We start from the raw sequence: 68,124 nt of genomic DNA, 5'->3' as shown, positions 1-68,124 counted from the left end.
CAATAGAAATGGCTATAAAGATCTTCACAAAAATTGATAATCAAAGTATGGCCATGCAAACAGTTATGCTCAGTTTCAAGCTAGATGAATCGAATGGTATAAACTACCACATTTGTGGAAAGAACATGTCAATAGAAGTGCCAAGATTTTAGATACGGATGCTCGATTCACTGAACTTTGTACCAACTGCTCTGTTTAACCTTCGTAAGACGTTTGGATTCTCGGAGCTCCATAATGGATACTTTACTGGTCTGTACAAAAGGATGAAACATCAAAATGTGAAGCTACAACACTTACCAGACATACGATATCATAACCCAGAGGCCATGAAACCAGCAAAGTGAGACATGATACTAAGGACACAGAGGGGATACCTTTGACTGACTTTCAAGACAAGCTTTTGAATTACTGTAAAAATGTAGACATCTTACGAAAAGGCTTTTTATCCTTCCGCCATTTATTTATGGACACCACTGAAACCATTGGCGGAACACCTATAGATTCGTTTTAAAAAATGCATCACATCACTATTGCCTCGGCTTGCAACCTCTTATCTGGATCTAAATTTCTGAAACAAAAGACCATTGAACTCATACCAGCCCATGGCCACGGATATCAAATGGCTCAAATGGCTCAAATACTTGTCAGAATTAAAAGGCATACGTATTAAACATGCACAAAACGGAGGAGAATAAGAAATTGGACCATATAATGTGGATGAATATGCAGATGGAACGGTTTACGAATTAAAGATATACTAAATTCCGTATATGAACGATATGCACATGAACGATTCACATCAACGATCAATTGAAATACAAAAGAACATAGAAGACCAGGAATACAAATATGTTTGCAGATGGGAATGTGACTTTAAACAGAAAATAAAAGAGGATCCCGTAGTAAACCAACACCTACAATCAAAAGAATGTATATGCCCCCCTCGAACCATGAGATGCATTTGCCTGGGGCGAGTGGAAGCCTGTATATTATATCATGAAGCAGAAGAAGAGGATCACATCGACTACTATGACTTCACCTACTTAAACACATTCATCAACAAGACTGGCAAAGTATCGCTAGGCCACCCGGAAATAACATGACATGAGACATGAGCCTAAGACTTTGGGTGTAACTCGAACGTTTCTTCTCAGTTTGGGAGTAGTTAAAATACAATTTTATTCTATTTTGGTAAAAAATAAGTTTGTTAATGGTAGAAAGGCATGTTCAAGGAATAAAGGCACGAAATTATATAGTGACCCATCAGATTGTTATTTTTAACATTCCCAATGTACCATTTACGATACACGACTTACGTTATACGTTGTACTGTACACTATGTACGATAGAGGATAGAAACGAACCGAGTACTGTATACATAGCTTCGTGCATGACTAAACACATTTCCTATTTAATTTACGGACGGCCGTATTCATGTAGAAAATGGAGAAATAAAGACAGAAAATATTGAACTATAAATTTTGATTGCTAGAGTTTGCTACAATAAATCTTCTCGAACAGGCTTATGTCGCTACAAGATTAAATTACAAAACTGTATTGATGTCACCATTAACTCGTGTATCGTTGCTTATCAATATGCACTATGATAACCTATTTGCTCACTGTGTTATATCTTTCCCTTCCTGTCTAATGTAATGTTAAGCAACGTAAGTGTTCATAGAGAAGGCGAGGATTCTAATACTACCAGTGTACATGGTCTTTGGTTTTCGTAGTTATAAGTGGAGCCTGGATATCCCGTTCACTTTTTATATCTACATGTATGTACATATTACTATGTTTTGTTTTTTGTTTGTTTGTTTGTTTGTTTTTGTTTGTTTATTTGTTGTTTATTTTTTTTTTTGGCTCTCTTTGTTGTATGCGTAACTTCCTTCTAATAAAGTTTCCTTTGTTTTCCGTGTGTGTTATATTTACCATTCAAATTAGACTGCATTTGGCTAAAATGAAGCTTGTTTTGTAATTTATTTCATCCTTTAATGGTAATTACGCAAATGCCAAGGCTACCGGTCCTTGCGTCAATGACTGATTGATTGTTGGGGTTTGAAGTCCGAGCAGCAATATTTCAGCTATATTCAGACGATGAACATGAAATGAATGATAAAATGAACATGAAATAATGATGAAATGAAAACAAGGGATGAGACACGGGGATACTAAGGTCGACAATTTTTGATTGCCACTAGAAAAAGGGAGAGATGGGTAAGGTCGGGCAATTTAGCCTCCTGTGGCGGAGAGCAAAAGTTCCTACTCCTATGGAATACCACAGCAGGGTTCTTCAACGTGCAAGAAACGTGACATCTTTCCACACACGGTGCACCACTATGGTTTGCGGACAGGTTTTCCGTATTATAGCCTGACAACCCCAGCATGTAACACGCCAGGGGTACCCCATTCCACCACCTGGGGCACACATCCCAGTTGCTTTGTGGGCAGAGCGCCTAGCCCCCGGCTATGTTTTCTGGGCACTATTTAGTCGCCTTTACGACAAGCTTAGCGCTGCTGTAGGCCTATTCCTTTAACACCCGGACCTGCATGGGGCCCTTGCGTAAAAATGGTACAGATAATATTTTTCAAAATCAATGGAACTGTTTGACTAGGGTCCCTTTAATGTACTTACATCAATATTAAGAGATTTGTCATTTGATTAAATGTAAAATAAAGTATTGTTAGCAAATACGGTCGAGTGTTTCGGTAATAATATTATGGTTATATTAGACAAATGGTAATTATTCAATCCATAAGAAAAGTTCGCAAACATAAGACTGTTTATCTTATTTAAAACCGAATTTAATGATATAAATTTGATAATATCTTTTTAACAGTAGAACAAAGTAGGTTGAGTTTTAAGTTGAAATTTCCCCCTGACTCTAGCAAGAATGATTGAGGATTAGTCGGAAAAACAGTATCAACTGCAACTGTGATCTCAATATGTTTTTGGTTTAAAGTTTGCTATGCTGCAGTTCTGATATGTATTTCATTCCACAAATTAAAGGAAAAAACATACAAAAGTTCTAACAGTAAAGAGGATGATTATTTTGTTTTAATTAATACTGATTACATTATCTCTAGATATCAGTATTTTAGCCAATGTACGATATAGATCGTAGACAGCATAGTTCAAATATAAAAAAAATATTAGAAATTCTTTATGATTAAAACGTTCACTAACCATTCAATAAGACAATGTAAGGTACCTATGTTAATTGGCATCATAATTAAACTGTGTTTTGAATAAACATTTGTCAATCCGATTAGCGAATAAGGGCATATTTTACAAGCTGTTATGTTACATTATGCAAGTCTTAAATTGACATGTTAACTTGAAAAAAAAAATCATTAACATTTTGTTTACTGGAAAGTTGACGAAAACAAGAAAGGGATGCCTTAATATTTGGATATCTACTACATGTATTTATGTCAATTTTTTATCCATATACATGTACACCCCGACCCCACAGACTTCATCGACAAAACTTTATGTCGAAACTACGCAGACTTTTTGTATCGCGCTCGAACACTAACAAATAGGCTTCTGGAACAGGGTTATGTTGCTACAAAATTGAAGTCATCACTACAAAAGTTTATGGTCGTCATCATGAACTCGTGGATCGTTATGGTGTATCCATCTGCACCATGAAAACTGATTTATTCAACGGATCATAGTTTTCCTTTCCTTGTTTTTCTACCCCGGACTTGACTTTTTATGAGCAACTCGACGGGTGTTTCTAGAAAAGCAGAGGACGCTTACCTTACTGGTGCACCTGGTTCATGCTCCCAGTTTTTAGTGGAGTCCGAGTTGCTCATTTGCTTTTGTTACTGTGTATGTATGATTTTAGTTACTTTATGTTCTTTGTTGTGTATGTTTGTTTTCCATGTCTGGTCTTTGTCCCTGGATTACATTCGTTTGATTACCGCTATAACCTTGGTTCCTTTGATTACTCTTTCAAATTCATAATAATAAAAATTATGGTTAATATGTCATTTGGAAAATGTTTTATTTGATTTGTTAGGGGGTTCAGGTAACGTGAATTTTATCGGTAATCCGATGATGTTTTTTACACAAAAATTGAACGACTTTAAATCACGCTATGAGTAGTTAAGTATCATATCTGTGATAATTATGAATAAACATAGTTAAATATAACCATTCTGCTTTCATTTTGTACGACAATTATGTGAATCGACATCGAAATAACGAAGTTATGGACGGAGGACTGGAGTTACCGTTTTCGTCAACGTGAACACACTTGAAAACGTGGTATCTATATTTAGGTAAATTTTTGCGTCATCTATGTTTTTATTAGCTGTTCCGTGCTAAATAAAGGAAGGAACTAAAAATATTGACCAACCATCGGACAGCTTACATCCTACCGATTCCAATGATGCATGTTAATTCATGGTTAGAAAGGTGAAGACTAGAGAAAATGACGACTTTCTTGAAGAAAGCAAATTTGCCATGGTAAGCATACTTTATATCCTAATTTATCAGCAATATTTGAAAACTTCGACATATTTTTTAATCTATTCATGTCCTTTGATCTGTCTTTAGAGGCATTTAATAGCGCGGAAATTAATTTGAACATGCTAAGTATCCGACTCGTTAACCGTCATTATCGTGTGACTTGACCTTGTTTACTTATACTAACAAACTTTTTGCTTTTGAATTTTAGACTTTGACTCCCCTTAACAGACATAACAGACTATCTAATGATGGATGAACATAATACAGAGCCATTAGAAGAATACATTTTTGTATTCATTCTTATTTAGTATATGGTACAAATATTCTGTAGTTGGTGTACAATAGCACTACAATTTATTGTTGTTGTAATAATATGCAAAGTGCATGCAGTTTGATGGTGGTGTTTTATTATTAATTATGATATTTTTACAGACACTTCAACTAAAGTACAGCTGCAAAACAAAGACATTTTCGAGCTGTTTTAAAGTAACACTTTCAGAGTGGTGCGTTGAATGGAAAGGAAAGGTTTCCGTGCGTAGAATGGAATGTGAATGATAAATTGGCATTAAGAACTAAAGTAAACAGAGTGTTAAAAAGAATGAGAGTACTCAAAAAGAACAATAAAGCTAAATTTCAAGAATTTCTCGACAAAAAAGACCTCACATTTAATCTTATGAATATCTACATGAAACAGAGAAAAAGAGAGTAACGGAAATAGAGGAATGTTCTAGGGAAGTGTTGAAAGAGAATAGACAATTAAAAGAACAAAACTTTACTTTTTTGATAATCAAGATTTGCAAATTGAACATTATGAGAGAAAATGCAATATATTGTTTAGACTGTTAAGTATTGCAGGGGATAAATGTTGTTTCTGGATTAGTTTGTAGTATTGTTGCCACCATGTCTAATCCGGGTCTGACAATCCTGTGTTTAACCAGTAACTGAGTGAGCGTAAGGCAAATTTATTGCCTGATATAGTAGATCAGTGGAATGAACTTAATGATGTGACTAGGTCAGAAATGTCAAATATTTCATCTTTTTTTCTGCAAAATGCACATATTTGTGCACATGGCTAGTGAAGTTGATAAGTGCCTCAATATTTTTGAGAGCACTGTATGTAACGGTAAAAATCCATTTGCATTTGAGTGGAAAGAGAGCGGTGCTTCCAGACTTAAAAGAACTATTACTCTTTATGGGTGTTATAAATCTGGGGTTGGGCAGCATTTCCTAGTACATCTTGAAGAGAGGGCCATTAAAAATCCACTGATCACATTACGAGGTCACAGGTTTAATCATCTGTTTTATGCAGCTGGTGCTACTTATCATCACTTGTGTGAAATATGGGATTTTTTTAGACAGTTGGGCAGACCCAATTGATTTGTTAAAAAGTACTTCTTTCGATGTGAAAGAAAAAGCATTTAAAAGTGCCCTACGAGCTCTAGGTATCGTTGACGAAGTTTATAACTGGTCCGTTTTGGAGGATTATAGAATTCTCAAAGAGTATTTTAGAGCTAACCCCTACTCTTTTTCAACTACAAAGCTACAAGAACTGTCAGGTGATGCATCTCCCAGCAACTAACACTTGCTCTCTGAAAGAGTCTTTGCTCAATTGGACATGTTTGGTAGATTAAAGCCATCTGCTTCCACCACTGCATATGAGTCCATAATTATGTGGTCAAACAATAAGAAATCTCAATGGTTGAAAAATCTTTCTGAAAAAGATAAGAACAAAGTTCTTGATGACGCTAAGGTAAGTGCTCCTATGATGATAGAGTCATTTAAAGCTCGTCAAAAAGTCCTCTTTAATAAAAAGTTAGAGATTTTAAGGGCCAAAAAAGAATAAAAAAAGCAAACAAAGAAAATGTTTTGACAGGAAGCACTGGTATGCAAAGTCCTCTAGGTGGCAAAATATTACTTTTGATTTGTCCTTCAAAGTTATAGATTACTTTAGAAATTTCCGGTTATTATTTCCGGGTGGCCTATCGATACTTTGCCAGTCTTGTGATGAATGTGTATAAATAGGTGAAGTCATAGTAGTCGATGTGATCCTCTTCTTTTGCTTCATGATATAATATACAGGCTTCCACTCGCCCCAGGCAAATGCATCTCATGGTTCGAGGGGGGCATATACATTCTTTGGATTGTAGGTATTGGTTTACTACGGGATCCTCTTTTATTTCCTGTTAAAAGTCACATTCCCATCTGCAAACATATTTGTATTCCTGGTCTTCTATGTTCCTTTGTATTTCAATTGAACGTTGATGTGAATCGTTCATGTGCATATCGTTCATATACGGAATTTAGTATATCTTTAATTCGTAAACCGTTCCATCTGCATATTCATCCACATTATATGGTCCAATGTCTTATTTATCTCCGTTTTGTGCATGTTTAATACGTATGCCTTTTGATTCTGACAAGTATTTGAGCCATTTGAGCCATTTGATATCCGTGGCCATGGGCTGGTATGAGTCCAATGATCTTTTGTTTCAGAAATTTAGATTTAGATAAGAGGTTGCAAGCCGAGGCAATAGTGATGTGATGCATTTTTTAAAACTAATCTATAGGTGTTCCGCCAATGGTTTCAGTGGTGTCCATGAATAAATGGCGGAAAGATAAAAAGCCTTTTCGTAAGATGTCTACATTTTTTACAGTAATTCAAAAGCTTGTCTTGAAAGTCAGTCAAAGGTATTCCCTCTGTGTCCTTAGTATCATGTCTTACTTTGCTGGTTTCATGGCCTCTGGGTTATAATATCTAAAGTAGTATTAAGTAATGGAACCAAAATTTTAATAGAAATAAAAAAAAAAATGCAATCCGGGGATGAAAAAAAGTCAGGGATGAAAACGAAAGATATGACGGAAAAATAGTTTCAATTTATGAAAGTGGTGGTCTTGATTCATCAAATAACCGATAAGAAAACAACGAACATAATGTGACTGAAGTCACGTCAGACCGAAAAGAACAAAGATCTGAAGAGGAATCTGAACATGAACATTTAATTGCATCAATTTATTCGTGTTCAACATGTGGCTGGAAGCTTACATGGAACAATTCTTTGCACACAGAGATTTTTAGTCAAGGATCTCGAATGGCATTTATCAGAACCAAGGTACAATACCAAGTCAAATTATAATTATTTTCATGGTTATGTTTCGGCACAGTTGATCCAACCCCGTTCCCAAATAGAGTATTTTTTTAATTCCCATAGAAAAACCCCTTTCCCCATAGAATTCTATACATTATCCATTGAATTTCATACTTTCAATTCGTTTAAAAAGTTTTACTGTTTTTTTTAATAATGAAATTTTAAATAATTGTTCATGTACATATTAATAAACAAAATATTTCCACATCTACTGCACCCCCCTTTCTATACCCATATATACCATAGAATGCAATAGGAAGTTTTACCAATGGAAATACTAAAGTTTCTTATTCTTTAATTATGATACAACAAAAACATTGTTTTATTGATAGTGTAATGCACCATTTTAATTTCAATGCAGATAAATAAAAGTATTGTAGAGACTGTTCAGTGTATGAGAAGGTAGACGTTTTTTCTTGACTTCTATAGAAGACATAGCTGACGATATTAGATATATTGTGAGCTTGTAAGTAGTTTTTGATATCAGAATATTTTTCAACCAGCGTATAATTTAGTAGAATGACAGGGCAAATTTCCAAACCAAAAACGCATTGTTTCAACACTTAGTTCGATTTCCATAAATGAATTAACAACAAACTGTTTTCTATGCACATGGAATTTTCACCCCTTTCTATGCCAAACTAATTTTGTGTTTTGATTACTGTTTGTTTTTGAAACTAGTGGTTTAAGATTTCTTAATATTGATGTTATTTTTCTTAGTGTTTGCATGTTTCGAAATATAAGTTTTTACTGTTGTAGTATAAATTTGGCAATTTGATTATTGCTGGTTCTATGCATGCCCTTGCATAGGTTGAAGGAGGTTGGCATAAATGATATTGATAATGTAGTTCATACAACCGCGAACGTAAATAGATTACCCTTTGAGCAATACTTGGAGTAGCTTTTTATTGCAAAGCGTAGCTTAAGATTTTAATTCAAAACCTATATCATACGCAATAAATACATAATTAAAATCATTAAATACAATAAGTGTCATCATCATGCAAACATGACATAGTATCCAAAAACATACTTCTTAATTAATGCATTGTAACAGAAAATCATTTCCAACATCTGTTTCGTGTTAGAATAAAGGTCTTTGCTCTCGTTCCGACTTAGTATTGATACGATAAAACATTGCTTGTTGTTTCCCAATATTCAGATATTCGGTCAAATTTCAAACTTTTCTGTCACTTTTTGGTCATATTTTTGGCAAGAAAAAGGTGTCCACACCCAAGAAACAACTTCATATTTAGTAAATACATTCATCATTACATGGTTTAATATATGTGAAAATATAAAGTTGTTTCTTAGGTGTGGACATAGTTTTCAGGATGTAAATATGTTCGAAAAAACAACAAAATTCACAATTCTCAGCAGTTTTTGCTAAAAAAACGTAAAATGTTAAATTTTGCACCATTACGACGTCAGTACAATGAACTAATGTCACAAATTGTTATTTGTCTCTATATTTTACTACGTTATGAACAAATTTCATGTTACTACAACAAAGTTGATATTTGTGGGCAAACTTTTTACCTTTATACCCTTACACCTTGCAATAAAAAGCAAATCAACTACAACAAGATGATTAGAGGTTCTGAAAAGCCGGACTCGCTCACCTGGCTTGATAAGCTACATGATATTTCATTTTTTTGTCAAAGCGGTCTTGTACTTTAATGGATGACAAATCCCATCTCTCATACCTAAGGAAAAGTATCAACTTTCATTGAATTCTGCCTAGTTGTTACACAGAAAATTTGTTAAAGAAATAAAATTTAAAAAACACACCCATACCCACACAAACAGGTACAGACGTACAAAAAGGTATTAACTCGAACATGGGTTTAATTTGACCACAGGAAGATCTATTCTTTCTAATCACTTTGACCCAAGTGAGATTTTGGCTTAACCTTACGGTTTTGATTTTATCCCTGTGTTCTATTATTAGTGACACTGGCCATGATTGTAAATGCCGACATTAGTTCTAGGTACAATACCCTAAGACACACTTATACAGAGCTAAGTTGAAATTAGTCCAGTGCTGCCAGAGGATAAGAATTTAAAAAAAATGATAACAACGAAGACGACGGGCGACGACGACAGACAACAACGACAACATAAAGTTAGTGGTGGCACTTGCTCACATATATGTAGCCCTTATTGTCAGGTAAGCTAAAAAAGAATTCGTAATGAAACATGTACATTCATTTTAAAAAAGTAAGCATATCACAACATTCCAATAAATATACTATGATCTGATCAAAATTCCTGAACAACGATAGAAGTTTTATAAATACAATAACAATATTATTTACAATTGCGTATAAATAACTAGTAAATGAGCAAATGTACTCAAATCAAAATAAGTTGAATTTTTGATTTTGTTTTAAGTTGGAAGGATAATTTGACTTCCTACTCAATATTGTTTCGGTTAAGTTGGTGATAATTTGATGTGATATGTAACAAAGCATTTGATTGGTAAGATCTTGTTCGGCAAGTCAGGTGATTTTGTATAACTTATGTTGTTAGTTCAGAAGGGCTGTTAATGTCGATTAGTCAGGAAAAAAAAAACGTCTAATTCTAATCCAAGTAACTTGTTGGTGTATGACTACGGTATTTTCACATTTTCAAAATGTCCGACAACTATGGTATATGAAAGAATAAACTTTAAAAAAATTGGTCACTGGGCTTTTCTCGGTCAAAATGCAAGTAAAGACAAGACGTCCATATAAAATATTGATACGAAACAAATTATTATCATCAATGTTGGCACACATGACCATCTGATTTATGAATTATTGAGAGTTTTTTTTAATGAATCGTATCATATTTCCAATTATGAAATCGTAGACACGCACATGATAAAAACATACGTTCGAAATATAAATATGTTACCGTGAATCATACAAGTGAAAACAATGCTATTTATATTTTTTTTATTATTTGAACTATAAATTATCTGTATCTTAAGTGGGTCTAAATTGGGTATATCTAGTGGAAAACCTTTTCTAATCACGTTTGAAAGTTATTTTAATTAACAACCAAAAACGAACTTAATTTCAAGATTTCTTAATAATATAGCTTAGTAGATGTTAGATACAGTGTCTTAAAACATCTTGGATGCATAATTAACCAAAAGGGCAAGTAAGCAGCGCAAGTAATTATAAATAAAATTTGATTCGTCATCTGTGCATAAACATCCACAGTAATCCCCATCCTCTTTTTAGATGGAATTAACTTTATAGAAATGAACATAAAAAAAAGTTAATGGATATGCTGAAATTAAATTAAGAGTAAATGTCAAGATAAATATCTATATTCTTTTTGTTATACGTTTCCTAAAAAAATTATATTCTACGAATAAAGTATATGTCAAAACTGTTCAACATAATCTTAAAAATTTGCATAAACATTCGTTGATTCCAAGTAGTGGTTTATTGCTTAGACCTTCCTATATTCTTCCTGTAATGAAAATGTTAAAAAATGACACTTCCATGAAAGGTTATTTTCACCTCACTTAAATCAACAATTTGCAATTGTTTCATTAAAAAGAACACAGAGAACACGCTTAAAAATGTTTGCTATGTTCAACGCAACTAAGCGACTATGCTATGCGATGTTAGAACTGTCAAATCCCGGTGCAAATGTTTGGTAGTTCCCTCCGCGGGACTCGAATTCGTACCGCTGTGACATCTATGGCAACACCGCCTGCGTTAAGTCCAGCGCCCTAGACCACTGGGCCAGCTAGGCTATATAAAATATAGCTTTTGCTGGCCGGATCATTCCTCCTGGTAGGATTAATCTTGGGCTGTTATTATAATGTCACATTCTTTGACGTTTGTATAATATCGATTTGTTGTGACATGTATCATTAATTTGATCCTCTATCCTACACAATAACAGTGATTATCGAGCAAACTTCTAGATGTCAATTTTATCTATCATTCGAAGGAAATTTTGGTTTTGAACAATATCCGGTAAAACTCAAAAGGAATAGAAAATTATTCATTTGTAAATTACGCACATCGAAACTATGATTTCCTATTGAGACAGGTCGCTGGAACTCTGCGATGAACGTATATGTCATCTCTGTGAATGTAAGCTATTGTTGACGAATTTCATTATATATTTGTATGTCAGAATCCAGAAATCAGGCGATTCATACTTATGTACATTCCAAATTACTATTTTCAAAACCCTTGTGAAAACAAACCTAAGGGTGTATTGACTCTTTGTAATGTCAGCCTTCATCGTTTTGCCATGGGTAATTGATTCCAGATGAACACGTGACTATTTAAGTACACATTTGCCGTTTAATTTTATTGTTTTATATGTAATTACATGTATGCATTATGTCTCGTTCATCTTACCCTGTTTGCCAACGCTTTGTATGTGCAATTGCCTGCCTCTTGTGCAGCATGTGCTTTTGGAGTGTAAACAAAAATCTTGAAATTGTTAGATCAGTATAATGACAATTTATATGGTGAGCACGCCACAAAAGCCAAAAAGACAAAAATCCAACAAGGATGTTAAATGTCAGCTCATAGCTATTCATGGGTCTTTAGCTGAGGCGTTTCTTTACTTGCGAATGTCAATAATTTTGCTTTGTAGGATTGATAATTTTAACAATTATACGACATACTTGACTTACAAAGAACATTGTATAACGTTATCGTCATCTACACTGTTAATTTGCTTTATATTTTAAATGCTTTAAATGGCATTGAGCAAAGCAATGATCGCTTTTGCATGTATTTATTTCGCAAACAACAAAATCATGGTCTTAATTTAAACTTACAAAGTTTTTGAAGAACTCTGGTCTTTTGAGTTGAAGTATTCTTGCTAACTGGAAGATGTCAGCGTTCTCATCAATCGTCATACTAGACACCGCATTGGTAAAGGTACAAAACAGACCACATATACTGGCTCCGTCACTGATAATGTAAAATGGAGTTTTAGATTTAGAGCTTATTATCTGACGTTCTTTTCTACGATTATGATATGTTATTCAACACGATCACATATACTTTATACTTCGAACACAGTGATCATTCTGGAACAAAAGATAAGCAGAGTTATCTAAAACATTTTTTTCTCTAGAGGAGCAAACAATATAAAACGCATTAAAGCATATTTTTTTTCTTATATTTTGCGTAATGTCTTGCAAAATAGAAACAATGAATAAATTTCGTTTAACAACAATGCCTTTTTTAATAAGATAACATCGCCTACCTACTGACAACAGTAACAGGACCTTCTGTCATACTGATCCGTGTCGATATTAGGTTTGTAAGTTTACATAGAATGTCTGCTTCCGGTATGCCATCACACACCACTTGGTAAATAATAATGTCTTTCGAGTTTGTGTCCTGTGTTGTAAAATATCAAAGATGTTGTTTGAGTACATAATTAAAATAAATGTTTTTCTAGGGTAACTTTTCCTGAAATGGACAAAATGACAAAGCTACCTTTCTCATTGACTTATAACCAGTTTTATTGGGTGGTTCTATTTATGTCCAAAAACGATTTTATTAGTAATGTCTTCACTAATGTAAATATGCCATGCTTTCTTAGACACATTCCCTGACTTGTATTTAAAGTTCTAAAAGTTCGAACAATTATTTCCGAAATTACGTAGGTAATTTCCGACAGATTTTTTTACGCCATTTTTGTTTCTGATGCATTGTTCGTACTACTTGTATGTTACATGTAGGAGGCTGTCCATCAGAAAACTATGCAAACCGTTCGAAAGTGATATTGGCAATCAAATATAAACTTTAGTGCATCTGGTAGAACACCATGAGAAACTTATAACTGCAAAATATTTTATTTCGAAAAATTAAATATGACGGAGATATGGCCGCCATTTTGTGTTACGGAAACTTCCTTGAAAAATGGTATTTTGTCATGGTTGAGATATGCAAAAGAAGATCAAAGTTAGGTATTAAGTCTATAACTGCCCTGTTTTCCAGATAAGTGAATTCAATTCCATTAAACATAACGCATATATAGGTTCTAATAATGATCTTGAAAAAATATTTGAACTTGAATTTTGGCCAAATGCTACCATTTAGAAAATTGTCATCTTTACCACATTTCAATGCCCTGTATTTCTTAAAATAACACTTTTAACAAGCTGACTTGTTTATACCCAACAAGATGCTGTTTGTGTTTTAGCTTAAAGGGGAAAGAAAATTGTTGGAGAAGATTGACTGTTTGGGGTTTAACGTCCGAGCAGCAATATTTCAGCCATATTCAGACGATGAACGTGAGATGGATGATAAAATGAAGTGATGATGAAATAAAAAAGAAAGGATGGGACACAAAGGCAATAGGGTCCACATATTTTGATTGCCACTAGAAAAAGGGTGGGGTGGGTAAGGTCGGGCAATTTAGTGTCCTATGGCGGAGCGCAATGGTTCCTACTCCTATCGAATACCACAGCAAGGTTCTTTAACGTGCGAGGAACGTGGCATCTTTCCCAACACGGTGCACCACTATGGTTTGCGGTCAAGTTTTCCATATTATAGCCTGACAATCCCAGCAAGTAACATGCCAGGGGTACCCCATTCCACCACCTGGGGCACAAATCACTGTTGCTCTGTGGGCAGAGCGCCTAGCCCGCAGCTAGGTTTCTGAGCACTATTGAGTCGCCTTATACAATAAATAAAATACTCCATTGCTGCTAAACCTGCCTATAGAGGTCAAACCCTAAACAGATGGGGCAACTTAAGTTTTGTTCGTAGCAACCACATACATTTTGTATACATGTACATGTATCCATGTGTGTGGAGGTCCTAACGGTTTGAAACTTAATGGTGTTACCCCCTAATTTATAGTTAAATAAAGCGTTTTGCAGAACATAGCATATTACAACTACAAGATGTTAAACTCTCTTCACTTTGGGCAAGTGTAGACACAATGTTAAACAAAACTACTTACAGCTCAACTGGTTTTGGCGCAATATCGCACAAAATTTGAAATTCAATTTAAGTTGAAAGAAGCTAAATTAAAGGGTGATATAAAACAATTTTCCTTAAATCCCTATAACCCAAAACCATAAGAGATATCTGAAAATGGATTGAGAAATTTAGGCAGGGATTTTTATGAGGAATCTAAATGTAATAAATAAGTTACAAAATCTGACAAAAAAAAAACAAACAAAAAAGAATTTAAAAAAATAAAAGATTTCTGTTATGTGGCCCCACTTTGGACCCCAAGTACCAGTACATGTTAAACTCTTGGTAAAATCTGTTAATGCGCTTTTTAACAGATTTGAATAGGAAAAATTTTCAAAATTGAATGAAAAATAAGCGTTCTTCACCTTATATATTTTACCTCTTTTTCATTTTATTTATTTTATTATTTTTAAACCTATTCACATATTGAGCATGCTAAGTATGCTTTTTTCAACCATTGTCTGTGTGTCATGGCCATTTATTGTAAATGTGTTGGTACAATAAAATATTTGTATTTGTACGACAAAATTAAAAGTACCTTACCTAATAATCAGTAATATGCCTTTAATAATTCCATTTTCCTTCGATTAGTTCATCTTTTATACACAAACAGTGTGTCCTTATCCCAGCTTATATGTTTAATGATGAATGTGCAAATATACTTGTTTGTATGACATATAAAATAATGCAATGATTTGTTGGTCCTCTTCTATCATTACAGTTGAATATGAAACTGTCTTCGATGTTCCTTCATAAACTCATCGTAATCCAGTGAAGCCAAAAACAGTGAAAGTATGATATCCATTTCTACATGCATGAAAGGACCTACATGTGATATACTGTTACTGAATATCGAAAATATATAAACAAGACTATCTCCTTGACTGACAGGCATTTATAAAATTTGTATACTTAGGAACGAACTATATCCCGACGATTTGCGATACATTCATTTTCTGTAATTCGGAAGATAAGAACACATTTCAATTCATGTCAGTAGGTACTTATGATTAAGTCTTTTTAGCTAAAGAAATTAGGCATTTTAGGGGATAATACATGTACAGGGGAAGGGAACCTCTTCCTGTGCACTGGACTACATCGTACCAAGACTAACTCGTCCCATACATGTGGGTTCTGAGAAAATTGTATTCAGTCAGTTTTATACGTCCTGCTGTGTTTAAATGATTCGAAATCAATTATTTCCGTACTTCTGATATAAAATTTGAATGGAAATATTTATATATCTTACATTATGGCTGAAAAAATCGCTTAAGATTTTCACCAAAAATACGTCTATTTTACATGTTGAAAAAAACTATGAAATGCCCAGCATGAAACTTTATAGCAATATAAATATAATACATTTTCCACCTTTCGATTACCACAATGATAATTTTAAGCTAGATACGTAAGTTCATTTTTTTTCACTTCTATGAATATAAATTTAACAACTTCACATAAAATGTTGTCACTTCACAAAACAAAGCAAACATCAATCACTGGTGAATGTGGTCCAAATTTGACCATGAAATCCGGCACATCATTAAAGAAATGCCCCTAACACCTAAAAACGGCTGTTACTAAAAAACAGAACACAGTCTGGTCATTATCATATGTATTTTGGGAATCTCTTATGACCTCCTTTCATTCCTAACATAACATTTACGGCAATTGCAAAATGACTTTCGGACGATTTTTCCAGTTTTGCATGGTTTTCTCATAGACGGACTCTTAATGTTCTAAGGCGTTTTTGTTAATCTTTTGATGATAATTATTTTATGTCTATAATAATAACATAGTGCAAAGTACATGATTCTGTGGCAGACCTACATTCAGGGATATGTAAATATTAAGCTCATTTACCTTCTTGCTAAGTGTAAGAGATACAATTTTGATTCCATGTTCTTCATCAACAGTATTTGTGATTTTTAAAGTATTGAGCCCAAGTGAGCCAGTTGCTTTGGAAGTACAATACACAAAATCAGCCTATATGTTAAATATAATTGAAATAAAATTAGACATGTTACATCTCCATCGACTCACTACATGTATGTTGCAATAACATTCAATATCACTGTCTCTTCTATTGAGGCTTTTTTAAAATACATTTTGTGTACGTCAAGCAAATTATACTTTTCATTATTGTCAAAGTACTATTTAAAGGGTAAATTCGGAGTATTCTATAAAAGTTATCTTACCAGAAGGTACAATGGAGTATGTAGCATATATATAATTTCACTAATACATCATTCCTGGTCTCAACAAATAATGTTCTATTTGGATTTTAGCATTTGAGTGAAATTAAACTGACCTCTGAATGATCTGTCAAAAATAAAACAATGGTAGTAGAATCCTGTTCTCTGACCATCGCCCAGAAATCAACTTTTGTATCTGGTAATTGCAGTTGTGTTGTTATGTATCCAATTAACTTTGTGTATGACTACATGTGACATTAATTAGACACGATTAACTATGTAACAGTTTCGGTATTTGTATTCAGTTTCTGTAAACTTAATCATACTTGTATAACACTTTTCTCATTTAAGCAAAGAGTAAAAGATAGCACATACACATGGCACGAAGAATTAAGTCTCAAAATACAGATAAAAGATATTTTCCTACTAGTACATCAGAATAATGCCCTAAACTATTTATAGATTAAGGGCTGTCCGTACTTTGCTTTAAGTTACATGAATTTTCTATACAGTGTATGTGTTCCGTTTTATTTCCTCTTGATAATTTTGCTTTCTGCCAATGTTTTCAGTGAATGAAACCGTTCAATATTTCCTGTTAGTAAAACCGTTTAATGTTTTAACTACAGTTGCTCAATATTGTCTTTCTATCCTACAGATTTATCACTCCTTACCGGTACTCGAACAGCGTTAATGTAATCAGTTCGTCCTTTCTCAAAAGACGACAGATATACTCTATCAGTGTCAGCTGAATAAAGGGACTATTTCCAGTTACGACAAGAAAAAAATAACTACAATATAATTTTGGCACAGCCAACGGAAATGACAAAAAGAATAAATTCATTATTGAGGTGTAATTTTATTTCCCAAAATAAACAAACAGAATATAGTTGCGCCTCCTTTTATAACAACCATAAGACACAAACAAAACGGGATGCATAATATTAATTTTTCCTGGCAAAACAGAAGGATTCCGGTTTTTTTCCTTATTCTCAGGACTTGTGGCAAACACATGCTCTTTATTGGAATGCTCTAATTTCTTTTCTTCCAGCATCCTTTATTTAGTAAAAAAATATGTTTTATTTATCATCATTATTATAATATAATAATATATAATGGCTTATATATATAATTCTATCTACATACAAGTATAAGTACACAATGTAATCATTACAATGAGCGCTTTTCATATACATTCACATATAAAACTTAGCACCATTATGAAAAAAATGAAAGAACATCGTTGTAGTGGGTGAAGTCCTCGTATCAGTAATAAACGATAATATTATATGTTAGTAAATATGTAATTTCATATTGGCCCTGTTATAGTTTTGAGGCTGTCACATTGGTCGAGGCGGTCGTATTGGTCCCGAGGCATCGCCGACAGCCAATATGCTGTCGAGGTCAACATGATTGACCGAAACCTATCACAGGGCCAATATGAATTGATAGAATAGTTGTTTTTGTGTTTTTCCAGGAACATGTAGGTTTATTTGCATTATTCAGTCTTACTTTATGGACTGTTCATATCACAACTCGTACGTTATGGCAGAGCTTGCCGAAACTCCTCAGACTTTTTGTATCGCGCTAGAACTCTAACAAATAGGCTTCTGGAACAGGGGTATGTTGCTACAAGATTGAAGTCATCACTACAAAAGTTTATAGTCGTCATCATGAACTCGTGGATTGTTATGGTGTATCTATCTGCACCATGAAAACTGATTTTTTCAACGGGTAATAGTTTTTCTTTCCTCGTTTGTCTACCTAGGACTTGACTTTTTATGAGCAACTCGGCGAGTGTTTCTAGAAAAGCAGAGGACAATTACCCTACCGGTGCACCTGGTCCATGCTCCCAGTTTTATGTGGAGTCCGAGTTGCTCATTTGCTTTTGTTACTTTGTATGTATGATATAAGTTACTTTTTGGTCTTTGTTGTGTGTGTCTATTTTCAATGTCTGGTCTTTGTCCCTGTATTACATTCTTTTAATTAACGCTATAACCTTAGTTCCCATCATTACTCTTTCAAAGCATCATTGACGATTACGACGATTGGTACCTTAGCATCCAGTGTTTTTAACAGTTGTAAATCGATTTGTCAATATCCATGTTTGTTTTTGTTTTTACACGCTAATAAAACGTGTACTGCGCAGTCTCATACGTGATACGCATTTTGATTGGTAACCTAAAACAGTGGTACAGATAAAGAGACTCTCATTGGTTGCGTTCAGGCAATGAAATGAAACGGATTCGGGTTATATTGAAGTACGGTTACTTTACTCATGATTTTTCTCTCGCAAAAAACGTCACAAAACTTTTCTTTGTAACATTTATATACATTTGTGAAATGAGCATATGGGAAAACAGCTTCTTAGTTACATATAATTAATTATTATCATCCGAAGCAAAGCGAACGGTAATAGTTGATATAAAGGGGTAATAAATTTAATGTTCACCGAATGTCAACCAATTTTTATCACATCAAACCATAAAGACGTTTTTTTTTATAATTCCACTGTACCAGAAAAAACGAACTGTTGTCTGACCGTGCTGTATGGGAACGTATTGAGCTGCTGTATTATAAACATCCTAGAACAGCTTAACTTTGATAAGCAAATAACAATCGGAAGGAAAACATGATAACTACTGCATCGGTCAATAGCTTTACCACCTTTTGATCGGCTAAAAACATGTCTTTTTGGGGTCAATAGTTAAAGTTTAAAATTCATTTACCATATAAAAAATATTGAAGTATACTTGTAATACCGTTATATGACGTCATAAGTTTATTAAACTGGAATATTAATCCGCAAATCACAAAATATAATAATAATGATTTGAAAGAAAACAAGGATATCTAAGAAAATCTATACTAGAAAAATCAATTAGTTACATGAATCAACCAAATAAAGATATTCGTGCTTAGAACGCTGGGATATTTTACTCTTGCTGGCGCATTATACATACTCCACGCACTCGCTGAAGATTGACATTTGTATGCAGTCGTGCTAAACATCTTACGCATATTTGAAAAGGAAATAATTCAACTAACTAGGGGCTTTAAACCAGGTGTCATTTCCTTGTACTTTTTTTTATCACTAAACATGTTGTCTGTCTGTTTGCTACTAAGTTAATATATAAAACCAAATGTTATGCAAACATTATCTTTAAAAGTTCCTCGTACAAGTAGCTTAGGGCATTTTACATTTCGGCGATTCATTGTAGGTGTTGCATTCCTTTACAGTTTCGATTTTGGGCATACTACCGATTAAACACCATCTGTTTTCTTTGGAAAGAAAAGCGTTTAACAACTTTCAGGCTACCAAATCTGTCGTCAAGTTTACTCACGATTCCCGCACTGACAATACCACTTGTGTAGGGTTTGTAGGAGTCGATTCCCTATTGTTTTGTTTGTGTAAAACCTTACCTTTGTTTAAAAAACCTTCAAAAATAAACTGAAGCAAATAAATGTTTTTTTTTATAAATTTAACACTTCATTTTTTTACATTCGTTTGTGTTGGGACTTTTTCGAGGTGTGCTGTAATTTTGTTTTGTAAATATGATGTCCGCGGACTCATAACCTTTCTTCAAAAAAAGTTATCATTACTTAATAACAGACATAACTTGTAACATTTTCGTCTGTAGATTCACGAGCTGATCAATTTTTTTGTACATTTGTTATCGCCCTAGACTACAAACAATCAGGCTTCTGGAACAGGGTTATGTTGCTACAAGATTAAAGGCATCACTGCAGAAGTTTTATGGTCGTCATCATGAACTTGTGGATAGTTACGTGTATCCATCTGCACTGTGAAAACTGATTTGTTCAACGCATCAGTTTTCCTTTCCTCTTGCGTCCTCCCTGACTTGACTTGTTTTATGAATAACTTGGTGGGTGTTTCTAGAAAAGCAGAGGACGCAAACTCTACCGGTGCACATAATCCATGCTCCTAATTTTTAGTGGAATCCGAGTTGCTCATTTACTTTTGTTACTTCGTATGTATTATTTTAGTTACTTTATGTTCTTTGTTGTGAATGTCTGTTTTCCATGTCTGGTCTTTGTCCCTGGATAACACTCTTTTGATTTCCTTACAAACTTGGTTTCCTGGATTATTCTTTCATCTTACTTAGCAACCCTTTGTGTTCCGAACCGAATAGAATATGATTCAGCCTCGGTTTACTCTGAAGATTTATTGAAGGCTTATTTAGATTCAGCCTAAAATCTGAATGAGGCAAAGCATCTATTAAATGACTAACTAACTGATAATGATAATATGTTATGTCTTCAATTCAAACAAAATTCGCATATTATTTAATTTGATGACTGGTTTACAATGAGGTTTCGTATATATATGTACATAAAGGATAAAATACAACTAATAGTCCAGAAATAATATCATCTTCAGAAAGATATTGTTTCTGATCTTTATGGAGAAAAAAAAAGGAATTTCCATTTTTAAGCCAAGTGTTTTCAAAATTTCAGTAGAATGTTGGAATCCCTGATGTACTAGGAAAATGTCGTTTTCACCAAGATTTCATTTCCTGATTTTTTTTTTTTTGCTCAACGTTGATTGTGTTGTTCACTATTTATAATTAGTTTAAAAATAAACGTATTATCTACACCCTACAAAAAGGTCAAAAATTGCGATCAACACCAGTCCACCCTCTTTCTTTCTAGAGCAACAAAAATTCAAGGAAAGTGTGGTAAAACAAATCGGTAAACATTGACAAGATATCTCAATAGAGCAACACAACTTTTGAAGGGTCAATGAATAATATGAAATCGAATTATGAGTGCAGTTTTCATACAAGTAATTTTGATTTCATAGACTTACTTTACACTCTAGTTCTGAATACTGATTGATGAAGCCAAAACCTGTTTCATTTTACAACACAGTTTTTTGCCGTTCCCAATGGTTTCAAATTAGACGACAGCTGCTTATAGATCCTCAGATCCATCTGCAGCATTGTTGTCCAAGCTTATAATGAGCATTCTGATATTAGGTTTCAAAGAACTCAATCTTCGCATGCATAATCTGTTGTTTTCAAGTGCTGTTAAATTTGTTTTAAGAATGTAGGTTAAACAATGCATAATGAAAATACTTTTATATGTTTACTTTCGAAAGATTCTTACGCGGGATTTCTCCCTTTCAAGATGTTCTTTAAGCATATTCTTATTGTCTTCAAACAAAAAATGTTTGTTATGATTCTAAATATCTATCCAATATCCCGTCTCTGAAATCATTAGTATAGGATAGAGGTGGGGTGGAGCTTTGTTTGTGTTCAACAAAAGACAAAAGGAAACAAAAAGCTTTTTGGACCTGTAGCAACTGCTGCAAACTTTCTTTGATGAAAACCAAAGAACTCCTCATTTCGAATGGTTCCTTAAGGAAAAAATGCTCCATAAATAACATCATACATAATTGAAGTTTTTTTGTGGTGTATACCAGGGCATCACATCTTTTGAAGGTAGAACACATGAAGCACAGAACTAGTAATAAATGTACTACATTTTCGACTTTCATTGAAACATGCAAAACGTATCTATACATATAAGTCTTGAGACATCGGTTGGTGAAATCTTATAATGTTGTTACAGATGTTTGTGTTTGTTTTGATTTGTTTGTCCTGTTTGTTGTTTTCAGAATTTTTGTTTTTTGTACTTAGGAAGCGGAACATTGAATTAAGCCTTACTTTTCTTCAGTAAGATCACTTTTTATCCCTATTAAACTATAGCATGTTTTGTTTATTTGGAATGTTAGGCAGAAAGCTAAATTTGTCGTATTATTTTTAGTCCTAGAAATGCAATGGCCACGGAAAATATTAAATTCAAGTTGATCATTACTTCACATTACATTTGTTTTCTTGCCTGCATTGCTTATCGTCTTCGGTATCCTTGGATGAAGAGCTCAGATAATTTAGACGGGATAAATCCATCAGAATTCCAAATATTTTGTTTCCACCCATTTCTGTAGTTGATAATTTTGCGAGAAGTCATGCCTGGTGTTGTTGTTTATTCATTATTGCAATGTGATCAATGAATTTTGAGTAAAATGACTTTAAAATTGTCTCTGTTATCAATATATAAATTATTTCTAGCCATTGAAACTAGGCAATTTTACAACTGTACTCTTATTTTGTTTCCGTATTCCTGTATACAGATTAATTAATTTAAGCAATTTTATGCACTTGGGTTATTGAACTTCGCTTCAGTCATGATAAATATTAGTTCGTGCTATTTGGGTTATATTTGAAAATTTAAGGTATTATAAAAATATAAACAGAAATTCATTTTTTGACAAACCTTTCTTAATAATTTAACATTGGACCCAAACACCTATTTAGGATTGACAATTTCCACCAATATGCTATATGAAGCTTCATGGTCATTGGCACTGCCTCTTAATGGTCAAATAATTGCAATCTCACACAATATGTTACATGTTTAGATTTGAACATATAAGTATTTTTTTTATTTTGTCTACAATTTCAAATTCGCTACATGAATGATTGAAAGCTTAACAATTAACACAAATGTACCACCGAAACACAGTAGAATATCGACAACTTAATTCCCGACTTTACAGAGTGATGGGAAATATATTCAAACGTTTAATACAATAATTGTTTATTTAACGATATTCGGCAGTCTCAAACTGTAAATATATATACTATGTACATGCATATTAAGTTGATATCATTCCATATGCAATCACATTGAAATTTACTTTCAGTAAATGTACTTCTTTTTCCAGTGAATGGTGAATGGGGAGCGTGGTCAAGTTGGACATCGTGTGGAGTAACGTGTGGATCTGGAACTCAAACTAGATATAGATACTGTTATAATGATGGACCGCCCTGCTATGGAACCGATTCAGAAACACAGAGTTGTAACATTAATGTTTTCTGTCCAGGTATTATTGCAAAACATTTAAATACATGCCTTTATTCTACATAATCAGATGTAAAGCTGAACAAAACAAAAGAATGTTTTTTTTCAAATACTGTAAGTTTTATTTTTATTTTTAATATTTACATGTGGGTATTTGGGTGAAAAAAAGAATTTATGTATTCAATTCACAGTCATGAAATCCACAGGAAATGCGTTTTACTAGCTTTAGTATACATGTTGTGATGGAGTTCCAGTGAAATTATGTGAATCAAGTCTTTCCATGAATTACATCTACATTAACAAAGAAAATCATTTTGATTGAACTGAACATAAAAACCAAACTAATTTCATGTGAACTAGTGTTGCTTTTTACGATAAAAATACAGTGTTCGACACATGTATTAACTACAATTGAAGAGACATTACGGAAGTCGATTTTACATCATTTGTTTATATATTTTATATCTATAACTGTAAATATAAAACGCATAAAAATGATATAGAATAATAAATAGAGGTATCATATCTTGGTTCAATAGATCATACCCTTAAAATGACAAAATGAACATGGAATGATGATGAAATGAACAATAGGATGGGATACAAGGATAATAGGTAGACAACTTTTGATTGCCATTAGAAAAAGAGAGGGTTTGGTAAGGGGGACTGGGATATTTTTTGAAAAAAAAATATTAATTTTACTTTGAAGAAAAAATAAAAAAAAATGTGTGGCTAGAAAAAAATAATTTAAGTTCCACAATGGTAAAAAAAAATAATGTTGTATTCTGTTTTTCATCAAAAAAAGTTTAGGTAGAAAAAAAATTCAAAGAAGGAAGAGGAGTAGAGGAATGTCATGTACATGTAGTGAATGAACCATAAACTGCCATTCAACATGTTTAATTATGTATGAGAAAGTTTATTATCAATGTCTTTAATACTACAATTTTACGGTTTACAGTTTCGAAATTAATGATGTTATAAAGAGCAACTAAATGGATATCAATATCCAGAGACTTTTGTTTTATATTAATACAGTATGTTAAAGAAAGTATTAGAAAACTGCACAAAAATACACAAACAACCACTAAACATTATAACAGAGAAGAGATAAAAATACCAGATGGTCCGATTATAGAAGACTATGCTATACATTTGAGCAATGAGAACTTACTTCTAATAATAGAAATAGTTCTTAATGTGACATACAATGGGGTGCTACAACCATGATATTTTGGGACGAAGTTAGATGGAAATCATCTGGAGCGGTCATACTATCTTCGAGGCAAACTCTACAGTACCCGGGATTACCAAAAAGGATGGTAACCATCAACATCAGGACTGATCCAGAATTTTGGATTAGGGGCGCACAGTTATAATTCGCCGAGCGAAGCGAGACGAAAACGTTTTTGAGGTTAAATGTTTGAGTGGGTGCAACGTAAATATCTTTTGTGGTAATATTAGCGAGAAATTAAAGTTTCAATCTTAAACCGCTTAAATTTCCCCCTGAAACCCATGCTTTGCTAATTTTAAGGGGGGGGGCGCACACTAGATGCGCCCTGCCTGAATCCGCCCCTGAAAATGGAATTGGAATCTTTCTCAGTAAATGTCAAAATCACTCATCGAATGAAATTTTGTTAGCGAAAGAATTATCATGGCAAGATTGTTTTCAAAGGTACAAAAATATAACATTTTTTCATTCAATGCAACTCTCAACCAACGTAGCAGACGCTTACCCTACCGGTGCACCCGGTCCATGCTCCCAGTTTTAAATGGAGTCCGAGTAGCTCATTTGCTTTTGTTACTTTGTTTGTATGATTTTAGTTACTTTATGTTCTTTATTGTGTATATCTGTTTTCCATGTCTGGTCTTTTTCCCTGGATTACATTCTTTGAATTACCGCTATAACCTTGGTTCCCTTGATTACTCTTTCTCAACATCCTTCAATGTACATACATGACTACGCCAAGATTATCTCCTGTCACCCTTTATTTTCAATATAAGTGTGCAAGAATGTTAATTAGATATTATATACAATCATGAATTACATCATATATTGCTCCTTGTCTAATTGATATATTTTGGGGTTCTATACAAGGTGATCATTATAGATTGGCCATGTACAATTGATTGTGACGTTGGCTGCTTCTCTGCACAAGTTGTTTAAAAAACCTTCAAAAATAAACTGAAGCAAATAAATGTTTTTTTTTATAAATTTAACACTTCATTTTTTTACATTCGTTTGTGTTGGGACTTTTTCGAGGTGTGCTGTAATTTTGTTTTGTAAATATGATGTCCGCGGACTCATAACCTTTCTTCAAAAAAAGTTATCATTACTTAATAACAGACATAACTTGTAACATTTTCGTCTGTAGATTCACGAGCTGATCAATTTTTTTGTACATTTGTTATCGCCCTAGACTACAAACAATCAGGCTTCTGGAACAGGGTTATGTTGCTACAAGATTAAAGGCATCACTGCAGAAGTTTTATGGTCGTCATCATGAACTTGTGGATAGTTACGTGTATCCATCTGCACTGTGAAAACTGATTTGTTCAACGCATCAGTTTTCCTTTCCTCTTGCGTCCTCCCTGACTTGACTTGTTTTATGAATAACTTGGTGGGTGTTTCTAGAAAAGCAGAGGACGCAAACTCTACCGGTGCACATAATCCATGCTCCTAATTTTTAGTGGAATCCGAGTTGCTCATTTACTTTTGTTACTTCGTATGTATTATTTTAGTTACTTTATGTTCTTTGTTGTGAATGTCTGTTTTCCATGTCTGGTCTTTGTCCCTGGATAACACTCTTTTGATTTCCTTACAAACTTGGTTTCCTGGATTATTCTTTCATCTTACTTAGCAACCCTTTGTGTTCCGAACCGAATAGAATATGATTCAGCCTCGGTTTACTCTGAAGATTTATTGAAGGCTTATTTAGATTCAGCCTAAAATCTGAATGAGGCAAAGCATCTATTAAATGACTAACTAACTGATAATGATAATATGTTATGTCTTCAATTCAAACAAAATTCGCATATTATTTAATTTGATGACTGGTTTACAATGAGGTTTCGTATATATATGTACATAAAGGATAAAATACAACTAATAGTCCAGAAATAATATCATCTTCAGAAAGATATTGTTTCTGATCTTTATGGAGAAAAAAAAAGGAATTTCCATTTTTAAGCCAAGTGTTTTCAAAATTTCAGTAGAATGTTGGAATCCCTGATGTACTAGGAAAATGTCGTTTTCACCAAGATTTCATTTCCTGATTTTTTTTTTTTTTTGCTCAACGTTGATTGTGTTGTTCACTATTTATAATTAGTTTAAAAATAAACGTATTATCTACACCCTACAAAAAGGTCAAAAATTGCGATCAACACCAGTCCACCCTCTTTCTTTCTAGAGCAACAAAAATTCAAGGAAAGTGTGGTAAAACAAATCGGTAAACATTGACAAGATATCTCAATAGAGCAACACAACTTTTGAAGGGTCAATGAATAATATGAAATCGAATTATGAGTGCAGTTTTCATACAAGTAATTTTGATTTCATAGACTTACTTTACACTCTAGTTCTGAATACTGATTGATGAAGCCAAAACCTGTTTCATTTTACAACACAGTTTTTTGCCGTTCCCAATGGTTTCAAATTAGACGACAGCTGCTTATAGATCCTCAGATCCATCTGCAGCATTGTTGTCCAAGCTTATAATGAGCATTCTGATATTAGGTTTCAAAGAACTCAATCTTCGCATGCATAATCTGTTGTTTTCAAGTGCTGTTAAATTTGTTTTAAGAATGTAGGTTAAACAATGCATAATGAAAATACTTTTATATGTTTACTTTCGAAAGATTCTTACGCGGGATTTCTCCCTTTCAAGATGTTCTTTAAGCATATTCTTATTGTCTTCAAACAAAAAATGTTTGTTATGATTCTAAATATCTATCCAATATCCCGTCTCTGAAATCATTAGTATAGGATAGAGGTGGGGTGGAGCTTTGTTTGTGTTCAACAAAAGACAAAAGGAAACAAAAAGCTTTTTGGACCTGTAGCAACTGCTGCAAACTTTCTTTGATGAAAACCAAAGAACTCCTCATTTCGAATGGTTCCTTAAGGAAAAAATGCTCCATAAATAACATCATACATAATTGAAGTTTTTTTGTGGTGTATACCAGGGCATCACATCTTTTGAAGGTAGAACACATGAAGCACAGAACTAGTAATAAATGTACTACATTTTCGACTTTCATTGAAACATGCAAAACGTATCTATACATATAAGTCTTGAGACATCGGTTGGTGAAATCTTATAATGTTGTTACAGATGTTTGTGTTTGTTTTGATTTGTTTGTCCTGTTTGTTGTTTTCAGAATTTTTGTTTTTTGTACTTAGGAAGCGGAACATTGAATTAAGCCTTACTTTTCTTCAGTAAGATCACTTTTTATCCCTATTAAACTATAGCATGTTTTGTTTATTTGGAATGTTAGGCAGAAAGCTAAATTTGTCGTATTATTTTTAGTCCTAGAAATGCAATGGCCACGGAAAATATTAAATTCAAGTTGATCATTACTTCACATTACATTTGTTTTCTTGCCTGCATTGCTTATCGTCTTCGGTATCCTTGGATGAAGAGCTCAGATAATTTAGACGGGATAAATCCATCAGAATTCCAAATATTTTGTTTCCACCCATTTCTGTAGTTGATAATTTTGCGAGAAGTCATGCCTGGTGTTGTTGTTTATTCATTATTGCAATGTGATCAATGAATTTTGAGTAAAATGACTTTAAAATTGTCTCTGTTATCAATATATAAATTATTTCTAGCCATTGAAACTAGGCAATTTTACAACTGTACTCTTATTTTGTTTCCGTATTCCTGTATACAGATTAATTAATTTAAGCAATTTTATGCACTTGGGTTATTGAACTTCGCTTCAGTCATGATAAATATTAGTTCGTGCTATTTGGGTTATATTTGAAAATTTAAGGTATTATAAAAATATAAACAGAAATTCATTTTTTGACAAACCTTTCTTAATAATTTAACATTGGACCCAAACACCTATTTAGGATTGACAATTTCCACCAATATGCTATATGAAGCTTCATGGTCATTGGCACTGCCTCTTAATGGTCAAATAATTGCAATCTCACACAATATGTTACATGTTTAGATTTGAACATATAAGTATTTTTTTTATTTTGTCTACAATTTCAAATTCGCTACATGAATGATTGAAAGCTTAACAATTAACACAAATGTACCACCGAAACACAGTAGAATATCGACAACTTAATTCCCGACTTTACAGAGTGATGGGAAATATATTCAAACGTTTAATACAATAATTGTTTATTTAACGATATTCGGCAGTCTCAAACTGTAAATATATATACTATGTACATGCATATTAAGTTGATATCATTCCATATGCAATCACATTGAAATTTACTTTCAGTAAATGTACTTCTTTTTCCAGTGAATGGTGAATGGGGAGCGTGGTCAAGTTGGACATCGTGTGGAGTAACGTGTGGATCTGGAACTCAAACTAGATATAGATACTGTTATAATGATGGACCGCCCTGCTATGGAACCGATTCAGAAACACAGAGTTGTAACATTAATGTTTTCTGTCCAGGTATTATTGCAAAACATTTAAATACATGCCTTTATTCTACATAATCAGATGTAAAGCTGAACAAAACAAAAGAATGTTTTTTTTCAAATACTGTAAGTTTTATTTTTATTTTTAATATTTACATGTGGGTATTTGGGTGAAAAAAAGAATTTATGTATTCAATTCACAGTCATGAAATCCACAGGAAATGCGTTTTACTAGCTTTAGTATACATGTTGTGATGGAGTTCCAGTGAAATTATGTGAATCAAGTCTTTCCATGAATTACATCTACATTAACAAAGAAAATCATTTTGATTGAACTGAACATAAAAACCAAACTAATTTCATGTGAACTAGTGTTGCTTTTTACGATAAAAATACAGTGTTCGACACATGTATTAACTACAATTGAAGAGACATTACGGAAGTCGATTTTACATCATTTGTTTATATATTTTATATCTATAACTGTAAATATAAAACGCATAAAAATGATATAGAATAATAAATAGAGGTATCATATCTTGGTTCAATAGATCATACCCTTAAAATGACAAAATGAACATGGAATGATGATGAAATGAACAATAGGATGGGACACAAGGATAATAGGTAGACAACTTTTGATTGCCATTAGAAAAAGAGAGGGTTTGGTAAGGGGGACTGGGATATTTTTTGAAAAAAAAATATTAATTTTACTTTGAAGAAAAAATAAAAAAAAATGTGTGGCTAGAAAAAAATAATTTAAGTTCCACAATGGTAAAAAAAAATAATGTTGTATTCTGTTTTTCATCAAAAAAAGTTTAGGTAGAAAAAAAATTCAAAGAAGGAAGAGGAGTAGAGGAATGTCATGTACATGTAGTGAATGAACCATAAACTGCCATTCAACATGTTTAATTATGTATGAGAAAGTTTATTATCAATGTCTTTAATACTACAATTTTACGGTTTACAGTTTCGAAATTAATGATGTTATAAAGAGCAACTAAATGGATATCAATATCCAGAGACTTTTGTTTTATATTAATACAGTATGTTAAAGAAAGTATTAGAAAACTGCACAAAAATACACAAACAACCACTAAACATTATAACAGAGAAGAGATAAAAATACCAGATGGTCCGATTATAGAAGACTATGCTATACATTTGAGCAATGAGAACTTACTTCTAATAATAGAAATAGTTCTTAATGTGACATACAATGGGGTGCTACAACCATGATATTTTGGGACGAAGTTAGATGGAAATCATCTGGAGCGGTCATACTATCTTCGAGGCAAACTCTACAGTACCCGGGATTACCAAAAAGGATGGTAACCATCAACATCAGGACTGATCCAGAATTTTGGATTAGGGGCGCACAGTTATAATTCGCCGAGCGAAGCGAGACGAAAACGTTTTTGAGGTTAAATGTTTGAGTGGGTGCAACGTAAATATCTTTTGTGGTAATATTAGCGAGAAATTAAAGTTTCAATCTTAAACCGCTTAAATTTCCCCCTGAAACCCATGCTTTGCTAATTTTAAGGGGGGGGGGGGCGCACACTAGATGCGCCCTGCCTGAATCCGCCCCTGAAAATGGAATTGGAATCTTTCTCAGTAAATGTCAAAATCACTCATCGAATGAAATTTTGTTAGCGAAAGAATTATCATGGCAAGATTGTTTTCAAAGGTACAAAAATATAACATTTTTTCATTCAATGCAACTCTCAACCAACGTAGCAGACGCTTACCCTACCGGTGCACCCGGTCCATGCTCCCAGTTTTAAATGGAGTCCGAGTAGCTCATTTGCTTTTGTTACTTTGTTTGTATGATTTTAGTTACTTTATGTTCTTTATTGTGTATGTCTGTTTTCCATGTCTGGTCTTTTTCCCTGGATTACATTCTTTGAATTACCGCTATAACCTTGGTTCCCTTGATTACTCTTTCTCAACATCCTTCAATGTACATACATGACTACGCCAAGATTATCTCCTGTCACCCTTTATTTTCAATATAAGTGTGCAAGAATGTTAATTAGATATTATATACAATCATGAATTACATCATATATTGCTCCTTGTCTAATTGATATATTTTGGGGTTCTATACAAGGTGATCATTATAGATTGGCCATGTACAATTGATTGTGACGTTGGCTGCTTCTCTGCACAAGTTGTTTAAAAAACCTTCAAAAACAAACTGAAGCAAATAAATGTTTTTTTTTATAAATTTAACACTTCATTTTTTTACATTCGTTTGTGTTGGGACTTTTTCGAGGTGTGCTGTAATTTTGTTTTGTAAATATGATGTCCGCGGACTCATAACCTTTCTTCAAAAAAAGTTATCATTACTTAATAACAGACATAACTTGTAACATTTTCGTCTGTAGATTCACGAGCTGATCAATTTTTTTGTACATTTGTTATCGCCCTAGACTACAAACAATCAGGCTTCTGGAACAGGGTTATGTTGCTACAAGATTAAAGGCATCACTGCAGAAGTTTTATGGTCGTCATCATGAACTTGTGGATAGTTACGTGTATCCATCTGCACTGTGAAAACTGATTTGTTCAACGCATCAGTTTTCCTTTCCTCTTGCGTCCTCCCTGACTTGACTTGTTTTATGAATAACTTGGTGGGTGTTTCTAGAAAAGCAGAGGACGCAAACTCTACCGGTGCACATAATCCATGCTCCTAATTTTTAGTGGAATCCGAGTTGCTCATTTACTTTTGTTACTTCGTATGTATTATTTTAGTTACTTTATGTTCTTTGTTGTGAATGTCTGTTTTCCATGTCTGGTCTTTGTCCCTGGATAACACTCTTTTGATTTCCTTACAAACTTGGTTTCCTGGATTATTCTTTCATCTTACTTAGCAACCCTTTGTGTTCCGAACCGAATAGAATATGATTCAGCCTCGGTTTACTCTGAAGATTTATTGAAGGCTTATTTAGATTCAGCCTAAAATCTGAATGAGGCAAAGCATCTATTAAATGACTAACTAACTGATAATGATAATATGTTATGTCTTCAATTCAAACAAAATTCGCATATTATTTAATTTGATGACTGGTTTACAATGAGGTTTCGTATATATATGTACATAAAGGATAAAATACAACTAATAGTCCAGAAATAATATCATCTTCAGAAAGATATTGTTTCTGATCTTTATGGAGAAAAAAAAAGGAATTTCCATTTTTAAGCCAAGTGTTTTCAAAATTTCAGTAGAATGTTGGAATCCCTGATGTACTAGGAAAATGTCGTTTTCACCAAGATTTCATTTCCTGATTTTTTTTTTTTGCTCAACGTTGATTGTGTTGTTCACTATTTATAATTAGTTTAAAAATAAACGTATTATCTACACCCTACAAAAAGGTCAAAAATTGCGATCAACACCAGTCCACCCTCTTTCTTTCTAGAGCAACAAAAATTCAAGGAAAGTGTGGTAAAACAAATCGGTAAACATTGACAAGATATCTCAATAGAGCAACACAACTTTTGAAGGGTCAATGAATAATATGAAATCGAATTATGAGTGCAGTTTTCATACAAGTAATTTTGATTTCATAGACTTACTTTACACTCTAGTTCTGAATACTGATTGATGAAGCCAAAACCTGTTTCATTTTACAACACAGTTTTTTGCCGTTCCCAATGGTTTCAAATTAGACGACAGCTGCTTATAGATCCTCAGATCCATCTGCAGCATTGTTGTCCAAGCTTATAATGAGCATTCTGATATTAGGTTTCAAAGAACTCAATCTTCGCATGCATAATCTGTTGTTTTCAAGTGCTGTTAAATTTGTTTTAAGAATGTAGGTTAAACAATGCATAATGAAAATACTTTTATATGTTTACTTTCGAAAGATTCTTACGCGGGATTTCTCCCTTTCAAGATGTTCTTTAAGCATATTCTTATTGTCTTCAAACAAAAAATGTTTGTTATGATTCTAAATATCTATCCAATATCCCGTCTCTGAAATCATTAGTATAGGATAGAGGTGGGGTGGAGCTTTGTTTGTGTTCAACAAAAGACAAAAGGAAACAAAAAGCTTTTTGGACCTGTAGCAACTGCTGCAAACTTTCTTTGATGAAAACCAAAGAACTCCTCATTTCGAATGGTTCCTTAAGGAAAAAATGCTCCATAAATAACATCATACATAATTGAAGTTTTTTTGTGGTGTATACCAGGGCATCACATCTTTTGAAGGTAGAACACATGAAGCACAGAACTAGTAATAAATGTACTACATTTTCGACTTTCATTGAAACATGCAAAACGTATCTATACATATAAGTCTTGAGACATCGGTTGGTGAAATCTTATAATGTTGTTACAGATGTTTGTGTTTGTTTTGATTTGTTTGTCCTGTTTGTTGTTTTCAGAATTTTTGTTTTTTGTACTTAGGAAGCGGAACATTGAATTAAGCCTTACTTTTCTTCAGTAAGATCACTTTTTATCCCTATTAAACTATAGCATGTTTTGTTTATTTGGAATGTTAGGCAGAAAGCTAAATTTGTCGTATTATTTTTAGTCCTAGAAATGCAATGGCCACGGAAAATATTAAATTCAAGTTGATCATTACTTCACATTACATTTGTTTTCTTGCCTGCATTGCTTATCGTCTTCGGTATCCTTGGATGAAGAGCTCAGATAATTTAGACGGGATAAATCCATCAGAATTCCAAATATTTTGTTTCCACCCATTTCTGTAGTTGATAATTTTGCGAGAAGTCATGCCTGGTGTTGTTGTTTATTCATTATTGCAATGTGATCAATGAATTTTGAGTAAAATGACTTTAAAATTGTCTCTGTTATCAATATATAAATTATTTCTAGCCATTGAAACTAGGCAATTTTACAACTGTACTCTTATTTTGTTTCCGTATTCCTGTATACAGATTAATTAATTTAAGCAATTTTATGCACTTGGGTTATTGAACTTCGCTTCAGTCATGATAAATATTAGTTCGTGCTATTTGGGTTATATTTGAAAATTTAAGGTATTATAAAAATATAAACAGAAATTCATTTTTTGACAAACCTTTCTTAATAATTTAACATTGGACCCAAACACCTATTTAGGATTGACAATTTCCACCAATATGCTATATGAAGCTTCATGGTCATTGGCACTGCCTCTTAATGGTCAAATAATTGCAATCTCACACAATATGTTACATGTTTAGATTTGAACATATAAGTATTTTTTTTATTTTGTCTACAATTTCAAATTCGCTACATGAATGATTGAAAGCTTAACAATTAACACAAATGTACCACCGAAACACAGTAGAATATCGACAACTTAATTCCCGACTTTACAGAGTGATGGGAAATATATTCAAACGTTTAATACAATAATTGTTTATTTAACGATATTCGGCAGTCTCAAACTGTAAATATATATACTATGTACATGCATATTAAGTTGATATCATTCCATATGCAATCACATTGAAATTTACTTTCAGTAAATGTACTTCTTTTTCCAGTGAATGGTGAATGGGGAGCGTGGTCAAGTTGGACATCGTGTGGAGTAACGTGTGGATCTGGAACTCAAACTAGATATAGATACTGTTATAATGATGGACCGCCCTGCTATGGAACCGATTCAGAAACACAGAGTTGTAACATTAATGTTTTCTGTCCAGGTATTATTGCAAAACATTTAAATACATGCCTTTATTCTACATAATCAGATGTAAAGCTGAACAAAACAAAAGAATGTTTTTTTTCAAATACTGTAAGTTTTATTTTTATTTTTAATATTTACATGTGGGTATTTGGGTGAAAAAAAGAATTTATGTATTCAATTCACAGTCATGAAATCCACAGGAAATGCGTTTTACTAGCTTTAGTATACATGTTGTGATGGAGTTCCAGTGAAATTATGTGAATCAAGTCTTTCCATGAATTACATCTACATTAACAAAGAAAATCATTTTGATTGAACTGAACATAAAAACCAAACTAATTTCATGTGAACTAGTGTTGCTTTTTACGATAAAAATACAGTGTTCGACACATGTATTAACTACAATTGAAGAGACATTACGGAAGTCGATTTTACATCATTTGTTTATATATTTTATATCTATAACTGTAAATATAAAACGCATAAAAATGATATAGAATAATAAATAGAGGTATCATATCTTGGTTCAATAGATCATACCCTTAAAATGACAAAATGAACATGGAATGATGATGAAATGAACAATAGGATGGGACACAAGGATAATAGGTAGACAACTTTTGATTGCCATTAGAAAAAGAGAGGGTTTGGTAAGGGGGACTGGGATATTTTTTGAAAAAAAAATATTAATTTTACTTTGAAGAAAAAATAAAAAAAAATGTGTGGCTAGAAAAAAATAATTTAAGTTCCACAATGGTAAAAAAAAATAATGTTGTATTCTGTTTTTCATCAAAAAAAGTTTAGGTAGAAAAAAAATTCAAAGAAGGAAGAGGAGTAGAGGAATGTCATGTACATGTAGTGAATGAACCATAAACTGCCATTCAACATGTTTAATTATGTATGAGAAAGTTTATTATCAATGTCTTTAATACTACAATTTTACGGTTTACAGTTTCGAAATTAATGATGTTATAAAGAGCAACTAAATGGATATCAATATCCAGAGACTTTTGTTTTATATTAATACAGTATGTTAAAGAAAGTATTAGAAAACTGCACAAAAATACACAAACAACCACTAAACATTATAACAGAGAAGAGATAAAAATACCAGATGGTCCGATTATAGAAGACTATGCTATACATTTGAGCAATGAGAACTTACTTCTAATAATAGAAATAGTTCTTAATGTGACATACAATGGGGTGCTACAACCATGATATTTTGGGACGAAGTTAGATGGAAATCATCTGGAGCGGTCATACTATCTTCGAGGCAAACTCTACAGTACCCGGGATTACCAAAAAGGATGGTAACCATCAACATCAGGACTGATCCAGAATTTTGGATTAGGGGCGCACAGTTATAATTCGCCGAGCGAAGCGAGACGAAAACGTTTTTGAGGTTAAATGTTTGAGTGGGTGCAACGTAAATATCTTTTGTGGTAATATTAGCGAGAAATTAAAGTTTCAATCTTAAACCGCTTAAATTTCCCCCTGAAACCCATGCTTTGCTAATTTTAAGGGGGGGGGGCGCACACTAGATGCGCCCTGCCTGAATCCGCCCCTGAAAATGGAATTGGAATCTTTCTCAGTAAATGTCAAAATCACTCATCGAATGAAATTTTGTTAGCGAAAGAATTATCATGGCAAGATTGTTTTCAAAGGTACAAAAAAGTAACAGTCATTCAATGCAACTCTCAACCAACGTAGCAGAGAAGGAAGACAAACAGGAGTTTTACAACCAGCCCCAAGCTATCCTGGATTAAAATAACACCACATGACATCTTGATTCTAATGAGTGACATAAATGCCAAAGTTTGGAAAGGGACAGAACTTATCACGGGGAAGGAAGGAATTTGTAACATCAACTCCTTGCAGATCTTTGCTCCCACAACGATATGGTAATAGGAGGTACGACATTCCCATTTCCCAACAAGAATTGCATTGAGCAGTCGATAGAATGGCAATCAACTCTCTCCATCAACTTCGTGGGCTTCAAGAAAGCCTTCGACATAGTTGACAGAAATACTCTTTGGAAGGTACTTAGACACTATCGAATCCCTGCCAAATAGTTAAGATTATTCAAGGATTCTACAAAAACACTAAATGCCAAGTCATCTACAATTCAACACTGTGAACGCTCATTCAACACACTGTGACGTCAGCCTCATATCTTGACCTACACTTAGTAATCGATGGTGAAGAAAAAACTATTGACCAAACTTTACGACAAATCTGATGACTTTTCATTCAGAATTGTCAACTTTCCTTCCATTTGTGGCAACACCCCTTCGGCACCTGCGAATTGAGTGTTCGTATCACAACTCATAAGTTATGCCAGAGCTTGCCGAAACTATGCCGACTTTTTGTATCGCGCTAGAAATCTAACAAATAGGCTTCTGGAACAGGGTTATGTTGCTACAAGATTGATGTCATCACTATAGAAGTTTTATGGTCGTCATCATGAACTCGTGGATCGTTATGGTGTATCCATCTGCACCATGAACACTGGTTTATTCAACGGGCCATAGTTTTCCTTTAGTCGTTTGTCTACCCCGGAATTAACTTTTTATGAGCAACTCGGTGGGTGTTTCTAGAAAAGCAGAGGACGCTTACCCTACCGGTGCACCCGGTCCATGCTCCCAGTTTTAAATGGAGTCCGAGTAGCTCATTTGCTTTTGTTACTTTGTTTGTATGATTTTAGTTACTTTATGTTCTTTATTGTGTATGTCTGTTTTCCATGTCTGGTCTTTTTCCCTGGATTACATTCTTTGAATTACCGCTATAACCTTGGTTCCCTTGATTACTCTTTCTCAACATCCTTCAATGTACATACATGACTACGCCAAGATTATCTCCTGTCACCCTTTATTTTCAATATAAGTGTGCAAGAATGTTAATTAGATATTATATACAATCATGAATTACATCATATATTGCTCCTTGTCTAATTGATATATTTTGGGGTTCTATACAAGGTGATCATTATAGATTGGCCATGTACAATTGATTGTGACGTTGGCTGCTTCTCTGCACAAGTCCCAGACTTTCTCGTGCTATTGCAGAATATGCAGGGAAGCTTCCCGTCTGCACGAGTCCCAGACTTTCTTGTGCTTTTGGAGGGGAAGCTTCCAGGCCTGCACGAGTTCCATACTTTCTCATGCTCCGTTATTGCTTAGAAAGAAAAAGCAGAACCTAATCCAATTCCTGGCAACAGACAAAGCCATGCCTTGTTTAGGGCAAATAAATTTCATCCAACCCTCACAAAAAATGTTGGATGGTTGGGAAGGATTTTTTTGGGGTTTTTTTTACTCGTGACCTTATATTTTCTAGCCTAATTTTAGCTATTTGATATAAAGACATGTTCTTAATCCATAGCCACCTCAGTTCCAGAGAGGAAACATTACTTTGGACACCACAAAAATGAAAGATTTGTATATTATATTGCCTAAAAACAAGAAACTTACGTAAACAAATCGTGATTTTGATTTTTTCGTCCCATTTTTTAATAAAAAAAAGTTATTTTAGGAACCGGAGATGTAAATCTACTAAGAAAATTATTTAGTCTGAAATAGAATGAAATATCTGATCGATCTTAATCTTTACTCCCTGGGTGTTTATATAATATTTCCATATTTTGTTTATCGTTAAGTTGACTTGCCAAAAAAAATCTGCCATATTCTTTAGAAAAAATGAAATAATTGTAAGTGTAGCAGAAAAAACATATTTAGCAATATTGAAAATACCAGCCCCTCCCCCCGCCCCCCCCCCAAGTATAAATATGGTCGGTGTTTAAGTTAGCAATAGCCACGTTAAAAGTGAAAAAGGAACTACATATAAATAGAATATAAATAAAACGTAACATAATAAACAAAATGAGCCAACATTTTCTGACTAAATAATCCGGGTGTGACATTTATTCCAAAGGGGTGGACAGTCAATAGAAAGCTGATAATAGGCCTTTCTAGTCCCTATAACCCGGTTGTTTTTATTCTTTTCGTCAGGTCGTTATAATTTTGATTGTTCATTTTGAACTGACGCATTTTCATCAAGATCAATTTAAAACGGCACCTTGTCTCTGTGGTAGAGGTCGGAAGTTGTTATTTCCTCTTTTTGCTCCGGACGAATTTATTCAAAGCTTTAATCCCTCTCTCGTTAATACTCGTTATCACTGATGCGTCATACAGTTCAAGCTGTCCAACATAAACTTGTAAAAGGACCCCATAAAAATAAGCCCCTTTATCATTGTCATCCGATAGTTACAAAGAATATTATCGAAAGAATTTGTCAGCACAACAATGAATTGTTTGACATCTTGTTTTCCAGCAAACAAATTAGAATACAATCAATAATCCAAGTTCGTGATCGGGAACTGTTCAATTGCTCAAACCACAAACACAACAAAGGCGACATTGACGTGATCGTCCGTTGTATTCCAGGTTCGATAGACCTCAGGCGACTCAAAAAAAATAAATTGTGCTTCTACTGTATTTGTGGCTGATTCATTCAAGACACAAACTGACCTCCAATATTTCTTTCGCCGTCTCTTGTTTAAGGTAGGAGATACGTAAATATCGCGTCATAGAATTTTTTCTGAAATTTTGCATACGGGAAGATCGACTCGAATGCAATCACATGACAGAAAAAAATGACATCGGATCGGATTTCATTTTCTAACTACATAGATTTGAAATACACAAATACAATGATGAAAACACATAGGATATGTAGGGAAATTGCAAAAAAAAAACAAAAACAAACGGCAGGTATTAAATTATTTCTTAGTATTGTGAAATAACCGTGCCTAGAATTTTCTTTAAAAAATAACATATAATTATCAGCTGTAATAGCTATCGAAAAATGTATAAAAATCACTTGACAAAGGGACTCGTTAACCTGTCATGCTCGCCTTATTGTGGAAAAACTTACCGTTTTTTTTTCTTTTATTTTTTTTTCGGTAACGTCAAACTTTATTACGGCGACGTTACACATCTTTACATGTTATACGGTTGCAAATGAAAGGCCACGACACTTGTTTCATGTATAGTACGTATGGCAAAATTAGTGAACGGAAGGCCCTGGGCACAGTTTTTTTCTTTAGTTTCAAATGAATTCAAAGATGTTGGAAAAAGGAATTAAATTACCGAAAAGGCAGAGAAAGAAAGTTTTTCAAGAAGGCGATTTACAAATACGTGGAGCATTGTGTAACCATTCTATTTCAGATTACTATATTTTACGAATGCATTTTCTGTATATTCATTTAATTTATAACACGTATTTGTATGGAAAAAAATCTCTTCAAAATTAAAAAAAATGGATACATGATCATATCTTCACTCAGATTTGCAATTATGCAAAAACAGAATTTCAGCATATCTGCCAGATATCTACTACTCTTCTATCCTGTCTTCATTACAAATTGTCGTTATTACTTTCGTGTGCATTATTTTTTTTTCTTTCTCGTGAATATCTTCTGGTGTCTCTTTTTCGCTAAGGTTATACTATACAATTTACGAACGAAATATTCACGGGAATTTCGATTGCCGTCGAACATTTTTAGACAGTGGTCAAAAGGAATTAACTCGTGTAGTGACGGCAACGACGTTATTTCCCGTAATCCGCAAGGGGCGTTCATTTACGTAACTCCTACCTTAAGGCACATTTTTCTGTCAAGACCGTTCCAAAGTCCCTAAATCCCACTGAATCCCATCCTTGACCAGTACATTTGAACTTTTCAAAGCCAAACTGACAACTTAAATACATAACCCCTGAGGGGACATAACTTGACAACTGAGGAATAGGCTGCTCTCTGCAATATCAAGTCTCGTTCAGACTTTATCATCAAAGCTGCGGACAAAGATGGAGCTGTTGTTGCTTGGGATGCTCAATGCAATGTCTCATAGTGTGATTATTAATTTTCATATTCTGAATTTTACAAACTCCGGGCTAATAATACAAATGACAATCAGGAAATAATCATGAAATTCATTTCAACACCAATAGATAATCAGGATCTCCCAAAAAAGAAGCCGTCGATGTGGTTGTAAATGAACCCAGAAAGTCACGCTTCTATATGCTTCCCAAGATATATACAAATGGGAACCCTGGGAGACAGATTTACTCAGCCTGTAGCTGTCCTACTGAATATATTTCTACTTTTTCTTCACGACATGTTAATGTCCATCGTGGATACTCTACCTACATAAACCAAGAACTCTACTAATGCCCTCAGTAGTCTTGATTTGTTTTTAGCTTTAGAGTGTATACACAGGTATCGATTTGGCTAACATCCTCCATCAGAAAAACGTTACCAACAAAATTCCCCCATATTTCAAAAGCAAATCCATACCAATTATTTCATATTCCTATACTTCACCCATCGCATCCAAAATTTTCAATTATAAAAGGCTATTGCAGAACATCGAGATTGAGGACTTCAAGGCTAAACCACCTGACTTTTCTTGCAAAACCTCTCCATTCAAATATGGTCCTTCTGGTCACGTCGTTACGGGAGATTTAACCATTATCGAAAACGAATCTCTGCGTAATATCCTTTCTAAAGGTCCCAAGTACCGTGAACCACGATCCATAAATTGGAATTATAACTTTAAAGTTCTTATGTATGCCGTCCAGGACTATGCAAGAAAATTGATAAAACGAGAACAAGAAGACATTCATTCTCTGTCAGAGTGGTTGAAGGCCGTGAGGTCTTTAATTTTGAAACGAATGAAAGTTTAAAGTAGGTCAATGAGTGCCAAGGCTACATCAGTTTTCAAAGACCCCGATGTAGCAAAAACATTGTCTACTATACATGACAAATATGTTGTCGTACCAGCAGACAAAGCCCATTGTTTTTGTCTGTAAAACGTTTTATATCCAATGTTTATTATCAGAGGTAGACGTAGAAAATAATAGCGGTGATAAGACCTATACTGCTACCACACTCTCCAAAGAAGAGATTGTAGAAAACCATAAATCTGTGCTATCCTCTTTTGGTCTCTCTACCAAGGACGATGATTGTGATTTACCGTCCATGTACTGGATTCCTAAACTTCACAAGAATCCACACAAACAACGTTTCATAGCTGGATCTGCAAAATGTACCACCAAGCTTTTTCAAAACTTTTAACTTCTATACTCACAACTGTCAAAGAGGGTCTGCAGTCCTACCACAACACTTGTTACTCCCGTAGTGGTATTAATTCAATGTAGCTCCTGAAAAATTCGGAAGATCATTTGGAGACAATCAGTTCAAGACTATTATCTGAATATAATAGCATTAAAACCTATGATTTTTCAACTCTGTATACTTCTATTCCCCATACTCAGTTAAAATCCCGACTTAAAAACATTATACATCTTTGTTTTTCCAAAAAAAGATGGTACACCTAGATACAAATATATAGTTCTTGGTAGAGATTCCTCATACTTTGTAAGAAATAATTCCAAATCATCTTTCAAATATACAGAGGAAGATGTTTACAAAATGCTGGAATTTTTAATCGACAACATATTTGTCCAGTGTGGTGGACGTGTTTTTGAACAAAAGGTCGGCATTCATATGGGAATAAATTGTGCTCCTTTACTTGCTGACCTATGTCTTCACTCTTATGAGGCTGACTTTATAGCTGATCTGATCAGAAAGAAAGAATATCGTTTGGCTAGATCCTTCAATCTCAGTTTTCGCTATATAGATGACGTATTATTTTTAAACAATCCTAATTTCGGGTATTTGATACATCGCATCTACCCAAAAGAACTTGAGATAAAGGATACCACAGACACTGTGAAGTCGGCCTCATATCTTCACCTACACTTAGAAATCGATGGTAAAGGAAAACTATTGACCAAACTTTACGACAAACGTGATGACTTTTCATTCAGAATTGTCAACTTTCCTTTCATCTGTGGCAACATCCCTTTGATGAATTATCATATTGCTGACACTTCGGTATTTTTTGCCGATTCATTTTAAAATAATATTACTAAGGTCTAAGTTGGTGAACTACCAATGTAAATTCACAAGACGAGAAAGATAAATGCTTATTATATTGGAGTTGTAAAGACACATGCACTTTGGCAGTTTTGCTTTGTTTACAAAATGTATTTCTAAAAACGCTTATTTCTTTCATTTGGTCTACATTACCGACTACTCTGAATGAATATACATGTACTATTGAAAGCTTGTACAATGAACCATTGATACAGCAAGACGCAGTAGAATTTTGTCACCTTAATTTTCAACTAGAGATTGATGGGATGTATTTTTGAACGTTTATTTCATCAGTTGTTTTTTTTTAACGACATTCGGCAAAAGTCTCAATCTTATAAATAGATTGACATAATGGACATGCGTATTATTTTGATGCCATTTTGAATCACTTTGAATGTACTTGTCACCTTCTTTAGCAGTGAATGGTAACTGGGGACCGTGGACAACTTGGACATGTGGAGTAACATGTGGAACTGGTGGTACTCAAACTAGAAATAGGTACTCTAATAACCCGACTCCAGCTCATGGTAGATTACAATGCTCTGGAACCAATAGAGAAACACAGAATTGTAACACCTATGTACCACCTTGTCCAGGTAAAATCGCAATACATTTAAATACATGCCTCTATTTTATAGGTTCTCCTGTAAAACTGAATGAAGCAAAAGAATGTCATTCCAAGTACCGTATGTTTTATATTTTTTATACTTAGGTATTTTGTTGAAATAAAAAAATTCACGTATTCTATTTACAGTCATGAAATACACAGGCAAAGTATTTTACTTGTTCTTCACTTGAACAAAGCGTATACATGTTGTGCATGAGTTCGAGTGAAATTATGTGAATCAAATCATCTGGGGAATTTCATTTAAATTGTCAATGAAAAGCATTTTGATTGAACTAAACATAAAAATCACAATAATGTCATATGAACCATTATTGTCACATGTTCGTGGTATAATAGATGATACAATACGAATGTCCAGTTTCTGTCGTTTATGCGTATATTTTATATCTATTGTTGTAAATCTAATACGCATAAGTATGATATAGAATAACAAACATAGGTATACTATTTTGGTTAAAAGTATCATATTCTTTAAAGTATAAAATAAATTTTATTTGATATTGTTCGACTTTTCAAGTACATTTACAGATTATAATGTTTTTACCAAGGAACCTTAAATTCCATATATTAGCAGCTGTGCTTAAGCAGCATAATTACACAGTAAATACCATAACATTTATTCCGTAACAGCGGTAAATATTCACCAATATTTACTTGATCAGTCACTTGTTTGATGACATTGGATACTAGTTAAAAGTGATACATTTCTTGACTCAATAGACAGGCATTCTAAGTTGATGTCTGGTATCGGTTTATTGTAGTAAATTGAAAGTTGACATTACTCCCACTTGTGAATTACACTGAAATGTACCTTTCATTGCAGTGCATGGTAACTGGGGAACGTGGACAAGTTGGACATCATGTGGAGTGACGTGTGGATCTGGAACTCAAACTCAAACTAGAAATAGGAACTGTAATAACCCGACTCCAGCTAATGGTGGATTACACTGCTTAGGAACCAATGCAGAAACACATAATTGTACTCTTAGTTTGCCTTGTCCAGGTATAATCATAGTGTATAATTGTTCAGTTTTGTTTAAATTCTTCACTTCTATGCAGGTGATTTTATAGATGATCTGATCCAAAACAAAAAGGAACATCTATTAGTTAGATACGTTGGTCTTAGTTTCCGCTATTTTGGGGGATTTTTTACATCGCATTAGCCTTAATTTGACATTGTAGACACTACAGACACATACAATTCAGCTAAATATATTGAATACATGTAGAGATTGATGGAAAAAGAAAACTCATGTCCAAGCTATACGACAAACGCCTTTTTTTTCGGTAACGGCGACGTCACACGTCTTTACATGTTATACGGTTGCAAATGAAAGGCTAGGCTTGCCACGACACTTGTTTCATGTATAGTACGTATGGCAAAATTAGTGAACGGAAGGCCCTGGGCACAGTTGTTTTCTTTACTTTCAAATGAATTCAAAGATGTTGGAAAAGGGAATTAAAATACCGAAAAGGCAGAGAAAGAAAGTTTTTCAAGAAGGCGATTTACAAATACGTGTAGCATTGTGTAACCATTCTATTTCAGATTGCTATATTTTACGAATGCATTTTCTGTATATTCATTTAATTTATAACACGTATTTTTATCGAAAAAAACTTCTCTTCAAAATTTAAAAAAATGGATACATGATAATATCTTCGCTCAGATTTGCAATTATGCAAAAACAGAGTTTCAGCATATCTGCCAGATATCTACTACTCTTCTATCCTGTTTTCATTACAAATTGTCGTTATTACTTTCGTGTGCATTATTATTTTCTTGTCTCTCTTTTCCGTTAAGGTTATACTATTTAGTATAATATATTTTACGAACGAAATATTCACGGGAATTTCGATTGCTGTCGAACATGTTTAGTCAGTGGTCAAAGGGAAATGACTCGCGTAGTGACGGCAACGACAACGTTTTTTCCGTAATCCGCAAGGAGCGTTCATGTACGTAACTCCTACCTTAAGGCACATTTTTTTTCTGTCAAGGCCGTTCCAAAGTCCCTAAACCCCACTGAATCCCATCCTTGACCAGTACATTTGAACTTTTCAAAGCCAAATTGACAACTTGAATACATAATCCCTGAGGGGAGATAACTGGACAACTGAGGAATAGGCCTCTCTCTGCAATATCAACTCTCGTACAGACTTTGTCATCAAAGCTGCGGACAATGATGGAGCTGTTGTTGCCTGGGATGCTCAATGCTATGTCTCAGAGTGTGATTTTCAATTTTCAGATTTTGAATTTTACAAACTCCGGGCTAATAATACAAATGACAATCAGAAAATAATCAAGAAATTCATTTCAACACCAATAGATAATCAGGATCTCCCAAAAAAGAAGCCGTCGATTTGGTTGTAACTAAACCCAGAGAGTCACGCTTCTATATGCTTCCCAAGATATATGCAAATGGGAACCCTGGGAGACAGATTGTCTCAGCCTGTAGATGTCCTACTGAACATATTCTACTTTTTCTTCACGACATGTTCATGTCCATCGTGGATACTCTACTTTCATAAACCAAGAACTCTACTAATGCCCTCAGTAGTCTTTTCAAACTTTTCACTAGGGGTGACAGCCCTGTATACAAGCATTCCAAAAATGATACCACTACCGTTTGTCCACAAAGGTATAGATTTGGCTAACATCCTCCATCAGAAAAACGTTACCAACAAAATTCCCCCATATTTCAAAGACAAATCCATACCAATTATTTCATATTCCTATACTTCACCCATCGCATCCAAAATTTTCAATTATAAAAGACTATTGCTAAACCTCGAGATTGAGAACTTCAAGGCTAAACCACCTGACTGTTCTTTCAAAACCTTTCCATTCAAATATGGTCCTTCTGGTCACGTCGTTACGGGAGATTTAACCATTATCGAAAACGAATCTCTGCGTAATGTCCTTTCTAAGGTCCCAAGTACCGTGAACCACGCTCCATAAATTGGAATTATAACTTTAAAGTTCTTATGGATGCCATCGAGGACTATGCAAGAAAATGGATAAAACAAGAACAAGAATACATTGACTCGCTGTCAGAGTGGTTAAAGGCCGTGAGGTCTTTAATTTTGAAACGAATGAAAGTTTTAAGTTGGTCAATGAGTGCCAAGGCTACATCAGTTTTTAAAGACCCCGATGTAGCAAAAACATTGTCTACTATACATGACAAATATGTTGTCGTACAAGCAGACAAAGCCCAAAACAACATTGTTTTTGTCTGCTAAACGTTTTATATCCAATGTTTATTATCAGAGGTAGACGTAGAAAATAATAGCAGTGATAAGACCTATACTGCTACCACTCTCTCCAAAGAAGAGATTGTGGAAAACCATAAATCTGTGCTATCCTCTTTTGTTCTCTCTACCAAGGACGATGATTGTGATTTACCGTCTATGTACTGGATGTCTAAACTTCACAAACAACGTTTCATAGCTGGATTTGCAAAATGTACCACCAAACCTTTTCAAAACTTTTAACTTCTATACTCACAACTGTCAAAGAGTGTCTGCAGTCCTACCACAACACTTGTTACTCCCGTAGTGGTATTATTTCAATGTGGATCCTGAAAAATTCGAAAGATCTTTTGGAGACAATCAGTTCAAGACTATTATCTGAATATAATAGCATTAAAACCTATGATCTTTCAACACTATATACTTCTATTTCCCATACTCAATTAAAATCCCGACTTAAAAACATTATACATCGTTGTTTTTCCAAAAAAGATGGTACACCTAGATACAAATATATAGTTCTTGGTAGAGATTCCTCATACTTTTGTAATAAATAATTCCAAACCATCTTCCAAATATACAGAGGAAGATGTTTACGAAATGCTGGAATTTTTAATCGACAACATATTTGTCCAATATGATAGACGTGTTTTTCAACAAAAGGTCGGCATTCCAATGGGAACAAATTGTGCTCCTTTACTTGCTGACCTATTTCTTCACTCTTATGAGGCTGACTTTATAGCTGATTTGATCAGAAAGAAAGAATATCGTTTGGCTAGATCCTTCAATCTCAGTTTCCGCTATATAGATGGCATATTATCTTTAACAATCCTAATTTCAGGTATTTGATACAACGTATCTACCCAAACGAACTTGAGAAAAAGGATACTACAGACACTGTGAAGTCGGCCTCATATCTTGACCTACACTTAGAAATCGATGGTAAAGAAAAACTATTGACCAAACTTAACGACAAAAATGATGACTTTTCATTCAGAATTGTCAACTTTCCTTTCATCTGTGGCAACATCCCTTCGGCTCCTGCGTATGGAACAGGGTCATGTTGCTACAAGATTGAAGTCATCACTACAAAAGTTTTATGGTCGTCATCATGAACTCGTGGATCGTTATGGTGTATCCATCTGCACCATGAAAACTGATTTATTCAACGGATCATGGTTTTTCCTTTCCTCGTTTGTCTACCCCGGACCTGACTTTTTATGAGCAACTCGGCGGGTGTTTCTAGAAAAGCAGAGGACGCTTACCCTACCGATGCACCTGGTCCATGCTCCCAGTTTTTGTGGAGTCCGAGTAGCTCATTTGCTTTTGTTACTTTGTATGTATGATTTTATTTAATTTACGTTCTTTGTTGTGTATGTCTGTTTTCCATGTCTGGTCTTTGTCCCTGGATAACATTCGTTTGATTACCGCTATAACCTTGGTTCCCTTGATTACTCCTTGACAGAAGATCCAAACTTTATGCCAAAATTGACTTCGTCTTAAGGCTTGTCCTCAACCTCAATACCTTTCACTTTAATTTGATGGCAAACTCTAACCCAGTTAGGTGGGGTGGCAATAGGAACTCAAATAGGACCCAGCTTTGTCTATTTGTCGAAGATTGGGTGATCGATTTGTAGAACACGAACATAGAGTCACCAATGGAAAGGATTGTCCAGTCGGTGATCATTTTCGGGTGGCGACATGAAAGTATATGTCCTTTTGGAAACATGTTCCAACAAAAAAAACGAAACTCTAGAACAGCATATCATCAGCTTTCTTGGTACTGCCCGCCCCTTTGGAATGAATGTCAAAACCCGAATTATGTAGTCACCATAACCGGTTCTCAATTGTTATTCGTCATCTCACTTACAATTTTATAATGTTTGATCTTGACATTGTCGCATATTTCACAGTTATCAAGATCAATTTTGAAGGGCATCTTGTCTCCATAATAGGTGTCACAGTTGTTAGTTTTCTCATCAATACTTGTTTCCTGTGACGAAGGCCGAAAGGCCGAAAATTTGTGCTCATTTTCTTTATTTTGTTTATGTTTTTTTCAATATTTTATTTTGTTTTATTTTCTTTTGACCTTTTGAACGTGACTTTTGCTCACTTATTCCATATTGTTATTTATGTTTCATTTGAGCCACGTCACAACATATATTATTTTTAAATTCTATATAGCTGCTTAAACAGCATAATAATACAGTAAAAACCGGACACATTAATTCCGAAAGAGCGGTAAATATAAACAAATGTTTATTTCATCAGTCGGTTGTTTGATGACGATGGATAAATTTATCAAGCTGATGAATTTATTGACAAAATAAACATGCATTTAAAGTTCCCATTTGTTAATAAATTCAAATGTACTTTTCATTGCAGTGAATGGTAACTGGGAAGCGTGGTTAAGTTGGACATCATGTACAGTAACATGTGGATCTGGAACTCAATTTAGAAATAGGAACTGTAACAATCCGGCTCCAGCTTATGGTGGATTACACTGCTCTGGAACCGATTCTGAAACACAGAATTGTAACACTTATATTGCATGTCCAGGTAACATCGCAAAACATTTAAATACAGGCGTCTATATGATATGTTCTCATGTTAAGTTGGTGAAAAAAAAGGAGGTCATTCCAAATACTGTACGTTTTCTATTTTTAAAATAATAATATATAATGTATATTTCGGTATCAAATTTGTTCCGAAGAATGTCATTCAATAAATGCGTTTAAAATTTTAAATCAAATGTGACCACTGTATCAGCTTTTAATGTCCATGTATTATCACGATACTTTTTTTTTCTCATTCCAGTTCCCATTTGATTCCTTTTAAAGTTTTGTTGTGTTTTTCGTAAAACATTTTGAACGTTTTTACTAAAGGAATATTTTTAGTTTTGACGAAATAAAAAAAAGTAATTTCTAGTTTAACTACATTCCATTTATAATTATTAGTTTTATATCATGAAAAAAATCTTTTTTTGTTCCTCTTCATTTCTCATTAATACTCTGATAATTGACATTTGGTTGTGATAACTGCAGTAACCGACATTAAAAGATTCATCGACTATGTAATAATCATTATAATTTTGTGTTTTGTCTTGTACGCACATTAGTACAATTATTAATTAAACCAAAAAAAAGAGTTTTTTTCATGATTTAGTTGCAGTCTTTAAATACAGATATCAAAGGTACAAAAATCAAAATACATTCCTGTGAAACCTATTATCCGTACCTGTTAGAAAAGTCTAGACAAGAATATCAGTAACTGTAAAATTATATCATTTTGAAAAACAAAAACATTGTATTTGATTCGATTTCATGGATGTTACGATCTTTTTTAAGTAACCGGATCCTAATCATCTAGTTTATATAGCTTGTAATTGTAACTTGCGATGAATGCAAGATAAAAAAAAATCATACTATGTTTTGATTAATTCTAAACAATTGGTTAGCTATATGATATACACAGAATTATCTTTGAATCCTGTTTCCACGAGATCTTGTCAAAAGTTTTGATTTCATAGCCACTTTGAATAGTACGAGAGACAAATTAATCCATTTTAACGAAATTGGTTTGATAGTTACAAATATATAATAAGGATATAACAATGTTTTTTTACAGAATTTATTGATTTTTCAAATAGGACTTTTTACACAACCATAAATTTTGGAAAAAGCAGTGTTGAGCCTTCCAATTCTACTCCCAAATTATTGAATTTAAAAAATCAGTTTTTCCCCTTGGATATTCTCCATTTCATAATTCGAAGCAAGACGGGTTTATATATAACCATTATTTTTTATATTTGTACTTTTGAATATATAATGTCGAATATTGATGGGATATTGCAGAAAATACCATTTTTCTTTTTGTGGGACGTCTCGTTTTCCTCGTCTTTAGTTTATATATGTAATTTCTTTTCACAAGTTCGTAACATTATGTGTGTATATGTTTATTTTTGTTACCTGTTTTCATGTTCAAATTATCGTATTGCTGACACTTCGGTATTTTTTGCCGATTCATTTTAAAATAATATTACTAAGGTCGAAGATGGTGAACTACCAATATAAATGCACGAGACGAAAAAGATATATGCTTATTATATTGGAGTTGTAACGGCACATGCACTTTGGCAGTCTTACTTTGTTTACGAAATGTATTTCTGAAAACGCTTTGTCCAGGTACAATCGCAAAACATTTAAATGCAGGCATCAATTGTTTAAAGTTTAAATGTTAAGTTGACAAAACAAAAGAAGGTCATTCCAAATACTGTACGTTATCAATTTTTGATACTCAGTTATTTTGATGTGAAAAGGAATTTACGTATTCAATTGACTGTCATGAAATACACAGGCAAAGTATTTTACTTGTGCTTCACTTGAATTTCCTAGATATGTTCGAGTGAAGTTCAGTGAATCAAATCATCTGGCGAATTTCATTTAAATTGTCAATGAAAAGCAATTTGATTGAACTATACATAAAAATCACAATAATATCATATGAACCATTATTGCCACATGTTCGTGGTATAATTAATGATACAATACGAATGTCCAGTTTGTGTCATTTATGCGTATATTCTATATCTATTGCTGTAAATCTAAAACGCAGAAATATGATGTAGAATAACAAACAGAGGTATAATATTTTGGTTACAGGTATCATATTCTTTAAAGTATAAAAAAAATTATTTGATATTGTTCGACTTTTCAAGTACATTTACAGATTATAATGTTTTTACCAAGGAACCTTGAATTCCATATATTAGCAGCTGTGCTTAAGCAGCATAATTACATAGTAAATACCATAACATTTATTCCATAACAGCGGTAAATATACACCAATACTTACTTGATCAGTCAGTTATTTGATGACATTGGATACTAGTTAAAAGTGATACATTTCTTGACTCAATAGACAGGCATTCTAAGTTGATGTCTGGTTTTGTTTTATTGTAGTGAATTTAAAGTTGACATTATTCCCACTTGTGAATTACACTGAAATGTACCTTTCATTGCAGTGCATGGTAACTGGGGAGCGTGGACAAGTTGGACATCATGTGGAGTGACGTGTGGATCTGGTACTCAAACTAGAAATAGGTACTGTAATAGCCCGGCTCCAGCTAATGGTGGATTACAATGCTTTGGAACCAATAGAGAAACACAGAATTGTAACACCTATGTACCACCTTGTCCAGGTAAAATCGCAATACATTTAAATACAGGCCTCTATTTTATAGGTTCTCCTGTAAAACTGAATGAAGAAAAAGAATGTCATTCCAAGTACCGTATGTTTTCTATTTTTTATACTTAGGTATTTTGTTGAAATAAAAAATTCACGTATTCTATTTACAGTCATAAAATACACAGGCAAAGTATTTTACTTGTTCTTTACTTGAATAAAGCGTATACATGTTGTGCATGAGTTCGAGTGAAATTATGTGAATCAAACCTTCATATGAATTACATTCAAATTATAATGAAATTCATTTTGATTGAACTAAACTTAAACCACATACTTATGTCAGGTGAAATGTTATTCCATTTGAATATAATAAGGCAGTATTCGACACATGTTTCCGCTAGTTTCGGGGATTTTATACATCGCATTTGCCTTAAGAATTTGAAATTGAAGACGCTACAGAAACGTACAATTCAGCTAGATATGTTGAATACATGTAGAGATCGATGGAAAAAGAAAACTCGTGACCAAGCTATACGACAAACGTGATGACGTCTTATTCTTTATTGCCATTTTTTTTATCTGTAGCAACATTCTTCAGCACCTGTATATGGAGCTTATATATTTTGCTAGAACTTGCTGTAAATACACTAACATTTTTTACCGTGGTAGACTTCTTACATTTAGCCATCTGGAAAAGGTTTTGTTTGAAGATTGAAGTCCTCAATACAGACGTTTTATGGTCGTCATCATGAACACGTTATGGGGTAACAATCTGCCCCATGAGAACCGATTTCTTCAACGTGTCATAATTATTTTTCTTTCATCTACCCTGTACGTAACCTTATATTAGATATTCGGCGATAATTCTTAGAAGAGATGAGGACGCTTACCCTACCGGTGCACTAGGTCAATGTCCCAGTTATAAGTGCAGCTTCGGTTGCTCATTTACCTTTATTTCATTGTTTGTGTTATTTTTATTGTTTTTATGTTCTTTGTTGTGTGTGATTGTGTTCCAGGTCTAGTCTTTATCATAGGAATATATTCTAATGATTTTTTTCTCAAACAATGATTCTCCTGATTATTCCTTTTATAAAATACAAACATTCCAGACATTGTAAATATCGGTATAAAATGGAAGAATGTCATTCAATACGTTTGTAATCGTTAATCAGAATGTGACCACTGTATTAGCTATTCATGTTCATGTATTATCACGATACGTTTTTTGCTAATTTCCTTATCTTGTTTGATTATATTATTGTTCGACTAAAAAATGCAGTCAAACACGTTTAGTATTTTTTTTTTTAATTTAGGTACATTGCTTTTCAAACTTTCAATTGTTTTCACTAATAAATTATTCACTGTTTCTCGTTAATACTCTGCTATTTGCCTTTTTTAATACGATAACTGCAGTTACCGACATTAAAAAAAAATCGCCGATTATTTAATAATGATACATTATCATTTACTGTTTTTGTCTTAGTATATGCGCATGCATTACTGGAATTTGAATTGAACAACCAAGGTATTTTTTATAACTTAGCTGCAGTCTTTAAATGCATATACTGTATCAACGTTACAAAAATTACAGTACATTTCTGTGAACAATGATATCCGTGCTTTTATAATTAGAAAAGTCTGGGCAAGATTATCTGTTCAATTATATCGTTTTGGCATGCATTGTATATAACACCATTTCAGGGATTTGACGTTCGTTTTTATTACACCGAACTTAATCACACAGTTTATATAACTTGCAGTTACAGAAGATTGCAAAAAAAAAAAGAAAAAAAAAAGAAGAAAAAAACGCTTTTCGCTAATTGGTTGACCTTTGACTTACTGCTATACACAAATATTGGGTTACATCCTGCTTTCCCGAGGTTTTGAAAAAAAAATGTTTTGTTTTCAAAGACACTTCAAATTTTTATTAAGAGAGGCACGACAGATAAATTAATCCATTTGTTAAACCGGACTTTTTACACACCCATAAATTGTGGGAAAGTAATGGTTGAGCCTAATAATTCCATTCCAAAATTTCTGGACTTAAATAATCTTTTTTCCCTTAGATACTCTAACTCATACATAACTCAACCGATAACGAGACATCGATGTCTATTTCATAATTCAAAGTAACACTTGTAACTATAATCTTTCAAAATCGTACTTTTGAAAATACGATGTCGAATATTGGTGGAATGTTGCATAAAATATCATTCCACGCCTTAAATTTGCTAAATCTTATGTCGTTGCAGTTGTATTTTACTCACTTTTTGTGTAATGTCTTGTTTTTCTTGTCTTCAGTTTATATATGTAATTGGCTTCATTTTGTTCGTTACATTGTGCATGTAAATTGTCTTTGCTTGCGGTTTTTCGTTCAGACCATATTTTTACATTTTGAAGAATTTGAATCATCCCGGTATTTTGCCGATTCATTGTAACGATATCATCGGTAAGACCATAGATGGTGAACAGCCAATAAAAATGCACGTGAAGGACACATTCTTGTTAGATTGGAGTTGTAAAGATACATGCACTTTGGCAGTCTTACAGGATAAACTCCCCACTTGCCCCATACCCCATTGCCCTTCCTAAATTGCCCCATCCCTCATTGCCCATACCCCATTCCACAATTGCTTCATCCCCCTATGCGCATATTTATTGTTTAAAATAAAAAAATGTTAAATTAAGCATCATATTTATGGCTGTGACATATTAATTTCAGTCAAATTCTCAAAAATGACATATTTCTGTACATTGTAATGTTGCGAACAATTTTTAATTTCAAAAATGGTCCAACATAATTGCTTAAATATCAAAACTGGCAATATCAGTATCAGATTGGTGGTAACAACACTCATATTTCATTAAAATAAACCTCCAAAATGACATATTTTTAGTGGAGTCCGAGTTGCTCATTTGCTTTTGTTACTTTGTATGTATGATTTCAGTTACTTCATGTTCTTTGTTGTGTATGTCTGTTTTCCATGTCCATGTCCCTGGATTACATTCTTTTGATTACCGCTATAACCTTGGTTCCCTTGATTTTTCTTTGCAAAGTGTATGTGTGCGAACACTTAATATACCTAATTAGTCTAAAATGATTTTAAAGAATGTTAAAATTGTCACTATCAGTATTATGTTGATGGTTGTTACACATATATTTCAGATTAACTTCTTGAAAATCAGATATTTTTGCAACTCAAATGAGTGCGAACACTTGAAATTACCTTTATTGCCTTATTTTATTGTTTAAAATGTTAAAAGTATCTAAATAAACATCATATGTGTGGCTGTGACACATTAATTTCAGTCAAACTTTACAAAAATGACATATATCTACAGATTGTAAGGGTGCCAACAAATTTAATTTCAGCAAAGGCCCACAAAATTAAAAATATTAAAAATAAAAAATTGCAATATTTGTATCCAGTTTGTTGTTGCGACACTCATATTTTTCAAAGTGTATGTGTGCGAACCCTTTTTAATATGTCTATTAGTCTAAAATTATTTTTAAAAATTTGAAAATTGTCTGTATCAGTTTTATGTTGATGGCTGCGATACATATATTTCAGATCCAATTCTTGAAAATGATATATTTTTAGCAAATTGAATGAGTGCAAACACTTGATATTGCCTTTATGGTCTTTTAAAACCAAAACACCAAGAATAATAAATAATAAGAAGTATAGCATACAATGGGAAATATAAACTATGTCACCTCATGTCAGGGAATTATGGTTTTCTAATAACGAAGTAGTAACCTGAGAAATATGTTCGTAGAAGAGACATCGACAATACTTATCACCTCTCTTGTACATATGTAACGACTTTTAAATGTATTAGTTCAGATTATTAGGATATACATGTAGGTTTATAATTACACCTTGTATTAGACTTTGGATTCTGATTGGTTGTTAGCAAGTTTATTGTAAACTTATTTTAAAATTTCTGAAATTTTTACAGCCGTCGGGAAATATACCAATAATATGCCTTTCTATCCCCTTTTCCATGGTATGTGCTAAAACGTTGCATTACTTACCGTTCCTAGCCCAGTCCCGACAAATTTCATTTGAAGTTCTTTGGTTTCGCCGCATAAAGTTACGTTAACCAGACAATGTTCCAAGTAACAGTGAGTCAAAATGCATGCAATAACGCAACCGTGAAGAAGAACTAGAAAGAAATGGGAACACTCATGAAAGCGAAAGCGAGAAACAATCGATCACCTTTTAAATTGATATTCAGTGAAATTAAATAAAAGTATCATGACCGAGAGGAAGATTTGCGAAAAATATCAGTCTCGAGAATTAAATTTTCCGCGCCTATGGCTGTCGGGATAATTTATCTTTTGACTGGTGTTTTGTTTCCCTGCAAATACCACTTCTCTCATCATATATCTGATCAAAATTCAAATCAGTAATTTCAATTGTTTTTCATACCGCCCATGGACATCAATTGATTTCAATTAACGCACATTTCTGTTCGGCTGATTTCTCCATTTAGCAATGAATGAATGAATAGCCCTTTTGGAGATCAGTTCAGAATTCAGTAAATTATGTACTAAGTAATCAATCTCAATGCATTTGTCATGACATAAACGGCGATAAAAACACTGAGCAATTGTTGAATGTCGGTCACTGCAATGACAGGTATCAATGTAGCTAATGGACTTTATATGCGAGTTTTGAAATATGTAATGCTTACTGCTTACTGGCTTCAAAATCCTTGAATTGTTTATGCAAGTAGTAGTTTTTATTTTACAAATATCAAACTAATCAAATAGACATATATAAGAATACATCGCTACTTGTGTCGGCACTATATTAGCTAAAAATAAACTACATGACGTCACGCCTTAGAACTTAGCAACAATGAGTATTTCCATGCTTTATTCAACTGCTTTCAACCCTCCAAAACTTTACAAGATTTTAAATATTCACAATATAAATGTAAATACAGTGCCGTAATATCTCCATTGCATGTACTAATATTTGTCGATTAAGATTGAAGTATATAAACTGAAGACTTTAAAACTTTGCAAATACAGTTTGATTTTTCGTGGGTGTATGTAATACATTTCATATTTTATTTGCAAATAAAAACATATTTCAATATAATCAATGTAAGATTTCCATATAATTACGAAAACAGTTGATGACGATTGGACGTTTTGGTCGGAATGGTCCACTTCTTCCACATATTGTGGCGGTGGAAACAAGACCCGAGAGCGCAACTGCACCAATCCATCCCCCATGTATGGTGGCAAAATTTGCAATGGTAGTGCCGTGGAAAGTGCTGTCTGTTCAGTCACAATATATCCAGGTACATACAAAATTGATCAAATAGGTATAAATTATATATGCATAAAGCAGCATAGAGCAATTCAAAAGGAAAAGGTGGATACCATACAATAGTTACACAAATTCAGTCACAAATTGTCCAGGTACATACAAAATATGATCATATAATAAAAATCTTATGAAGAACAATACTGCAGTAAGTATTGAACTAAATAAACAGCATAACTTAGCTGGTGTGAAATATATTAGACGGAGTAATAAGAATAATAGGTCTAAATGATACATGCATAAAGCAGCATAGAGCAATTCAAAAGAAAAAAAGTAATGACTTCAATCTTGTAGCAACATACCCCTGTTCCAGAAACCTATTTGTTAGAGTTTAGCGCGATACAAAAAGTCTGAGTAGTTTCCGCAAACTCTGGTATAACGTATGAGTTGCGATATGAACACTCCATATGCAGGTGCTGAAGGGATGTTGTCACAGATGAAAGGAAAGTTGACAATTTTGAATGAAAAGTCATCACGTTTGTGGTAAAGTTTGGTCAATAGTTTTCCTTTACCATCGATTTCTAAGTGTAGGTCAAGATATGAGGCTGACTTCACAGTCTCTGTAGTATCCTTTATCTCAAGTTCTTTGGGGTAGATGCAATGTATCAAATCCCTGACATTAGGATTGTTTAAAGATAATACGTTATCTATTTAGCAGAAACTGAGATTGATGGATCTAGCCAAATAATCTTCTTTCTTTCGGATCAGATCAGCTATAAATTCAGCCTCATAAGAGTAAAGGAATACGTCAGCAAGTAAAGGAGCACAATTTGTACCCATTGGAATGCCGACCGTTTGTTGAAAAACACGTCCACCACACTGGACAAATATGATGTTATTACGAATTAAACATGACAATTCGTAGTAAGTGGTGAATTAGTAAAAGAGAGTAGAATATGATTTTATATTGAGAGACTCAAACGTGGATATTACTTATAGAGCAATTGATTGAAGAATTATTTTAATTTCATAATTATATTTTAATCACAATTGTATATGCAGATAAGTCAACTTCAGAAAGAAGTTCATCGGGTGTGATTATCGGAGGACTCGTAGCTGCGGTGGTCATTTTAATTCTTATTATTGTAGTGTTGTTTATAACAGTGTGTAGATTGAGGTAAGACATACATATTTTGAAACGACTAAAATTAAACATTGTATAGTTAATTATTACAAATATCTTCATTGTTATATGAAAAATACTGCCCAGTATTTTTTTTTAAGTATATGGTTGTTACGTGTAAAAACAGTAATATTGTGTACATCATTCATCTTAATGTCACACACATGACTCACTTTTCAAGTCTAAATATTTAATACAATTATTTTGGTAGAAGAAAGAGTCATAGAGAAAGGAACACAAACAAAGGAAGCAGTGAACATATTACATCAGGTTGTTAATTCAAATTTAATTTAAACTTATAGAATTATATTTTATGTACATGTATTAAATTATTTGATATTTGAAAATAGGAGATGTGGAATAATTGTCAATGAGAGAGTCATCCACTAAATACAAGTACCAAAAAACGAACAATTAAACTTCTACATGTCACCATACTGTTTTCAATGATGGACAAAATCCATACCATGAAGCGAGCTATAAAACTTCATAAAAAATGAAGTGAAACTATTTATAAAGGAAGAAGTAAATCGAATGAAAATGACCGTACGAAAACAAAGACAACCAATGGACTGCAGGTTCTTGTATTGGGATAGGCATATAATATATGTGGCGGGGTTTAACATGTTTGTAAGCGCTCGACCACCCCCTTCCTTTACCTAAGGCAGTGGCTGGAAAATATCACAATAAAACCAATTGTAAAATTCTGTGGAATTTAGATTTTACTCTTGAAATCGGTACAGATTGGTTGATTGGTTGTTGGGGTTTAACGCCCGAACAGCAATATTTCAGCTGATCCAGTATTACCTAAATATTATATGTTAACAAGAGAGTCAATATTACAGCCAATTAAACATTTTTTAAAGATTAAACAATGATACTGTGTAGATAGCCCTTACATATAATTTTCTTGAAATATTTTTCCCGTCTACAAGGATTCTATTTAAACTTTCGAACTTTATTTATGATATTACCATAAAAACTAGGATGAAAAATCCTGTTAAGTTATGGCAAGTACAGCCTAACTTCAGCATCTTTAAATTTGTGGAAGAATTTAGTAAAACTTTTGACAAATTAATAGTAACGAAAACCTTGACTAAACAATTTATCGGTAAAGAAATTTCGTTCATTAAAGTCAAAACCCTTGATATAAACCAAGGAATATGAAACACGTTGAGAAAAAATATATGTATAAACCGCGTGAGGAAAGACATTTTTAACATTTTAGTTTTCAATTTACTTTGAGAAATGGAAACATCTAAATCCTTAAAAGGACATTTAATTCTGCCCATATTAACAATATTTAAAATCAATTCCTGGATTATCCAACACAATAGTGTATAATAAAAATGAGTATTATGAAATGTGTCGATTAAATCAGATTTGGAAGAAATTCATGAAGTTCAGCCATAACTAAGATTCCTAATAATACAGGAAAAGTTCTGCTATAAAAAAGGAGCACCATTTTTGCCGATAAATTTTATTGTCGAAACGGATTTAAACGTTTTCAAGAAGAACATTGTATGAATTAATAATATCGTAAAATAATAATAAATTATACCTTTTACTGATTAAAATAACCTTTCTTTATTAGAGGAAATATAACTATTTTATCGGAACACTATTTGAAAAGATAAGGTTTTTTCTTAAATGATTTTATGTGAAAGTATGATTTAAAGTGTGGAGAAATCATAACTGCCCACAATAAGGCTACTGATCTTATTTATTTTTGGCTTTTTAATTCTATTTCCATTTTCCATTTTCTATTAACTATCAGATACATGAAATGAAACAACATTCAGTAACTAAAAGCAGTACGACTAAACCATGTCTTTGCCAATAACAATTTATGGCTAGAATGAATAAAAACCATTCAAACAACATTTGGTAGAAAAAATTAAAAACGCTTTTCGATATTTAGACGGCATTTTACTTCAAACAGCGATGACTTCAATATCTATACTAAAGATAAATATATATCATAGATCGGCCTTTCAATAAAGCAAATATTGGTAATAAAGAATGTCCTTTCCTTGATCTTAGAATTCATATCGATAATGGTAAATTTAACTATTCATATTTAGATGGTGACGTCCCCTTGTCAACATCATTTGGTGTTTATATCACAGCTCCTTTGATTTACTCGCATTTGTAACAATCTTTCGGATTTTAACGGAATGAACATTTATATAACCGATAAATCACTACATCAAGGTTTCCGATATCTCAAGGTCATTAATTCACAAATTGTTTAATCGATACAAAGAACTTGCCCCTCAAATACAGATGTACTTGTAAAGGATAAATGCGTGCGCGTATCTCTCACCCGTTGTTTTTGGTAACATTCTACACAAAGCATAGAAATTGTATGACTTATGATGTACCGTAATTCTTAACCACGCATGGAAAGAATTTGGATTGATTTTACATTCGATGTAGACATAACTTCTTGTGGGTTTAGACTGTTCGGGTGCTGAAATGTCAGTGTACTGCTAGTTTGTACATTTGTATCATTTATATTCATTTTCCTTATTTCTGTTATAACAAGGGACTTAGACTTTTTAGCTGGTTGTTTGGTGTGTTTAAATGTGTATTTTTTTTCCACAGTGGCTAAATTTTAAAGGGGAAGCGATGTGATTACGCCAAAGTACATTAACCCTGCCACAAATTTTGGGCCGGTCCCAAGTCAGGAATTTCTGGCCTCTGTATGTCTTGTATCGTTTTCACCTTTACTTTATTTTTAATATTACTTGAGTATATAGGGACAACTAATCCGCTGTACCTGTGTATAATGATGTTATGGGGCCAGCTGTAGCCTGCTCTGTGGTATGATGATTTTCTCGTCGTTCATTGAAGACCAATGGGTTGACTTGGACTGACATTTTCATCACGGTGTAAATGTTGTTGTTACACAATACACCATACCTATTCCCGTTTTATTATTTGTAGTGACTATTTACAGCATTTTCAGTCAATTAAAGGAGGAAATCTCTTTTTAAAAAATGCAAACACATATTGTTAGTTACTAGAACCCTGCTTTGAGATTGATACCGATAATTTAAGCATTTGTATAAAAAAACTTGTATATTCATGCGTACAAATATAGATTGGGCACGCAACTTTCAAATGCAATATTGAAATATGCATTAAGCAATTTTAAACATATTTTAGATCTTAATACAGGCAATGAATACTTAAAAATTAACAAACTGAGCGATGTATCTTCCTCGGAAAATATGAAATATATGCAACAAAGGATGGCACAGAGGATTTTAAAAATGGTTGCCACAAGATGGATCTTGAAGATTTGTCAGATACAAACGATAGAAACCTTAAGAATAATACCAACAATAGTAGAAGCAATGAAGACCAATAAGAGAATAAGGTTATTAGCATTAATTAAAATAGTTGTTTAAAAGCTTAGGATACTTTTTGCCGTCTTGAAAACAGATATCATCTCAGATGGATGCCGGTATCTAAGTATTTGGTATGCAGTTTGTTTGTTTGTTGGGGTTAACGTCCGAGCAGCAATATTTCAGCTATATTCAGACGATGAACATGAAATTGATGATAAAATGAACATGAAATGATGATGAAATGAAAAAATGGATGGGACACAAGGGCAATGGGGTCGACAGATTTTGATTGCCACTGGAAATAGGGAGAGGTGGGTAGGGTCGGGCAATTTAGCCTCCTGTGGCGGAGCCCTATGGTTCCTACTCCGGGAGAATACCACAGTAGCGTTCTTTAAAGTGCGAAGAACGTGGCATCTTTCTCAACACTGTGCGCGACTATGGTTTGCGGTCAGGTTTTCTGTATTATAGACTGACAACCCCAGCATGTAAAACACCAGGGGTACCCCATTCCACCATCTGGGGCACACATCCCAGTTGCTCTGTGGGCAGAGCGCGCTAGCACCCGGCTAGGGTTCTGAGCACTATTTAGTCCCCTTTTACGACAAGCTTAGCGCTGCTGCAGGCCTATTCTTTCCACACCCGGACCTGTACGAATTATTTGGTATGCAGAAGGGTTATTTTAGAGTTTAAAGGGCTTTTCAATTTAACACTTTCATAAATAAATATATTTAAATATGTACATGAAATTAGTTCTAGAATACTAAGACAGAAATTGTTCACAGTGTGTTAATGAGTAAACAAGGTAACCAAGGTTATAGCGATAATCAAAAGAATGCAATCCAGGGACAAAGACCAGACATGGAGAACAGACATACACAACAAAGAACATAAAGTAACTAAAATCATACATACAAAGTAACAAAAGCAAATGAACAACTGAGACTCCACTAACAACTGGGAGCATGGACCAAGTGCACCGGTAGGGTAAGCGTCCTCTGCTTTTCTAGAAACATCCCCGAGATGCTTATAAAAAGTCAAGTCCGGGGTAAACTAACGAGGAAAAGAAAACTATGACCCGTTGAATGGATCAGTTTTCATGGTGCAGATGGATACACCATAACGATCCACGCGTTCATGATGACGACCATAAAAATTCTGTAGTGGTGACTTCAATCTTGTAGCAACATAACCCTCTTCCAGAAGCCTATTTGTTAGAGTTTTAGCGCGATACAAAAGTCTGTGTAGTTTCGGCAAGGTCTGGCATAATGTATGAGTTGTGGTATGAACACTTCATACGCACGTGCTGAAGGGATGTTGCCACAGATGAAATGAAAGTTGACAATTCTGAATGAAAAGTCATCACGTTTGTTGTAAACTTTGGTCAATAGTTTTCTTTTACCATTGATTTCTAAGCGTATGTCAAGATATCAGGCTGACTTCACAGTGTCTGTAGTATCCTTTATCTCAAGTTCTTTGGGGTAATAATGTGTTTTTAACTCCAAGATCCCGCACAGTATGTTATAAATGTTGTTAACAGTGTCTGGTATCAGCTATGAACCAATTTATCTGAAAGCATTATAAACTGTAATACTTTATCGTCTTTTAAAAAACGTATTTAGAAGAGTTTTTTTTACATATAATTATTGATGACAGTTTATATGTTGATATGTAAACTCATGATATCATTTTATTGTACTTTTATAATGAATTTATGTATTATAACCACAATGCAAACTAGTATAATGTACAAAAAATGTACTAATGTGTGTCTATCCTGTCTAAATAAAGGTCATTATTGTTATTATTAACTCAATATATCGCATTAGGAGAATAAATTAAAAATTGAGCTAATATGTTGTTTTTTTTTTTTTTTTTTTTTTGGTTTTTTTTTTCATATCAGCACTTCGTTTGACGGATAGAGCATAAAAACAATTGTTATTTCATTACGTTTTGACGAATTTTCGTTAATTCTGTAAATAATTTCTCGCACAGTGTTTGAATGTCAACATCCCATGATATTTGTACTGAAGGAACACATATATTTTTTACAGGAAGGACCTCGAAATGATTATGAAGATCTAGACACAAAAGAACAAAAATGAGTAACAGAATTTGGATATGCAAAAAGTAATGCAGAGTTTCAACCTAGAAGAAATATCATTTGTTAGTTGCATTGAATGACACATAAAGTTGTGTTTCTTTTTACAATCATGATTTTAACTGATATATTTATTAAACCGTTGATGACTGACAACCGGATTGATGTTGACTTGTGAAGTTGGTACAATCTGACTGAGTGAGTCGCTTTTCGGATATCTTAGCTCATTTTGCCGTTCAATCAGATATCTTTGACTGATTAAACTTATTATGCATTTAGTCAGACATTTGTACTCTCTAAACTCACCTTGTGTTTAATTAAGTATTTTTGGACTGTCTAAGCTCATTATGCGTTTAATCAGATAGTTTGGTTTATTCGAACATACATATATTACCTATGCCCCGTTTGTTTAATCTCTCTACTTTATCTCGAGTTTCATTTTATTTTGTTGTCTTGTGTTTAAGTACAAGAAGCTAAAATAGTTAAATTATACCGATAGTAAAAAAACATTTTTGAAATCGGAATTCGTAGACATAAACAAAGAAACGCAAATGATACCACTTTAATTTTTCATTTCAATTTTTTTAAGAAACGGATGTAAAATCGACAAATATTCAACTTCTAGCCGATTGGAACAGCGTTGATTCAGCCATGAAGTAAAGTATGTTCATTGTTAGTTTTGAAAAATGACGAATAAAACGTTTGGAGGCCACATTATGCATTCTTTATCATCTTAGCTAATATTGAAAAAAAGAATGGCTGAATAATTCAAATTTAGTTGGCTTCTATTCATATTCTTATATTTTTTCCACAACTCAATACGTGTATGTTGCAATTAATTTAATCGCAGCAAAATATATAATCAGTGCGATTTTAAGAGATTTCTTTCTTCCGTTGTATAATTGTATCGGTTTTGTGTAAAATTCTAGGCAAACTGATCTAATTTTTTTATGATACAAATAATATACTCTTCTTTAAAACTTTGTGTTAGATGTAATAGAAATAATTCGGATAATTCGGCTTACTGTATTGGAGTAAAACAAAGCGATGTTTAATCCCCTTCATGATTTTCTACTTTTTATTAATGAGATTTTTTATTGCATTACCAGTATTTTGCATTGAATAAAGCATTGTAATATTTGACTTAATTTGCGGACGACACTGTTCTATTTAAGCAAATCCCGGAATCTTTTCATATTCTGTTGATTAGACTGTACTCGTATTATAGTAAGTGGAATATAGAAGTCAACAAAGTAAAACAGAAATAGTTGTATTTTTGCAATGGATTGCAACCAGTTATTTTCTAGATGGTTCTATGATAATGAAGAAACAAAAGTTGTAATTTCTACGTCTATCTAGGTGTACTTTTGAATTAAAGCAGAAAATGTCAATCGACTCAAAGCGCGTTGCTCAACAGGCAGGAAGAGCTCTGTCGTCGTTATTATACACTTTAAAGACGATATATTTATCTCCTCAACAACAGTGTTTAGTTTCCTCAGTTTTGTGCTACGCATCAGAGGTATGAGGATTTCACCATCCAAATGAAGTCGAACAAGTACATAATAAATTTTGTAGATTAGGTTTGAAGGTCCTAAGATCTACACCAACATCTTGTTATCAGGTAACCTTAGTCACCTACCAATGTATATTTTGCAGAAACAAAGAATATTGAAATACTTGTTATAAACTGTTGTAAAAAAAACCCTGATATTTTTAATGGTGCATATATACCAACGTTTGATTTCTGACTGTATTAATGGTAAAACGAACTGGTCTTCTAACGTTAAAAACTTGTTATTTGAACTTGGGTTTAACAATTTCTGGTATAATCAAGATGATATTAATGTAACATATGAAACTCTAAATATCAGTTTTATCAACACTGGCATTTCACAATATGAAATTCTGAGAAACTGTGGTTTTATAAGATTACAAAATCAGAATTTGTTATGGAGGATTTTTAAAAATATTTTATGAACGTTAAATTATCAACCAATCTTAGATTTGAAATGTTCGAGTTAAATATTGAATCTGGTAGATATATTAACCAGAACCAACAAGATAGATTACGCCTTTGTTGTAATATGCAGAGTTTTCTTAGTTTGTCCAGCATATCGACAGGTTAAACTAGTTTTCCATTTACTGTTGTCCGTGTCTACATTTTAACAAATTGTATAGTCCACTGATGACAAAATCTGAAAAAAAGTTTCTTAAGAGAGAGCTAGAATATAATCATAATTCATAATTATTTACAGTATACCTTTATCACTTGCATTTATGCTCTCTGTAGTTATCATTTGATTATGTATAACATTTCTTAAATGTAAGACTTTCTGTATGTATAATATACCATGTTGCTTACGATTGATATGTTTTGGAAATGATATAGCTGCAATAAAGTTTCTTCTTTTTTGTTGGAAATTTCCTATGTTAAAACTTTCATTTTTGTTTAATTTCTTGATCCGCCTTTGGTTTTATTCTTATTACCATCTACGGCAGTAAATCTTGTAGTCTAAATTTGCAGATTATATACTTTACTTGTGATAAATGTTGCCTTTCGCATTCTATTTCTAAATCTTTATCTATCGGAAACACTTTTCTGGTTTCCGGCGCTATTAAAGCTTTTGATGCTTACCTTATTCCTATTTCGAAGGTCAGAATATGACGCGCCTTTTGCTTAGTCTGTCTGAAAAACGCGTTATTTTCTCCTTGTACATATACATATATCAAACATGTTCCTACATTCTGTCTGTATTGCCAATTTTACATGCAAGATGTAGTGGTGTATGTTTAAAACTAACGAATTTTGTGTGTAGGCAAAATCCCTGTGCTTGCATATAATTCATTTTGAAATGTTTCTTTTTTGTAATCAGTGTGTACATATAACATTTAAAAACAAATGGAAACACTGACGAATCCGTATTTTTATTTTAACAGTTACCCGATGAATTCCAATGTCACACCGTTTAAAAAATGGGGTGTATTGATGTCCACGTACATATAACTTCATAGCGGTCATGTGTAAATATCTGTGCTCAGAGTTGAAGTATTTGACAGATAAATTATGTTATAGGTGCAGATCGGTCTTGTTTGTTGACCGTTCTTAGCAGTACGTCTTTTTTTTAATCTCTTCGTGGAAATTTTAAGTGTCTACTTTGTATCAAAAGAACCTGTCCTCAAGTTTTTTGCAGCTGCGTCTCGATCACGTATAAATTTTATCATGTCTATAAACATGTTACCCGTCTCTTCAAAAACACAAGCGCGACTAAGAATCATTTGAGATAAAAATATCCACATGATATAATAGAGGAAAATAGTTTTGAACTAAAACAATTTGGCATGTTATTATGCATTTAAGACGCATCGTATGTGTCGTTTGTTTCAAACTTGCCACATTCAATTTACAACTAATCGTAATCATAGTTTTCTGATAAATAATGACAAAGTAGATTAATACCTTTCGGATGCATTAACAACAAAAGTATAGAAAAACTTTTAAGCCAATATAACAATAAAATAAATGTAGTGATTGTTTTTACAAAAATCATAGGATGATAAGGAGTCATGGCCATCGCCACTATACATCATCTAAGATGCATGATGTCTCCATAGATGGTCTTGTTCCTTTCATACAAAAACCACTTGGGCTTTATCAAATTCTAACTAAACTCTTTTATATACCTCTCATTCCACTACACTACCTTTACAAAACAAGTTTTGACACTCTTTTTTCTAAAGCTACAACCTCATCATTATACAGAATTGTGGCCATCATTTTGGATATTGGTTTCCACAGACTCTTTAGACCAGTTTGTTTTAAAGGTCAAGATGACTTTGTCAACAAATTAAAGGTAGAGATGCAAATAATTTGTCCAACATCTTCCATCACAAAAACGTCAGAAACAAAATTCCCCCGTATATTTTCATGACAATTCAATACTGATTATTTCATATTCTTATACTTCGCCTATTGCATCCACAATTTTCATTTTTAAATGACCTTTGCAAGACCCGATCCCGAGGTTGAGGTCTTCAAGGCAAATCCACCTGACTTTTCTTGCAAAACGTCTCCATTCGCATATGGTCTTTCCGGTCACGCCATTATGGGAGATTTAAACGAATCCCTCCGTAAGGCCCTTTCTTAAGGTCTCAAGTACCGTGAACCATGCTCTATAAATTGAAATTATAACTTTCAAAGTTCTTATGGATGCCGTGGAGGACTACGCAAG

The 68,124-nt window shown here is 33.4% G+C and overlaps 2 protein-coding genes and 1 long non-coding RNA gene across 3 annotated transcripts; 2 read left to right on the top strand and 1 right to left on the bottom strand.

The window, feature by feature from the left end:
* The first annotated feature begins 1,661 nt into the window (after positions 1-1,661).
* LOC148609419 (uncharacterized) lies at positions 1,662-5,329 on the top strand. Its single transcript, XR_015914781.1, has 3 exons — positions 1,662-1,778; positions 4,323-4,477; positions 4,689-5,329. It is a non-coding gene; the product is annotated as an uncharacterized LOC148609419 (long non-coding RNA).
* Positions 5,330-9,560: 4,231 nt separating this feature from the next.
* Positions 9,561-16,600, bottom strand: LOC148609418 (receptor-type tyrosine-protein phosphatase zeta-like). Its single transcript, XM_088542509.1, has 4 exons — positions 16,452-16,600; positions 12,862-12,998; positions 12,428-12,563; positions 9,561-11,091 (listed from the first exon to the last, which is right to left on the bottom strand). The coding sequence occupies exons 2-4, from the start codon at positions 12,891-12,893 to the stop codon at positions 11,071-11,073; spliced, it is 189 nt and encodes a 62-aa protein (XP_088398635.1). The 5' UTR covers positions 12,894-12,998; positions 16,452-16,600; the 3' UTR covers positions 9,561-11,070.
* An 18,139-nt stretch (positions 16,601-34,739) lies between these two features.
* LOC148609417 (coadhesin-like) lies at positions 34,740-66,301 on the top strand (the record flags this gene model as incomplete). Its single annotated transcript, XM_088541334.1, has 10 exons — positions 34,740-34,932; positions 43,329-43,508; positions 44,364-44,543; positions 49,172-49,345; positions 51,810-51,986; positions 57,122-57,292; positions 58,321-58,435; positions 58,653-58,711; positions 61,613-61,826; positions 63,849-66,301. Coding segments are annotated over 10 exons (1,494 nt in total), but the record flags the coding sequence as incomplete, so codon positions are not given.
* Positions 66,302-68,124: the final 1,823 nt, after the last annotated feature.

This window comes from Perna viridis, chromosome 8, assembly GCF_037379345.1.
Source record: "Perna viridis isolate PV_CMFRI_1.1 ecotype Kerala chromosome 8, ASM3737934v1, whole genome shotgun sequence".
NCBI classification, from domain to species: domain Eukaryota; kingdom Metazoa; phylum Mollusca; class Bivalvia; order Mytilida; family Mytilidae; genus Perna; species Perna viridis.
The sequence above is the reverse complement of the archived record's forward strand: the minus strand, read 5'-3'. Positions and strand labels throughout refer to the sequence as shown.

Bases quoted from the DNA above. Each gene is read 5' to 3' on its own strand.
- LOC148609418 (XM_088542509.1), bottom strand. From the start codon at position 12,893: ATGACAGAAGGTCCTGTTACTGTTGTCAGTAG. The intron at 12,564-12,861 runs GTAGGCGATGTT...TTACATTATCAG, and splicing joins CCTGTTACTGTTGTCAGTAG to TGACGGAGCCAGTATATGTG. The intron at 11,092-12,427 runs GTAAGTTTAAAT...TTTTCATTACAG, and splicing joins CAGAGTTCTTCAAAAACTTT to GAAGAATATAGGAAGGTCTA.